The 72,089-nt window shown below is 35.2% G+C and overlaps 1 protein-coding gene across 1 annotated transcript; it reads left to right on the top strand.

Moving 5' to 3' along the window:
• Positions 1-32,865: 32,865 nt before the first annotated feature.
• Positions 32,866-63,468, top strand: CRISP1 (cysteine rich secretory protein 1). Its single transcript, XM_025991189.2, has 8 exons — positions 32,866-32,893; positions 36,934-37,001; positions 43,426-43,554; positions 52,596-52,686; positions 53,805-53,959; positions 56,886-56,983; positions 59,110-59,198; positions 63,341-63,468. The coding sequence occupies exons 1-8, from the start codon at positions 32,866-32,868 to the stop codon at positions 63,466-63,468; spliced, it is 786 nt and encodes a 261-aa protein (XP_025846974.2).
• Positions 63,469-72,089: the final 8,621 nt, after the last annotated feature.

Genomic DNA, 72,089 nt, shown 5'->3' with positions numbered 1-72,089 from the left:
ACCATTTGACAGTAAGTTGCAAATCTAAAAATTTCTAAATATTTCAGCCTATATCTTCATTGAACAAAGACATTATCTTACATAGTCACAGTATGCTTATACAATTAAAGAAATTTAAAATCGATGCAATGCTATTGTCAAATATAAAATCCATATTCAAGTTTTACCAAAAAGTGTCTCAATAATAATTTCACAGCAATTTACCCCAACAAGAATCCACTACACTACACATTGTATTAGTTTCATATCTTCTTTGTCTCCTTTAATCTGACACCATTCCTAGCCATTCGTTGACGCTCCTGACATATATTTTTAAAGAATTTTTCAAAATTATTTAGGAATAAAGTTATAGTGTATTCCTCAATTTCTGCTGTTTTTTTTCCTGATGAATATCTGATACTTAATTCTTCAGTTTTATACAAGAATACTGCATTAACTGTCCTTCCTAACACATCTCATCAAGAGGCACATAAATATCAGTTTTCCCCATCACTAATGATGCTAACTTTAGAATCAAAATCTCCTTTAAAAAAAAAACTCCTTTTAGAAAATCAGGATAAATGCAGAAAAGCAACAGGTATAACTCAGATTGCCAGAACCCTAACTTTGAGGATAGTCTTGATTGATTATGAATCCGCATACTAAATATTTTTTAAGATTTTATTTATTTATTCATGAGAAACACACATACAGAGGCAGAGATATAGGCAGAGGGAGAAGCAGGCTTCGTGCAAGGGAGCCTGATGTGGGACTCAATCCCAGGGCCCTAGGATCACGACCTGAGCCAAAAGCAGACGCTCAACCACTGAGCCACCCAGGTGACCCATCCATGTACTAAATATTAAACACTTATGCTTGGAGTGGAAATAAGATAAGAGAAACTCATTATAGTAAATCTAATGATACATATGGCAAATTGCTTAATGTGGGGATTTCTTAAAGAAGTGTACTACCTGCATTGTGGATAGTTATATGTTACAACTTTGATAGGCAAAAGGCTTTCATATCAGTATACTGTCTTCTATATGTTGCTTAAAAAACAGGTATGATTCCTCTGTAGCCTTGAGTGACAGACGGTGACTGACAGCTACTCTTAAAAGATGAGCACATATTTCTTTCTTAAGAGTCTCTTTTCAAGGAGCTGCCACATAATTTTAATACAATTTAATCAGAAAAGGGCTATCTGGGTTGACTTCATTATACATTCACACATTCAATCACACCAACATCACTTTTCAAATACCATCTCTTACAAATGAATGCCGTTAACTTTCTCCACAGTAAAGGCACGGCATGTGATTTCCACCCATCAGTAGAGACTTAATAAATCACCCAACATATTACAGTTTCACGCCAAGTTAGCACCTTCATCAGGGAATGAAATTAGCAGAGCAAATCCTGGCTAATTGTGAAAGATGCTAATTACCCACTCACCCTGTAAAATAAGGCATGAGTGATGTGTGGTGAGCCCTGCACAGAGTCATGAACACTTGGAAGTGCAACACTTAAATAAAGCCTAAAACTGCTTATGCAGAGAGAAAGGGAGACCAGACAGAGAGTAAAAATATACAGCCAGCAAAGGAAAAAAGAATTTGCAGGGATTTTTTTTTTCAGGGATTTTTAAGATCCTGTCTTCGAACTGTAGCAAGACTAGTGGGAACTCAGATAACTCCAGGGATGCATTATGGAGCCTTAACTTCCAGGTCCAATGCAAATCCCTGCTGGATCATTACTGGCACAAGTCCGCACTGGATAATAACTCTTCACAGCTGGGATATGGGGTAGCTGTGAAAGAGGTGACCTCAGTTCAACTACTACTGGGTGGGAAGGGTCCACCCTACAGACTTGCAGTAATTAGTTCCCCTGATGGTGGTCTCTGCAGAGAGGCCAGTTGCTGAACAGGCATGGGATGTGAATCATGAGCAGGCATTTCCGAGGCTGCCAGCTTCTGCCTGGCTGAGATGAGTTGGTGTTTGTGAGGTGAGAGGTTTAGCCTTGTCATCGTCAATCTGGTACCCTCAGCTCTGGATGGAAGACTCTTTTCCCCAAAGTTGCCAATTTGTCATCTTTCACCAACACAGAGCACATGAAGAAGGAGAACATGCTCTTTCTGAATAATGCTGTTTAGGTGTATGACTTTAAAAACAAAAATGCTACGACATGTACCATCTTTTTCTACTCTTTCTAGCTCCTCTAAAAATCTAATCACTTAAGACTTCAATACCTCCAAACCCAAATAAACAAAACAAATACTCTTATTTTTCAGTCTGGCTGTTAGGTCTCACACACTGAATTTGCTTATGTTTGTGAAAGACAATTCTCACTTTACATTTAATTAAAATGTCCCTAATGACTTGTGCAAACCAGTAAAGCAGTTATACCATTTACAGTTTGCAAAGGTAACCCGCAGAAGGAGATTGTTTTGTGGTTAATTTGTGTAATGATGCAAAGGTGATAAATTATTAAATCCTCAAAGAAGCAATATAGAAATTCCCAAAAGATCTTTGTGACACAATTTCAAGCATCATCATGACAAAAAAAAAGAAGAAAAAGAAAAGAAAAAGAACACATTAAATGCTCAGGAACTTCCAAGTCATCTCTTTTAACAGAAAATGAAGAATTAATAACAAAAATGTGTTCGTGTCATCATTTATAGGACTACTATGTAATTTATTTAGCTGCAGAAAAACCAAAAAGTAGAATTCTTCTTCCATTTAAAGGGTTTTTTTTTTTTTTGCTAGCTATAAGTAACAACAAAATTCATGACAAGATAAAGCCAATTGCTCAGTCAATACATTTCTCTGACCACTGCTCCTAGAATGGTAGACATTTTCTGATGTATTCCATACTGTGTTCAAGTGCTTCAATTTCAAGCCTGAATATCTGCTCTCCAGCACAGAAAGAACAACACAAAGAAACTCTAGATAAAAAACTAATCTAGATAAGTGATAACCTTGCCCATTATTTTGTATGAAAAATAATAACTTGATCACTTAAGAATACAATAAAAATTGTGACTTATTCTGTTTCACCAGTTTTTCTTTGTCAACAATGTGTTAAAAAAAAAAAACGTGTTCCTCTAAAAATAAAAAAGGCTTAAAATGACAATTTTTATAAAGTTTTCTCTACCTACCTCAACATTCAAAATAGGCCCTGCACAACCTCTGATTTCAGAAAAAAAAAAAAAATGAATCTTCTCTGTAAAATGTCCTGAGTTTTACAAACTGTGATACATTAGCAACACTTTCACTGCTCTAGAAATAACTTCTCCATAAATTTTCCACTTGTTGGAATTCAGCTATTCCTTTAACTCAAGATCATGAAGCAGATTCTGATTCTCCTCCAGTCCCAACCATTCTTTACTTATTAAAGTCATTTTGACTTGTTGTGAAACTTCAAGAGAATTTACTTTTACGTTTTAAATTAGATTTCTGTTGTTTCTACATGTGTCTTCTCCTTCTAACAATTCTTAACTTAGAAGCTTAAACCCTGTCAAGACTTACCACACTACCTCATAAAGAATGAGTACTCAAAAGTTATAGGATAAATATATCCCTATGTTCAGGGATTTAGTTGAGAGTAATCTCATCTCAAAGAATTATTCAGCTATTCTTACAAATAATATTCATATAGATTAAGGTCATAGAATCATGGATTTCAGGACGAGAAGGAGGTTTGATAATTTATTACAGTGACATAATTTTGTAAATGGAAAAATGAGGTCCAAAGAAAAAGAGAGGGTAAGTGGCAAGCCTGGATTTGAACCTTGATCTTTATGTTCAACTCAGAAACCTTTTGGCCACTCTCAAAAAAATGTATACATATTACTTAAAAATATGAAAGGTCCTGGAGAAGAAACATATGATCAAAAATTCACAGTCATGTAACTCTGATTTTCAATGATGATGTTCTTGACAAAGTTCTTTCTCTGCACCCACACACATCCACACACAGATCCACACAGACACCCACTTCTTGCACAGATGCATCAAGACCATCAGAACTCAATGTGAGTTACTGGCTTCTATCTTAATGAAATGAGAAGTATTGCCAGTTTCTGGTGATAGTTAAAATGAGAATTTTCATTCTTATTTTTGTTTCACACAAACTCTAAGAAACTTGCTAACTATGTTTTTGTTTTTGTTTTTGTTTTTGTTTTTGTTTTTGCCTATCCTCTATTTGATAAGAACAGGGTAAAGTTTAATCTGTCTTTCTTCATTTGTTATTTATGTCCCCCTGGAACGAATCTCTCTTATCTTTAGCATCTGTTACATCTATATGAGATACAGGTATCAAGCTGCCAGTTTTCAGCCAGGTTTGACTAAAGATAGGCAAGCATAAATACAGGTCCTCAGACGCTTTAATAAGCCATTCCTCCCCACTTTTGTTCACTCTGTTATGCTTTACTTTATAAGTTTTTGTCATTTACATAACTAAATTCATTGATGAGCTCTAGAAAAATAATGATTTTTGAGGCTTACTATTACAGTGTATCATAAAAATTGAAAATATTTGGATTCTTATTGCTTCAAAAAGCATCTCAGTCACCTAAAGATATAGGAGGAGAAAATGACATATATATTTTTTCCACCCGTAATATGCCCAGAAATACAGAAACAAAGAATATAAACTCACATTTCCCTAATATAAGAAATAATATAAGAAATAATCATCTCAACAATCTAAACCTGGAACATCTAAATGGGATAAGCTTCTACATCCGGCATTGCTAATGCTGAGAGTCATTGGCACCTTTTAAGCAGCAGTGCCATAGGACTTGAGACCAATAATTATAGATGACAACAATGTACATGATCCTTCCTCCAGAATCAGCACACATTCCTTGTATGCTTTCATGTACCTTTTGGTATACTCTCTGTCAGCACATTATACCTCTTTCTTCCTTTATTTTGAATGTTTCTTATATTGTTTTACAGGTAACTAGGTACTAGAGAGAAGTAATTAATTTAGCAGTGTAAAACTGAACATCATGGTTATTCATCTTGATATTGTCTTTATTCACATACTTGAAAAGACTTCTAGAGCTAAAGTCAAATATTTTCAAATATACAAATTGTTGAAAATGGTTTGCACTGGGATCTACTCTGTATAGAATCTCTTCCCTCCTTGGAAGCTAGCCATCCTTCTTGTTCTAAATTATATACCACTGTGAGTAGTCCACTTTCTGATGTCAGAATCTACTATATAACACTTCTTATATAGGTATATTATTTTTCTTAACTCCTTGATGTATATATATTTGGGGTGGGAATTTAATTGCTAATTGCTGCAATAATACCTGGTCTTTTGAACCCTTCTCTTGTATTTACACCACACATCTGTTGAAAATATCAATCTTGGGGTGCCTAGGTGTAATCTGGCTTCTGTCACTACTAATTAAAATCACTCACTCTTGGGGGCACCTGAGTGGCTCAGTCAGTTACGTGTCATCTGCCTTTGGCTCAGGTCATGGTCCTGGGGTCCTAGGATCGAGGCCCTGCATCAGATTTCTTGCTTAGCAGGGAGTCTGCTTCTCCCTGCGCCCACTCATGCTCATGCTCTCTCTCTCTCAAATAAATAAATAAAATATTTTTAAAAAGAATATCTCTTGATGTCTAGCTATATCTTCACAATTTAGTAATTCATAGAAAACAAATATACAAACCAAAAATATTCACTAAATAGTAATATATATTGTTGAATAGTTAATTTGTATTGATACCTTCATATCATTATCAGAACACTACAGTTCTATTCTATAATACACATGAGTTGGAGATACCAAAACATATATACAAGTATTTGAGTGTTTACATGTGTCAGAAACTGTCCTAAAGTTTTTATATGCATTTTATTGCCAGACACCATGGCCATCTATGAGTTAGGCAATATTATCCCAGTTTATAGAGGATGAAGCTGGAGAGAGGCTCAAGATCTTGCCAGTAATCAACCAGGTAGTTATACTATGGGTGGATTAGATTAGATTAGGATTAGAACCCTAATAGCCTGATTCCAAATCCCATGTCCTATATGCCATACCCCTTTGAACCTTCATTTGTTACTTGACAAGCTCAGGCTGAATCTCGTGGATGTGTTTTCCCATCAGATAAGAATCCTTAAGTTTCCAGAACAGGTTCAAATCTGCATTTTTAGGAATCAAGCACTGACTAAAACAAACATAGACTTTTTAAGATCCGATGGTGCACAGAGTTATGACATAAGAATATGTATAAATAATACAAGACTGGATTGTTTATGTGTCTAGTGAGCAAGTATTTAAATAATGTTAAAAGAATTGTCTGAGGAAAACTATCAACAGTTTTACTTAAATTCTTTATGTCAGAATTGAATGTATCAGAACTTTGGACAGACAGCACACAAAAATATATATGGGTCGCAGGGGGCAGGGTGTTGAGAAACATAAATCCCAAGGGTGAAATAATAAATCATGAGCACTTAACAGTGCATTCCCATGAAAAGAATCTGTTGATCAAACTAGACTGTAAAATTTCTTAGCAATGAAAATATTTGCTCTATGTTCTTCAAACTACCTCCAGAACAAAGTAAGTTTTCAGTAAATCATTATTAGCATGTGCTTAACCTCATTAGGATGGCAAAGAAATAAAAACACTCCCTCAAGAAAATTCTTCATTTTTAATTTAACAGTCTTAATATCCCTTACAATAAAAAGAAAGAAAACACATTCTACTGTGGGCACACCATATTGCCAGTTATTGCTCAGTATGCCATCTACTCCCCTCAGCAACCCAGAGGGTTGGTACATATATGAATTCATAGATCCACAGGTGATAGATAGAGCTGCTCTTGTGTGTGTGTGTGTGTGTGTGTGTGGGTGTGTGTGTGTGTGTGTGTGTGTGTGAAGATAGATAGATGATGATGATAGATAGATGATAGATAGATAGATAGATAGATAGATAGATAGATAGATATTTAAAACTGCCCGAGACATTAGGTCACACAGGTACTGCAAAAACACAGAAATTCTTTTGACGTTAAAAAAGCATTTTCAGGGGATCCCTGGGTGGCGCAGCGGTTTGGCGCCTGCCTTTGGCCCGGGGCGCGATCCTGGAGACCCGGGATCGAATCCCACATCAGGCTCCTGGTGCATGGAGCCTGCTTCTCCCTCTGCCTGTGTCTCTGCCTCTCTCTCTCTCTCTCTGTGTGACTATCATAAATAAATAAAAATTAAAAAAAAAAGCATTTTCAGAACCTTATTAATTTCATGATTTGTGTTCCTTATGGTAGATTTTGTTGTTAACATATAAGCAAACAAATGATATCTAACCTACAATCTTAATAAGGAAAACAAATTGCAAAACATGTCCTCATAATACTATATGAACTATGTCATCACAAAATTAAAGAATATCAATTGCATTCAGTAGTCATTTTCATAATTGATTGATTACTTAATAATCATTTATAATGTTCTTGTTGATGAATGCCTGCCTTGACAGAATATTGTCACTTCTAATATAACAGATTGAGTCAGATTTGGTTGGTTCCTTAATTATCCTTTACTTATGTCTTTGGGATTTTTTTTTTCCCTTTCCTTGACTATAAGCATTGAATACTGGCATAAACTCCAAAGCTATCTGACCTTACATTTGTACTGGGTAGCTACAGAAATAATTTAGTGGTAGAATTGGAAATATAATGTTGTGAGCTAAGCAGAAGGCTGATCTCTTCTCAAATCCGCATTAATCTCATTTACCAGTAGAAAGAAATATAGCTGTGGAAGATAAAGCATTGTCTCTACCATATTTAGTTGTAGTCATCAGCCTGCCTCTGATCCCCCTCTGTCTCACACAAGCTAAGAATGTTTTGTATTTGGTTCCTAGAAGATACTGCAGGGCTGTTTCAAATAGACCTACTTGTGATTCCTTGTTCTGACAAGGACCAGAACAACAGCCGTGGTGTCCTTCTCATCATCAGTATCACTGTCAGGGAAAGAAGAGTGCCAGCACTGAGCAGGCTGCTCAGGCCTCTCTTGGCATCAGCAGCCGTGGTGCTGACAGCTTCTTGGCTCACTGAACATTTCCAACATACCACACAATCCAGACCCTGAGGGCCTAAATGGGCTGCACTTAATGTTTTTCTTCTTATTTAGCATTAAGTAGAGTCATGTATGCACAAATGATTTAACAAATGTTCTGTAACCATTTAATCTATTGCAATAAATACATTCTTTAATGAAAAAATAGTGCTTCAATGGTCATCTATCAGCTGACTCTCTTTCCCTAGAAATATTTTCTAGATGGAATAGTAGTGGCCCAGTTAGCATGGAGGGCCCTGCAGGTAACAATGGATGGCCCTAGTTAGGCAGAAGGCTGAGATGCATGGCTATTTCAAGTAGATGACTGTGGAGATCTTAGATATTAGAAAACCCAAGTACATGGCCATTTTACTTGACATTGAAATAAATCCTTGAGATATATGCTGCTCTTCTTTTCCTCTTAGCTCTGGTCTTCATAGAATAGCTCATACCAATGCAGGCTTTTAAAAAATTATTTAAATACAATTTAATTGACATATAGTGTATTATTAGTTGCAGAGGTAGAATTTAGTGATTTACCAGTTGCATATAGCACCCAGTGCTCATTATTACATCAAGTGCCCTCCCTAATGCCCATCACCCAGTTAACCCATCCTCCCATCCACCCCCCTGCAGTGACTCTCAGTTGGTTTCCTACAGTTAAGAGTCTCTTATGGTTTGTCTTCCTCTCTGGTTTTTCTTATTTTATTTTTCCAATGCAGGCTTTTCAGAGCATCGATATATTAAGGGGTGTTAGTCTGGATTGGGAGGAATTACTTCACTGATATAGGAAATCTTGACATATAATCTTAGTGGTTTTTTTTTTTAATTTTTTGTTCTACCAGGCAGAGTCAAAGCTTTATTAAGGGTGTTTCAAATTGAGGGTTGTTTAGTGTATAATAAATTGTGAATCCTTGGCCCTTTCATGATAAAATCAACTCCATCCATTGAATCTTGAATGAGCTGAAGATTCCTTATGCAAGTGAGGGATCATGCATTTGAGTGACTATAATTCCTTGTTTTTGAGATTACTAATGTGTTCTTTTTCAAATTTCCAACAGTTCTTGATACATATCCAATTGTTTTTGTTTCATAGCCTTCTGTTTATTTTTAGAATGCTAGTCATATTTTTCAGAAGCTTATTTAGCTTTATTTTAATTCTTTTTTAGATTACTCTTTTATTTATGTTACCTCAGGAGTAATTTCTTATTGGGATCCTTTCCATTAAATTAATTTTTCTTATGACAGCCATATTTTGGGAAGAAATTTCTTGGCTGGCTGGTTGTTTTCTCTCCACACTTACTCCTCCATGTTTGTTTGCTCTGCACTTGTTTTTTCCAGAGCCCCAGAGTTCTTATATGAAAACCAGCTTTTATATTTCTGCTTCTGTGTTGTCATTTTACAGAAATACAAACAATCCATTTCCAGAGTTAGTAAGTCATTTGGCCCAGTTCATGATTGTGGTATTGTCACTGCCCTTCCTTGACATTCCAGAGATGTTGCTTATCATAGGTTACCCATCCTAACTAGAGTCAAAGCTACTTCCAGTCTCCACTTACAAACCCATGTTCTGTGCCTTTATAGTGGTGGAACATTGTTAAATCTGCTCCTTGTAGGAGTTGAACACAAAGCTGCTGCACATTATTATGATGTCCTGTAAGCTTGCCTCTTTGAGTTGCTATTTTGTGTTTTTTTCATACTATTTCTGTCCCCCAGATAAAGTTAACTGCTTTAGACCACAAGTGTGCTTTTTAAAATGTGTACTAATAATGTTTCATCTTCATGTGTGTTTTTTAGTATTGGGATTCAGTGCATTATCTCAAACATATTTATCAGAAGACCTTTCAAAAGTATTTTCTAAAATATATATTTATGTAACCTTGGGCAGGTTTATAATCAATTATGTTCACTACAAAATCCAAAGGTCAGAAAGAATACAGAATATATTAGGTCTCAAATAAAAGCAGGATATGTATTTGAGCATGATGTTCTAGACACAAGTGTGGAGAGACCTAGATTACTTTTAAGAGTGGTATACAGAATGTTTTATAGTTTTAATATATTTAGTCCATGGATACAAAATTCAATATGTCAAAACATATCTATTAGGATCTATTAATGTATAAATTGTATTAGTCTTCAACAAAATACATGCTCAGAATGCTATCAATACATACAATTGACTTTATCTTGTACAAATCTTACTCCATAAAATATCTTAAAGTATCATCAATTAGTATTTGACACAAAAGGTTTTTTAAAAATCTAATATCTCATTAAATGACCTTATTGCCTCAGTACAAAAATATACTTAAATTGGTAATATGAATATTCAGAATAAACATAGCATAAATCAAATTTCTTATTAGTTTATTCAATTTAAAACTGCAGAAACAAAATGAGGAAATATACATACTATTCAGAAATGGATAGAATAATTTTTTCCTCCATTGGAAAGAAATGATTTCTTACAAATATTTATGTATTAATTTTACCAATGCTAGTAACACTAGCATTATGCCCAAATTTAGCATTGTGTCAAAATTTAATTGTGCCCAAACTCTCAAAAATTTCTGTTCTAGTCTTCCTATGAAAATGGGGCAATATATAAAAAATAAATAAACTTGAACCATTCTTTCACTTGGCCAAAAGTATTTGGGGGCAAATACTACTCTGTGTAGAGCATGGCTAAGTTCTATGTGAAATACAAAATAAATCACACTCTTTATCTCTTATTTTTATTTACACCACATCGTCTTCTTTGAGGGATTTTCTAGCCCATAGTGCATCTGAACCTGGAATGTTATCTTTCAATGAGTAGGGTTCTATCAAGATTTACTAAATTATATCATAAATTCATTCTTACAGTGTGATTTAAGTCAGATGACAAATGTAAAGAACAAGAATTTGAACATGTAAGAAAAAATATATACTTTATGGAGAGAAGAAAGCCACGAAAATAATTACATTATATCTGATATTTTAAAAATAGTTTTCTAATAGTGAACATAAGAAACAGGCTTTTACATTAAAAACTATAAATACCAACCATTTGCTTCAACGTGGATGGAACTGGAGGGTATTATGCTGAGTGAAATAAGTCAATCGGAGAAGGACAAACATTATATGGTCTCATTCATTTGGGGAATATAAAAAATAGTGAAAGGGAAAAAAGGGAAAGGAGATAAATGAGTGGGAAAGATCAGAAAGGAAGACAGAACATGAGAGACTCCTAACTCTGGGAAACGAACAGGGTTGGTGGCAAGGGAGGTGGGCAGGGGGGTGACTGGGTGACGGGCACTGAGGGGGGCACTTGATGGGATGAGCACTGGGTGATATGCTATATGTTGGCAAATTGAATTTAAATTAAAAAAATACATAAATTTAAAAAAATAAAGGGGGTACAGATTTTTTAAAAATTAAAAAATAAAAATAAATAAAATTAACTTTGGTAATATTAGCTTAAGGCCTGGGTGTTCAGTAGATTTCAATAAATACTTGTTGGCTTCTGGATGAATATATAAGTAAAATCCTAATTAGTTTTTCTGTATCATTTCATGTGCAAATAAATAATTTATTTTGGCAAAATATTCCATGTATTTGTAAGCATGAAATAAAACTAGACCAGTGATTACTAGCTAATAAATAAGACTTAGTTTGGAAATAAAAAAAAAAAAAGAAACAGGCTTTTATATATATAAAAGCCAGTGGTAAGAAATTGTCAGGCATTCAATAAATGCTTTTTGAATTTAACAGACTACATTCTGCAATATTCCATTTTGGGGATTCTTAGTATTCTATTTTAGGACAATCAGCCACCAGGTCCTCACTTTTCTTCTCTTTTCTCTCTTCTAAATTTCTGTGCTCTATCCTTAATAACAACTTTGAAGTATGTATATAACTTAAAGATATATACTGTTTTGTTTCCTTTTTTTATTATTATTATATAGCATCTGCCATCACTCCATATTTGTGTAAGGCAGTGTCCTCCTAAGATTGACTCTGACAGTTTTTTTTTTTTTTTCAAGTAAGTTCTAAGCCTAATGCAGGGCTTGAACTCACCACCCTGCAATCAAGAGTTGAATGCTATACCAAATGTGTCTCTGACAGAGACTTTTTTATGTCAGTATTTCTCCTGGTTGCCCAAAATTTTATCCTTTTCATTATCTGTTTACTTAAAAACAAGACATATATTTATAAAGGGGGTTGTGTTGAGATTTCTACACATATTAGAAGTCTGTTCTTTTCTTGAAAATACCAAGGTATACACATCTGCATTTAGTTTTACTTCTTTGCTTTCATTATCCCAAACTTTCACATATCAATAAAGCTGGTTCCCATTCTAAAATGAAAGGTAAATGTGGATGGCAAGAAATAAAAGACACCATTGAGTTGATCATAGCATTTTGTTGGCTACTAAAGGCTATACTACTTTGTGGAGATGTTTTAAAAAAGAAGAGGACTCAGAAGTCAAATGGAATTCATTTTTAATGCTTTACAAGATTATATCTTTTTATAAATATTTATCTTTCTCAAACAACACTCATAATAAATACTTCTTATACCCAACCTCTTATTAATTCATTATCCTGCCATTTCTTTCCCTTTTATTGTCATGCTGAAGGAAGAGATAAAATTACATGCAAATGTGTCACTGCAGTAACCAAATTTCAAATACCGTGTTGGGAGATAATGTGATTTGATTAGTACACTAATAGTGAAACCTAAATCAAAAAACAGTAGAAGCTTTCTGTGCAATCTGATCCATAAAATTATTTGAAAAGTTGGTGCTCACTAGTCAATCTGGGCACTATTAATAACCAATGTTACTATGTAGAGGTTAAATATTTTAGGTATTAATGCGCTTTATAAACTTCTTTAAAATAGGGAGAATAGGACAGCCCGGGTGGTTCAATGGTTTAGCTCCGCCTTCAGCCCAGGGCCTGGTCCTGAAGACCCAGGATCAAGTCCCACATCAGGCTCCCTGTATGGAGCCTGCTTTTCCCTCTGCCTGTGTCTCTGCCTCTTTCTCTCTCTCCTCTCTGTGTATTCTCATGAATAAATAAATAAAATATTTTTAAAAATAAATAAAATAGGAGAATAAATCTCATTAGGTGAAAGAAATCCAACATGTTTGCAGTGAACAAAATTAACTATGCATTTCTGGACACCTGGGTGGCTCAGCAGTTGAGTGTCTGCCATCAGCCTAGGACTGATCCTGGAGTCCTGGGATCGGGTCCTGCATCAGGCTCCCTGCAGGGAGCCTGCTTCTCTCTCTGCCTGTGTCTCTGCCTCTGTGTGTCTGTGTGTCTCTCATGAATAAATAAATAAAAACTTTTTAAAAAATTAACTATGCACTTCCAATACTATATGTTTTGATGTCTATGTCAATTCTTAATTTATTAGTGGAAAGCATGGCTTTTTGACTTTCATGAAAATATTGGTATCTAGACCAAAAAGCCTAATTTGAGAAAAATGTCCATAAGATCAGATCAGTGTCATGCCCTGGAAAGATCATAAGCAGAGAAATACAAAACTCTGGATTAGAATCCTAGTTCAAAATTTACACAGCTATGTCTTTGGATAAGAACATAACCTCTTTGTCTTCTGTAAAGTGAACACACTCCAGGGTTGTTGTTAAAGTGGCTAGCTGAGCATTTGGCAGTAAAGATACAAAATGAGAGATGACATCATAGTCACTATTGTCTTAAAAACTACTTTAACAGTATATGTTATTTCTTTATTCCTTCATTCAAAATTCAGACAATGAGGTATTCTGAATATATATTTTGTTCACAAAACGTTTTGCAAAGTGCTTGCATATTCAAGACTGAAGACTAAAACCTTTACATTGTAGGTATACTCAGAAAGACAGGTTTGTTTTTGCTTTTTGTTTTGTTTTTAGACAAAAGGGAGAATGGGAACAAGGGGTGGAGCAAGTGGAGAGGAAGAGAGAATCTTAAGCAGGCTCTATGCTGAATGAAGAGTCCCACACAGGGCTCAGTCTCATCACCCTGAGATCATGACCTGAGCCAAAATCATGAGTTTAACACTTAACTGAGCCACTCAGGTGCCCCTAAGACAGGTTCTTAAGACTAAATGTAAATTGTAGAAAATGTAAACTTAAGACTAAATGTAAAATGAGTTTTCATCTTACCAACTAAGTTCAGACATGGTGAACATGTTTTTTGAGTTACCTATAATGAAGAGTAAGAAACATATTAGAAAGTTGGTAAATAAGAAAATCCTTCTGAATAAATAGGGAAAGTTTGGTTGATTACAAAAACAAATGTCATGTAATTTTTTTCTTAAGGCTTTCTTAAAAATAAGTCTACAATGTCATCTATGGACGTACTCATTAGATATGAGTAGATTAGTTTCAGTTCTTTTACTTTATTAAAAAGTAAATATCTATAGCAAATTATGGATGTTTTTACTAGTGAATTGAATCCATTTTGCAAGCATAATCTCATATTTTATGAAAAGTACTTTAGAATGGGTTCCCCTAAAATAAGTGAGCTTCTTATAACCATACCTATATGTCTATAAGTAGAAACAAGTTTAACTTATCAAACTAATGGCACAGATCCACCAGATGTAAAAGGACCAAATAAAATATAAAATTAAGAATTTAATATTCTGTTTAGAATAAACTTCACCTTCATCAAGTCAAATGGCTCCTCTTTATCTGTAAATCCTCTTAAGAGATGGCTTACACATAACATAGGTGTTAAATACAGCCTATTCTTTTGGTTATTTACTTTTAGGGTTAGATATATTCATTGGCCTAAGAAGCCTTGACACCTTATTGGTTAGTGAATAACAGAAATTTTAGAGGGATATTTTAGCCTAAGCCAAGATTAGCATGCCTTGGCTTCTATTACTCAAAGGACTGCCAAATCTATTTGGGGATATGACCTGCCATTGTGTCATCACCTCACATCTGCTAGATGCTGACAATAACCCATTTTGGGGCTAATATCCTGACAAACAGCACTCTCTCATGATTTATTTTTGGCATATTTGAAAGTATTCATGAACATTGCCAGGAAAATAAGTTATTCCTAAAGGAATTCCTAGAATTAAAATTAATTATTTCCTTGGTTATGATTATCATATACTGATAGAAAGTTATGAAGCAAGAAATTTTGTGGGCAAAATAAGCTCTTAATCATATCAATTACATATTTATAAAATATTAGCCATATTTTCATAATGTGCCCTTGAAATCATAAGAAAAGCTCAGAATTTTATAAGAAGCAAGGAATACATTCTCATGAATGTGCTTTATGTAGAGTGTTTAATAATTATAAATAAAAAGTAACTCTTTGCTATTCTTTATTTAGACTCTGCATGAGAAAGAGGGATTCTGCTGGAATTTTGCTAATTATGGATCCTGATATGACTAAAACCTGGTTCTTAGAGGCAAAGGAGACAGAAATTTCTACCATCTAACTTGGCTGTTTCAATTGTTCATATTTTAAAACCAGGAATATAAAGTCTCATTGTGTTAAGTGAAAAGCAGAGTAATTTACAATTACCTATAAAAATAAAGATATATAAATGTCAGAAGTACTTCCTTAAAAATCTGTGATTTGAAGACCATTGATTAAGTGAGAATCCTTATGAAAAACTAAAATAGATTATAAAGGATGAAATTATATACCTTAAAGTGTTTGAAAATTAGGTCAAAATTTCCCCTTCCACTTAAATACTTCCTATAATTACATGACATTTTAGGCAAATTATATCATGACAATATTCTTGAAATCAAAACATGATTTTGTTGGATGTATTTCACTGAGTAACATTAAATACTCATCTATTTCCCCATACTTCTCAGCCCTCATTCATCTCTAGCCATTACACTGTGAACAAATACAAAATGAATTACTTCTGATCCTAAGAACATAAACATACTAGTAAGCAATACTCCAACTCTTTCTTCCAAAGGCACAGTGATTCAAGAATTCACACATTGCAAATGATAAGCTTAAATTATTGTCTTTACCATTTTGTGCGCATGTGTGTTTCATTTAATATTCTCAGGTATAACACTATGGGGTAATGTCATATACATTTTATGAATTAGGAAATTGAAGATAAATTCTGTTGCCACTGGCCATGATGGCCATAGTGATTAAGAACATGGAAGACTCCTAACTCTGGGAAACGAACTAGGGGTGGTGGAAGGGGAAGAGGGCGGGGGGTGGGAGTGACTGGGTGGTGGGCACTGAGGGGGGCACTAGAGGGGATGAGCACGAGGTGTTGTTCTGTATGTTGGCAAATTGAACACCAATAAAAAATAAATTTATTATTAAAAAAATTTAGAAAATAATAAAAAAATAAAAGATTACTGTAAAAATAAAACAAAACAAAAAATTTATGTGTTAGTCTCCAGAGTTGAGAAATCACTGTTCCTGGCTTAGAAGGTCAAACTTTAACATTTTAACTACTGCGTTTTTAATAATAAAATCATAGAAATGAAAAAAAAAGAATTTATGTGTTGACCAAAAACTTTCAAGTCCTTTCTTTGCCACTTACTTCTTACATGATCTTGGCCAGGATATTTAATATTTTATATTCTCAAATTCTTCATCTGAAAAATGGAAATTATTTTAGGACCTCCTTGTAGAATTGTAGTGAGAATCAAGTGACATTACATGTTAAGTTCTTAAACATTTACTTATGGAGAACTATTTTTCTTATCACAAATTCCCAAATTTGACAATTTTAATCTTTATATAAAATACATATATAATTTAATATATATTTATTTTATTTTATATAAGTAAATAAATATTTATTTTAATATTATATAACAATATGTATTTTATTTATTTAATCTTTATATTTAATATAACTTACATTGTATATAAACATAAAATATTATATATATTTAGGTAAGAACATTGAGAAAATCATTTTTTTTTAAGATTTTATTTACTTGAGCAAGAGAGAACACAGGCAGGGGGAGGGGCAGAGACAGAGTGAGAAGCAGACTTCCCACTGAGCAAGGAGCCAGACATGGGGCTGTTTTCCAGGACCCAGAGATGATGACCTGAGCTGAAGGCAGACACTTAAACTGACAGAATTACCCAGGAACCCCAGAGAAATTCAGGGGCATTTCAGATGGGACATTTTCATATCACAGAGAATCAAATACAATCAAGTTTGCCAGCATGGCACAAAGATATAAATTCCTTACATTAATAACATTTTTCTTTGCTTCTTCTTCTTCTTCTCCTTCTTTTTCTACTCTAATGTGGACAAAACACTTAACTACTCTTGTCCTAGGAATAAAACACTGCAGAAATAAGGGTTATGGGTCCCATAGTAAGTTCTTTTAAAAATATTTATTTTTTATACTTTTATCATTCTTAAAAGAAGCACATTTTGAGGTAGGAAGATGGAGATGTGAGAAGAGATCCATTGTTAGGATTCCTTTGTTCAGATTTCAGGAGTCTGAACAATATTTATATGTAAGAATATCGTGAATGATAAAGGTGATCTTTCTAAAGTGATTGTCTAAAGCTGTCAATTGCCTGAGTAAACCTTTCAGTGTTTTAATTTCTTCAATAATTAGATTTAAACTTTTTAGCATTTGGCTATTTTGACTTGCCCTCAGTTGATATTTATTTATTTATTTATTTATTTATTTATTTATTTATTCATGAGAGACACAGAGAGAGAGAGGCAGAGACACAGGCAGAGGGAGAAGCAGGTTCCATGCAGGAAGCCCAATGTGGGACCCAATTCCGGGACTCCTTCTGGGACTCCTGGACCACTCCCTGGGCAAAGACAGGCGCCAAACTGCGGAGCCACCGATAGATACCACACTCTGTTGATTTTTCAGGCCCATCCTCATCTAGGCTGAACTTAAAAGTTGAATCAAGCTATGTTCAATTTCTCAAATGATCCATACACATTTCTCCCACCATTGCCAGCCAATGAAAAAGTCCCTATTGCAGACCTGGGGATGATCGTTTTCCAGGAGAATATAACCTGTTGGAAGAGTCATTAGTAAAGAAATTATTTGGAAGGTAAAGCTTCCTGCTTTCTAGAGAGAGGCTCAATGAAGACAAGCGAACCTGAGAAACGGAAAGAGAAGGAGAAAAGGCATCAGAGCTTCTGGATCTAGCCATATATGATGTCAAAACCATTCCATCTGACTTCCAATCTGCAGACAATGAATATATTTCTTTTATTTGCGATTATACTTTATTTCACACATATTTTCATTGTTTCTAATTCTCCCCAACTATCCTTAAGATGAGGACCCTAAATTTAGTATGAATAAGAATCCCTGGAGAAGCTTGTTATTGACAGAAACCTGTCTATGTCTTCACTCCCAGAATTCCTGATGTAACTATTTCAGGAAAGAACTCAGGAATTTGCATTTTTAAAGCCAATATCCTGTGCGTTTCTTATACATTTGAAGGTTTTTATGCCTTAAGGAAAACTAGTTTTAAGGATTAAGAAATTACATGTTTTGGTAGTGCTTGAGAAACATCAACAATGCTGCCTAGAGCCAATATTAGGTCTCTTTATCCTGAAAGGATACATGCAATGAATCAGTGGCTTTAGTCAATCGGATTACTGAAAATATGAAATCAATGACTATTTTTACAGCGGTATCCTCTGATCAATGACCATCAGTGGTCTTCACCTAAACTTCCATACCAGTGCACACAAATAAATGATCATTGAAATTAATGACTTCATATTGTACGACGTTCAGGACAGCTGTTGTAGAATTTTCCAAAGTGAACTTGTACTTCTCACTGCTGATAGCTGCCATGGCCTATGTCAGTGTACCATCTGCTCTGTGCTCATGCCCCAGCAGCTGCCGTTCTTGCTTTGGCACCATCTGCCTGGCTATCTTGGTATCCCATCTGTACCACTCTTTGGTGCTGCTAAAATTACAGCACATTTCCCCTCTACTCCTAAACAGAGGAATTCCTGAGTCATTTCTCTGTTTAGACTCAGGGAAGCCCTTTGTAGAACATGTAGAGGGCTCCCTTTAAATATCCTTTTTTTTCCTCACACTTAAGAAGTTTGTACTATTAATGATGTTTTTAAATTCAGAGAGGAACTCAGTCTGGTTTGCCACAGTAGAAATGCAAAGCTCAACAAATGCAAGTATAAAAATACTTGAATGATGATGCCTATCCTTAAAATAATAATAATAATAAAAATAATTATAAATAATAATTTTAAAAACTCAAAATATCTTACTATATATAAAAGAAGATAACAAGCTCTTAGAGATTTTTGCAGTTTATAGGCATAAACCAATATGGTGACTATAAGCTTATCACATATTTGATCAACAAACAAATATGCCTACAAGTCTTATTGCTACTATCAGTGAGAGATATAATATTTTTAAAATGTAAATTCATAGCCTAGTCTGGAAAACACAAATATATATAAATATTTGATATACAAGAAATAGAATAATTGATGAAAGCCTTTATTTAGAAGAGCAAAACCTCTCCAGCCCTTCTTCAGTGCTCTTCTTTGTCTCTACAGCCAGATCCCCCCACACACACTGAAAATGAGAGATTTATAGGTTGGAGAAATTGAACAAAAAAGCTTGGGATTCAGGAATGCAAAATGAAGCACAGAGCAAGAATAAATTATAAGAAAAAAATAAAAAGATGTTACACAGTAATCTCTATGTGCTAAGTCAGAATTCTAAATTCTAATCTTCCCCCTTGCTTCTAGAATACCAGCAGCCAATTCTATCACTTACTCTTTAAATTAAGAGATTTTTCCCTTGGGGAGGGGGGCTTGTCATATTTTGACATTTGTGGTGTTTAAATATTTTTGAGAGAAAATTATGGTTCTTATACAAATGTAATTATGTCAAATCAGTAACAAATCTGGGCTTAACAAAAACAGATTCAAAAAGATTATTATAAGGAAGAGGGAGAGATTTTTGCAATGGGGGAGAGACTAGAACAAAGGCAACTGAATTACTCTGAAGTGGAGAGCTGTAGGATTTTTAAGGTCCAAGGTGAGCTAGAAGAAAAGTAATGGACAAGATTAGAGGGAGGTCATATGTTGCCTCAGTTTGCTAATTGTTTTTTTCCAAAATAAAAATAAACTTATCAAATCTTTATAACAGAAAGTAATTTTATAATGTGGAGCAATGCACCCTGTCACAATTAGGCTCCTGCGTCTCACAGAGACAGAGAGCTAAGTATGTTAACTCCTTCGAAATAATTAAAAATATTTCTGGTAAGAAAAGGAATCTTCATTATCTAGGCATATTACATAGAAGGTGAAGAATAATCTTTCCTAATGGAGAGGAAGGCATTTACCAATAAAACAAAGAAGGAAGCCCATTGAAACCAAGAAAACTTTGTAAAAACATTAATCTATGTCATGGCTTCTTCTCCAATTCAACTGTGATAAAATAGTTTTGCCTTTCTTTGTATATTTCTGTCAGTGTCGCTCCTCATATAAACTTCACTAACAATATTATTTATAACTTTTAACCAAAATAACCTTACTTCTATTGTACAGAGAGGAACATGGAAGGTATAAAGAAGAATTGAGTGTCATACACAAACATGTTGAGAGATTAACTGAACACATGTGAATGTTGAATTTTATCTGAGCACTGTTTTCCTAGAACAACAGTCAAGGAACCCCCCAATCTGTGTGTTCTGAGAAAAGCCTCATCACAAAGGACCATCCTGCTCTCACATATTTAGAGATATGACAATTTTCCTTCCTTTTTCATAACTCTCATACACTGATGACTCCTTTCTTTACTTGCTTCTAAAACCCCAGACTCATCCTTTTCTTTGAGATGTTCCCCATCCCTCTTTCCTTATTCCAATAGACTGAATAAAATTATTTCTTTAATTGTTCTGTGCCCTTCTCTTTCACATAGCACACTTTGTACAGTCATGTACATCCCTTTTATAAGAATTTACTAATAATTTTTGGAGGTAGGGACACATTCCATAATCACACAATGAAAATCAATGCTTTTCTTGATTATAGACATATAGACTCACAGATGTGCAAATACATCCAGAGCTTATAGCTTCAGTGCTACAACTTCAGCCAGAGGTCACAAGTAAACAAACACAAAAACTCACACATTCCTTCACTAGAAGGCATATAATTATTCATCTATCTGAGCTTGCAAAATGACAAATAAGTGAAAATGACTAACAAACTGGATTCTCCATCATCTCTCACCCAGTAGACAACAGATTTCTATTCTCCATCAACCAAGAACACCAAATGATCAGAAGAGAAAATTTAATTCTCAATTATTGTTACCACCCACTAATGTGGAATAATTTACTGACTGTGCGTGAATCAGAAACAAAAAAAATCAAGGGAGCCTGGGTGGCTCAGTCGGTTAAGCATCTGCCTTCAGCTCAGGTTATAATCTTGGGATCCTGGGGTAGAGCCCTTCGTAGGACTCCCTGCTCAGCTGGGAGTCTGCTTCTCCCTTTCCCTCAGTCCCTCCCCACTGTGCTTTCTACTCATGCTCTCTCAAATAAATAAACAAAATCTTTAAAAAGAAAGAAAGAAAAGGAAAGAAAGAAAGAAAGAAAGAAAGAAAGAAAGAAAGAAAGAAAGAAAGAAAGAAACAGAAGAGAGGAGGAAAACAGCAAGAGTAAAAAGTCATAAGCATTAAAATTTCATTGTTGATTGGAATTCACTTTGGAAACCAAGAGAAGCCATACCTGGACTTAAGGATCCCATAAGATATCCTTCTCCATCAACACAGTTTACCTAACTCTGACAGGTAAATTGCTCAGTATCTCAGGGTGACCTCCAAAATAAAAGCCCCTCTGAAGTGTGATTACTCGATGGTCCTTTAAGGACTGCTAACCCCCGCCCTCACATACTATGCTTCCAGTCAGCATTTGCATGGCTTCATTCTCAAATATGAGCTGACAGCCATAGATCAGCAAATATTTTGGCATAAATTAAAAGGTACCAAAGTCAAAAACAGGAAAAGTAATTATACAGTAAAAAGAGCCAATTAAGTTTACAGGTTTTTTTTTTTTTAATGGAGAAAAATGACTATATGTTAAGTAAACATGCTCCTTGTGTTATCTCATCCACTCCTACCAGAAGCAGCTAGGAAATGATTTACTCAACAAACAAAAGCGGAGATTTCCAAATGAGGTTTAAGAAGTTACAAAGGCATGGGCAGCCCCGGTGGCGCAGCAGTTTAGCGCCGCCTGCAGCCCAGGGTGTGATCCTGGAGACTTGGGATCCAGTCCCACATCAGGCTCCCTGCATGGAGCCTGCTTCTCCCTCTGCCTGTGTTGTGTCTCTGCCTCTCTCTCTCTCTAGCTGTGTCTCTATGAATAAATAAATAAAATCTTAAAAAAAAAAAAAAAGAAGTTACAAAGGCAAATTGGAGCAAAGAGGTAGGCAGGTCCAAATTTTGAAGGAAGTAATTTATTAACTAATGATATAAAATATATCGTAAAATCTATGAAGACACACTGGGGGATTCCACTGGGACACAATAGTGTAGGAAGTGTATTCAGAAGTTTTGACATTATTGGGTCAAATACATTACAGGTTTACTTCATGATTTCGTAGTGCACATCCTGAGAAAAACCAAATGCTTAAAACAAGGCACAATTTACCTCTAAGTCCTTTTTTTGTAGAAGTTAGAGCCCGTATTTTCATCTAGATTCTAGATTTTTAAGATGTAGGAGTACTGATACTTGTGCTATGTAATCCTTGTGGGAATGATCTTTCCACTTGCCAGGCTTAGTTAGTAAAGGCTGATGGAAGACGGGCCTCGGGAGAAGTACAAGGGAGCAAAAAGCAATTCTGTAAAGGCCAAACACAAGAGATGAATTAGGAAAGGACTCAATTTGTTTAATTGAAAGTGCAGAAAAACTGGAAGGTTTTTTTTTTTTTTTCTTACATTTCTAGTCAAAATCAAATGTCACTACTCTTAGAAGGTTATCATTTACAGTTTGAACTTTTCTGGCAGAACACAAAGCAAAAATGTAATTCTTTTGAGTGTTTTCAGTTATCTGAAATCAGATGGGTTTATTTAAAAAAAGAATTTATAGCATTGAGCATTAATATCTGCCTTAAACTAAATTTTTTTTTTTTTTTTTTTTTTTTTTTTTTTAGGATTTAGAATTAGGGATCCCTGGGTGGCGCAGCGGTTTAGCGCCTGCCTTTGGCCCAGGGCGCGATCCTGGAGACCCGGGATCGAATCCCACATCGGGCTCCTGGTACATGGAGCCTGCTTCTCCCTCTGCCTCTCTCTCTCTCTCTCTCTGTGACTATCATAAAATAAATTTTAAAAATTAAAAAAAAAAGGATTTAGGATTAAACTAAATATTTTTTTTAAAGGATTTAATTTATTTATTCATGAAAGACACACAGAGAGAGAGGCAGAGACAGGCAGAGAGAGAAGCAGGCCCCCTGCGGGGAGCCCAATGTGGGACTCGAAACCAGGATCCTGGAATCATGACCTGAGCCGAAGGCAGATGCTCAACCCCTGAGCCACCCAGGCATCCCGATTTTTTTAGTTCTAACATTATGAATTGCCACGTTTATTTTTCAAGAACTGCTGAAAAATAATCAGATAATCCGTCATTGGTAGGAAAACATGTACATTAGTTTCGGGTTTGCTAAAGCTCTATCATTGACTAGAAGTGTGCCCCTCTCATATAGTTATTTTTTCCTAACAAGACAACTTCGGGACTTTGGGGAAATGCTAAAAATTCAACATGACGTATTTTCAAGCAGAACACTCTTGTGGAGCATATATTCCAATTTCTTTATTTTAAAAATAAGGAAACCAAAGTCTATTTAGGCCAACCAACTAATTAGTTATAATTAGTCATAAATAGGTATTTGCTTGTGGCTACCAGTCTGAAAACCTTTAAAATATATTAGTAGCTCACATTAATAGTTCAGTCCACTAAAATTAAATTATTTAGAGAAATGAAATCTGGAGATGAAGGGGGGTTTCCATTTATATTTTGTCACCTGTGTCTGCTAAGCTTTAAAAACAACTTTAAATCTTCCATCTACTGTTAGGATAATTTCATTAAAAATCAAAACTTTAATAACAGTATAAGTCGGACATATTAGGAAAAAGAACACTCTTATATTTAACATAACTGAGTTCTCAGTACATTGTCCCTACTCATTTCTCTTTTTGCTGTTGAATAGTATAAACTTCATCCTGAAATATCATTAGTCTGACCACACACATATAGGAACAAATTTAAGTAGTGTATTCCCTACACATAGAAAACAGCTCAACATGAGGATATAGGAGGAATTTTCAAGCACATCACAAGGATGCTCTCACAGTGTCCTGGTGACCTATTTCTAGTTCATGTTCTTCAACATGGATTATCACCTATCTTATTGACTTCTTGTGTAGCATCCTTCTTTTTGTTATCATTATTATATCTGTTTCCTGAAGCCATGAAATCGCTGTAATGTAGTCTCCATTCTCAAAGGGTGGCTATTTGGTGCACAACCATGTCTTCATCATTTTGTAGGCTACCTGGTATGGAATTGTCACTCAGTGTTCATTAAATGAATGAATGCATCGTGTTGGAAGGAAAGCACCAAATTCTGTTTCTACATAGTAAATACACATGTCATGTTTCCCAATTCATGATATTTAATCATCATTTCAAACTGAAGTTTCCTGTATTTTTCTTGCTATCTTTCTTCTTTCAGGTTGTAGGCCCTCTCGTGGATATTAGATTTATGGTAATGATGACAATCAGAATAACTAATACTTAATGCTTGAAACTCATCACGGTGCTTCAGGTATGTTAAAATAATCACTAGAGAAACCCTGAGAGATGGGCATTGTGATTACGTGTTTATGAAAATGAGGACATTGGAGCACAGAGATGTTGAGTGATAATCATCCTAGTAAGAAGCAGCCACAGGATTTGGACCCAGCCATCCTCACTCCACAATTGACTTCTCATCCACTCTACCCTACAGGCTTTAAGCACTTGGACCTACTTCAGGCAACCCTTTAATTTCAGGTTGAACTTTACCTTTAACTCTTCTCTTCCAAACTTTCATCCTTTGGCAAAACAAAGCTCTTTTCTGCCTGGTTTTTAATGCAGTCTTAGAGTTTTCTGTCACACACAGTAAGCTTTGCAACTTTCCTCACAAACTCAAATGATAAACATACACTTTAGGTCCTATTTCAGTCCTTGTTCCACATGAGTGAAATATATCTGTATGCAGTGTGAGTCATAGTAAAAGAATGGATGTTGACATATGTCTATGCAAACATGTGGGTGTTGTTGGGAACACAAACTAAGGTTTACACAGACTACCTAAAGCACAATTTGGGAATTGATTTGAAACAGAACATAATTCCCTTCAAAACCCAAGAACAGGAAATGTGATTGGGTCTCACAGGGAACTAAAGTTAAGAAAGTAAAACACACATGTTTGCATAATTCTGGTATCCGCAGCTTTTCTTGAATTGGGCTTCAGGTTGAGTTGGCCAAGATTGGGGTGTTTATTCCTTCATCTCCCTCTCTGAAGGATTTTCACACCTGGCTGTGTTCCTACACCCAAGAGTACAACTCCCTGTCAGGCAGCCCTTTTCCAAAGGCTCTCTTTCTCCCTTTCTGGCTTCCTATAACTCCACTTTTCCCTAATCCACTCAAGCTCAGTGTGATAAATTTACTTACCATTACTGGCTATTGCATTGTCCATAGTGGTCTCTATACAGCCTACCCAGACCTTCAGAAATTCTCTTTATTAAGCTCTCTTCAAATTACCCTCCTTGGAAATGCCTTTTGTTTCCTGTTGGCCCCCTGACTGATACAAATTAACTATATCTCAATCTCTATAGTAATCTTTTAGAGAGATCTATACAATTTTGGCACTTTGCATTGCTTAGGAAGTTTTTCAGTGGGTTATGGGTACATTTCATCTATCTGTCCTTCCTCTGACATTTAAGTTAAAGGCATAATGTTAAGGACTTAACTTCTGAGAAAGAAGACACAGACTTTTATACCTCTAACTTCATACTGATGTCTATCTGAAAACTGGAGAGAAATTACAAACCTTTAAGTTGGAGACAGAAAAACTGGATATAGAAGTAGAAAGAGCATGGAATTAGGGGTTTGCTGCAGTTACTTCCAAAATGGCTCCAGCAATCCTGTTACCTACATCTTTGTGTGATCTTGACTGAATCAGGGCTAGTCTCTGAGACCAATAGAATGCCATACTTTTTTTTTTTTTTTTTTTTTTTTTTTAGGAAGGAAACTAAGACATGATTCTTGTTAGCAAAGACCCAACTGTTTGAGAGAACAACTTTTTAAAGGTCCCAGTTTGAGTATTTTTTTTTTAAGATTTTATTTATTTATTCATGAGAGATACAGAGATACAGAGAGATACACGCAGAGGGAGAAGCAGGCTCCATGCAAGGAGCTGGGTGTAGGACTTGATCCCCGGACTCCAGGATCACGCCCTGGGCCAAAGGCAGGCGCCAAACTGCTGAGGCACCCACGATGTGTATGAGCCACCCAGTACTAGTGTGTGACTTCCAAGCCCATCATACAAATTATTGCAGCTTCCCCCTGAAGCTGTAAGGGCTTTCTTTTTCTTTTTCTTTTTCTTTTTCTTTTTCTTTTTCTTTTTCTTTTTTTTTTCCTTTTTTTTTTTTCTTTTTATTTTTTTTTATTCGTGAGAGACACACACAGAGAGAGGCAGAGACAGAGGCAGAGGGAGAAGCAGGCTCCCTGCAGGGAGCCCGATGTGGGACTCCATCCCTGGTCTTTAGGATCAGGCCCTGGGCTGAAGGCGGCGCTAAACCGTTGGTTGAGCCACCGGGCTGCCCCTGTAAGGACTTTCGCCAATCCACAGAACTACCAAAGGTTCCCACCAACAATCAGAAGCAACCTGAAAGTCATATGAATGAGTCAACTTGGAAGCAGGGAAGCCACCAGAGAGATAAATGCCTACAACCTGTAGATAGTTGCATCTGACTATAATCAATGGGACACCCCAAACTAAAACTGTTCAGTGAATATGTTCTCAAATTTCGGATCCCCCAAAACTGTGAGGGGTCATATTTATTGTTTTAAGCCACTTACCTTTGAGATAATTTATTTTATTTATTTATTTTATTTATTTTTTATTTATTTATGATAGTCACACAGAGAGAGAGAGAGAGAGAGAGGCAGAGACACAGGCAGAGGGAGAAGCAGGCTCCATGCACCGGGAGCCCGATGTGGGATTCGATCCCGGGTCTCCAGGATCGCGCCCGGGCCAAAGACAGGCGCTAAACCGCTGCGCCACCCAGGGATCCCCTGGGATAATTTATTATAAGGGTAAAGAACTAAAATGAAGCTGAATAGAAGAGTGTATGCAAACTTTCATTCCAGATTACGGAATTGAGGGAGGCCGAATATATGACTCCAAAATGTGTTTTGTCATGTGGTTTTGAGCTGAAGGCAATTAAGACCCAGCAGACTCAGGAAAACATTTTGCGTCTCTTAACTGCCTAAAGGAATTTAGATAGGGGACCTCTAGCAGGAAAACAGCTATTACCATAGATAACTTTTTATATCAGAAAGACTTATTTGCATGGGCAGGGCAAACATCTGTTTACCAAATATTGCTTTTGTGATGTTTCCGTGACTTTTCTTCCCCTTTGAAGCCCCAGACACCTACCTCCTTGCCATTAGCTCCAGATGGCATCTAAAACCTCAATTGCCTATGAGGCTCATATTTTTATGGGACTCAGTACACAGAAATTTGTTTTTCTCCTGTTAATCTGTCTTATGTCAACTTAGTTATTAGACTAACTAAAGAAACAGGGGAAGAAGGGAAAAGTTTTCCACCCCTAAGAAGCTAAAATTATTGGACAAGAAGAAGGGGAAAGTTCAAAGGCTGTGACATCCAAGAGGTTGCTTAGAATAAAATTCAAAAAATTAACTTGAGTTTATTCTGTATGACACATATTTGGATTTCAGAGTCTAGAGAATTTCAAGTGGTTGGGCCCAAGATTCCAGGTAAGTCTAGAGTTGTTGAGGCCTTGCAACAGAAAAGACTTTGAAGCATAAGTACAATTTTCCTGAGTGATGTGAAAAAGGAATTAGCCTCATAAGATTTCAGCCACGGTAGAAGAGAAAAGAGAGGAAATCTGGGGCCAGTGGAAAATGAGAGTGAAACCTCTGAATTGGAAATGATGTGTGTGTGTGTGCGCGCGCGCGCGTGCACATGCATAACAGCATAAATCCCACACAGGAGATATTACCAGGTAGACTCTTGCCCTTAGGGTGTTATAGCCATAATATATGTAACTGTTCTTGTACAGGCATCATTTTCAAATCATGTTTAACACATAGATCTTGGTTTATTCCTTCTCTGTGGTTATCTGTTTTATGTTTTCTAAGTAAATAATTGATTTTTTAAAGTTTTCCTTAAATGCATATATTTTCACAAACATCATGTGCTTACAAACACATTAGTCTTCATCTATCTCTTGAGCGTTTTCTGGGATAGTTCCAATTAAAAATATTCCATCATGTTGTTATATCATATGTTAGACCAATGTGTCTTGATTTTTTGTTTTAGAAAAAAAAAGTCATCGCAGATCATTTCTTACTATGCTAAGAAGCTTAAACAGAAAAAGAACAATGTATGAAAATAGGAGAGATGTGAACAGAAGCAGCCAACTGGCATCCATGCTTGGGGCTCACATGCAAATCAAGTTATTCTTTGCTTTCCAACACTTCCCAAATTCCTTTAAAACCATATTTGAAGCTGGTTAGCAACTCTATATGAAGACATCAGTGATATAAATATGGGCAGCATTGTGTTGGGTAGAGCAATGCCAGGAATTGACAGGACCAGCAGATAAAACCAAAGCAATTAAGTTTCCATAAACACTTGCTATTGAATCAACAGTCTTCTTTATAAACAACAGCACAGCAAGAAGTCAATGACAAATTATACATTTCCAATACATAAATCATCCTGGTTTGATGAAGCAACAGAATCCTTTTCAATTTTTCTTTTTAAGATGTAGGAGGAAAAAAAAGTTGCTCAGACATTTGTGAGCTTTACTTCAGAAGTCATGTGAAGTTTTCTGTCTGCAAAATGTTAAATCTCTCACCAACAGCAACAGAAATATTCCTATGAAACAGTGAGCAAGTTTTGAGTGATATTTAATCCCCTTTCCCATAGACCATTTTCCAGGTACTCATGAACTCTTTGATGAGACCAGAAAATTCTGTCTCCAGAGCCTCCAACTTCTGTTATTTTTTATTTCATATTTTCCACCTCAACACATAATACAAAATAGCATATGATTATACAGTTTTTACCTTATTTTGTTCCCTGTAGATATTCAACTGACCTTTCTCACGAAGGATCCAAGGAAAACTTTATTATTAAATAACAATGTCTTCTTTCTTCCAGAGAACAAAGAAAAAATCTGCAATGGGGAAAAAGAGAGAAAAAGAAAAAGATGCTGGTTAGTCATGTAGATAGAGACTTCAACATAAAATGGCCACGCACTCATAAATACAGACATTTCCCAAGTTTTTAGAATAATAAATCAAAATCATCTGATAATATTTAATTTTAGAGTGGCTTTTCTACTATCATAGCTGATTTCTGTTTGTGCCATTCTTCTTTGCTGTTAAGGTCCTATTTATTTATTGTCATCTTGCTCAAATAACATCTGGAGTATTTCATATTTTACTATTTAGTATGTAATATAATATGATTTAGTATATCCAGATTTTTCAGTTAGTTGTTTCCACATAACTTCTGGACAAATTTCTGATACAATGCTCCCATATTACAGGCAGTTTTCCTATTGAACAAGAAGTTCCTGAGCTAAATAGATTATCTTTTCATTTCTAGAACCTCAAAGTGCCTGGCATTCATAATACATTTGCCATAAACACACTGACGGTACAGTATGCAGGGACTGGAGTGCAAACTTCATAGGATTGTGCAGTTTAAATTTGATTGTTCAATGTGTCTCTAATGTCTACAAGAAGGCACAGTTCCTAGTAATACCTCAATAAATATTTATTGAATGATTACATGTGCATGTAATAAAGCTGATAAATCGTTTCTCTTATCTGGGCCACGGGGCAACTTTCCCTTTCAGTGTTCTGGTTATCTGATTGTGGCTCCACTGAATCATGCAGTTAATCTTTGCAACTTGTTCAACATGTGGAAGTTTAAGACTGGTGAGGTCCATTGATGATGTGGTCTAGATCCTAAACTTGAAATGCATACACAATCATGACTTGCAATCTTCACAGTCTTTAGATTTGTTCTCATTACTATGCACTCATGTTCTTTTTCTGCTGTAAATTCCTGGATCTCTTATAAGCATTTTCTTTGCACTGACTTCCTCATAGAGCAAATCTTTCCTGCAGGGTATTGTTTAAAAGCAAGAGCACACCATATAGCCAGATATCTGGTTCTCATTCAGGACGCTGAATTTTACACACTGTATGAACTTGGTAAGTTGTATACTGTCTTTAAGTGTCAGTTTACTTATTTGAAAAGTGAGGTTAATGACAAATGAGTATGTAATCACATTGTCACAATGTAAAATAAGAGAGCATACGTGGTCTTATTTTAACACCATCCATTAAATCTAAAAGTAAATGCTTGTTATTGCCATGCTTTTAGTAAAGGATTAATAGTTTATTAATTACACATACATACAAAGGTAAGGTAATATTAGTAATTCAGATTATTCCCATAAATTTCTTGTAGTAGATTGAAGAAAGACTCTTTTTCATGTAGGGCCAATTACCATGTAGTTACACAGATCCTAATGTATCAAGGTAGGTCTCTTCTATTTCAGAAACTAAATGACACTGCTGCCAAAATAACCCGCCAGTCAGACTCAAACAAGCAATGACCCTCTGTCTCTCTTCTAAAGGTAGGCTGTTTTCAAATTTTACCTTGGGGAGCCACCAGGTATTTCATGAGTTGTCATAAATCAGTGTATAAATGAATCTGTTTATGTATTCCATTGTATTACCTTGGTCCATGTCCATACTTGTGCCTCTAGTACTTGGTCTTAATTACTACAGTATTATAGTAAATCTTGATATCTTACAGTAGAAGTCTCCAACATTTTCATCAGTGTTGAATCAAGTTTCTAGAAGAAAATAGTTTCATGACTCATGACTTTGGGATGATGGAAATTTCTTAAATAGGATCTCTCTTACTCTCTCTCTTTCTCCCATATGTGCACACACACACATTAACCATAAAAAAAGAAAGACAAACCAGACATACTTAAATTAATATCTTTTGTTTAACAAAACATACAATTAAGAGTTCAAAAAATAAGCCACACACTAACAAGATATTTGCAACACATACATTTGACAAATACTTCATCTCAAAAACATACGTAGAATCCCTACAAATCAGTTATAATAGTAAAAAAGACAATCTAATTATAATAACAGGCAACAGATTTGACAGAGACTTCACAAAAGATAATATATAAAAATTTATATCAAAGTGGCTAATAAACATATAAAGATGCATTCAATATCATTAGTAATTAGACAAATATAAATTAAAACTATGATGAAATACTATTACAAAAACATAAGGGATAAATTTAAAAAAAAAAAAGCTGAGAATACCAAGTATGGGTGAGGATGTAAAGTTGATAAAAGTATAAATTTCTAGAATTCCTTTGGAAAAGTATTTAATAATACCTACTAAAGGAAAACTCATGTATATCATTTAACCCAGTAATTTCACTCTTGGGTATATATCCCCCCCCCAAAAAAAGTGAATAGTAATATGCACCAAAATCGGCAAAATGTTTATGTAAGTTTTATTCATAATAGATCTAAACTGAAAATGAATGAACCTTCCATTAACAATAGAATGGGTAAATAAATTGTATTGTCTACACACAGTAGGATACTGCACAACTATTAACAAAAATAAACATTGCATGCAACATGAGTGAATCTCCCAGGTATAATATTAAGGAGAAGGGGTTAAACACCAAAAATATATATATTCTACCTACATGAAATTTCAAATTGATAAAATTAACCCACAGTTATGGAACCAGAATGATTTTTACTCTTGGAACTTAACTGAGTAAAAAAGGGAATGAAGGATCCTCCTAGTTGCTTTGATTGTGGTTGCACAGGTATATACATATCCACAAATTTGTCAATTTGTACACTTAAAATTTAGGTACTTTACTAAATGAAATTTTTACCTTATTAATTTTTTTAAATTGACAAATTCACAGAAGCAAAGAGGATAAAAAAATATTGATGTTGTATTCCTTATAGTTTATTCATATGACTTCTTTGGTTCTGACAATGAAGGGACTTCATGTAAATGCTTTCTGGGAAGGTCATGATCTAAAAGTTAATATGTGAGAAGGCATTCCCAAGGGCATGTTAGAAGGCCATAATCCATTCTCCTCAGTCTTTCCTTCATTCTTGATCTTTCCTCTAAAAATTTGCAAATATCCACGTTCTAGTTATATATTAAGAAGAAATACAATCAGAAGACAGAAATATAAGGAAAACAAATTTAAATGATCAGTGTATCGAGTTTCTGGTATTATTATCTGAAAATATTTTAAGAGTTTTGGCTTAACATTGCCTACTGCATGTGAAATGATTGTGTTAAGTAGGTACTGATACTGAAATCAGGGAGGTGATATATCTGCTGTTCCTGTAATACTTCTGTTCAGAAAAACTGCCCTTCCCTGAGTCTATGCATCTAAAATTCCTTGGTTAAAATGACCCACTTGGTTCCTCATGGCAATGGACAATCATTCAGACCGTTCTGGAGGTATAGCCGTGGTCCAGGCCATAGGACCAATCCTGTTATAATACTCTAGTGAATATGCCTCAGTCTTGATCCCCAAAACCTCTCACTCTGGATGCACTTACTTTTCCCACCCCTACAACCTCTACTTTACCTCTGAGACATGCTCTCCAATTCTAACCTCTCTGTCTACACCTTTGTACAAGATTACTTCTGCAGGATTCCCTGTTTGCCAAAATCTCTGCCTGTTGCCTGTGGTTTACATCCCTTCAGCTTGACCCTCAAATTCTGTCTCTACAGACCCCAAATCTGTACTTCATAATAATTCTTGGCCAACAGAGTTACCTTCATAGTTACCTGCATTCAATCCTCATCCAAAAATGCTTCACATACTAATGATGCCCAAATGTAAACCTTTACCTTCATGTTTTGATTCAGTTGCTCCAAGTGTATGTCTGACTCTTAAACAAAGGTATCCTCCTCCTTTCCTTGTAACCTCTGTTCTCTGAGGAGTTTTTGGTTGAGTGTGCACATTTTACCTATTCATAAACCTCAAGCCAAAACTTGGACTCAAAGACCTGAGGGTTCTGTTTTAGCACTTACCCTCTGGCTTAGTCCCCTGAATTTTGAGTTTGCTTTTGTTTGCCCTTACCTCTGCTAAGCGAAATAAGTCAGATGAAGAAGGACAAATACTTCATGATTTCACTTTTACACAAATCTAAAAACCAAAACAAACAAAACAAAACCTAGAGTTGTAGATATAGAAAACAGATTGATAGTGGCCAAAGGAGAGGTCGTGAGGGGTGAGTGGGGATGGTGAAATGGGTGAAGGAGATTCAGAAGTACAAATTTCTAGCTGTGAAATGAACAAGTCTTAGGGAGTAAAGCATAGGGAATATAGTTAACATTGTGTTAACTTTGTGATGAATTTTTGTAGTGACAAAAAGTCATCTTTTTATACTGTATACAGATGTATACATTTTATACTGTATACAGTATCATCATCATTTTATACTGTATACAGATGTCAAATCACCATGTTGTATACCTGAAACTGATATAATATTGCATGTCAATTATATATCAATAAGAAAATGAAGGATGTTTTACACAGCCACCAAGGAAACTATAGCTAGTAATTAATAAATTATATGCTACTGAAATAAAAAGTCAGAGTTCCTTGGAGGAGCTAAAAATGCTAAGGTAACTAATTTCCATCGACACTAATTTTCCTATAATTATTCTCAAGAGTCCTGATAGTTATCTTGTGATTGCTTTCAATTCTTGCTTAGGATACAGATCCTGGCATTAAATCATCCCTACACAGGATTGTATCAAATTCCTTATGCATCTTATACCATTAAATAATGATTTTTTAATTTGTTTATCACAGAAGAAAGATAATATATTTGTATATAAAATATCTTGGTGTAATTATATATTTACAATAACGTGGGCAGTGCTGTATGTTTTCAAAGACCTATCATAATTAATTAGAATCTGCTTATAAAATATGATATACTTTTAAACTTGGATTATGAAGCCCATTAAGCAGATTGCAGCATTCTGAAAAAAAAATTTAAACTGTAAAGAGCTGATTGTTTTATATAGTCCTGATATGCCATCTGTATTTCCAGCATATTAGATTTCATTCTAAGCAAAAGGAAATTGATTTTCAGAGAATTTGTGTTATTTGCCAGCATCATAAATAATAGGAGATCCTAGGATAAAACTGTAGTATTTTAGCTCCAGGACCAGTATAAGTTTTATTATATTGCACTATAGTGAATTATTAGATTGTGTGTGTGTGTGTGTGTGTCTGAATTAGCCAGTTATTTCAACTGTGCAAAACTAATTTATTAAATATCTATTAAACACTATTATGTATCAGGTACACTTAGAAATAAAATTAGATTTATGTCATCTTTAAAAAAGCTCTAAAAATTACAGTTGATTTCAAATTTGGAGTGCAAATCCTGTGATTATTCTTAAAAAAAAAATCCTAAAAATGGCTTGATATTTGTTTTAAAATATGCATAAGGTATAATAACAATGAAGTACAGTATAATAATTGAAATTCTGGTAAAAATAGGATACAATATTTTATATAAATTATTTTCTATGTGTAAATCTAAGTACTAAATTTGTACATAAGGAAAAAAATACTTGAAAGATAAAATCTAAATTGTTAATGCCAATTGTTCGATTGATGTGAAACAAGTAACTTTTTTTTAGTTCTTAAACCTTTTATAACAGCTTTTTTGAGGTATAACTAAGGTACATGTTAGTGTATACTCAAGAAAAAATTATAACTATTAAGACAATGAGAATATATACACCATCACCTCATATTTCCCCTCAGAAAACACAACGGAAGTTATAGACAGCTTCATCATGGGGATCAATTTGAATAATAACACTTAAGTTTGGGTGGGGTATAAATATTAATGTGTATGTGAAATATATATCAATCTATATTGCAGAAGCTCTTTTTAAATTTTTTTTTCAGTTAATTCAGAGGGAAAATGTCTGTTTTACTGGATGTTTTGAGGATTAAGTAAAAGAATGGAATTCATATTTCATGATTTATGTTGCTATATTACTATGAATCTAAAGGTTTTGAGGGTATATGACATTTTAGAAGGAGAAAGTGAAGAAGGGAAAGAAAGAGTTGAAAAAACAAGAGTGATAAAGAGGAGACTGTTTGCATGTTCATGTTTCCTGAAAGAATTGATTTATAGAATCCCCCTCTTTGGCAGTGGGCAGGAGAAGGTTGAGGACGACAGCAAATCACATCATGTGTATTATTCTGCACAAGTCATTCCATCTGTTTTTTTGTTTTGTTTTGTTTTGTTTTGTTTTTTAGTTTTTCCCTAAAATATGAACTAAATTATTGGCTTTTAATGCTTTCTACTCAGCAGGATGAATTCAGAATAAGCTTGGCAGATTGCTAAAAGAAGGTGCTAACCAAATTTAATAACCTATACTAAGTAAATTTAATAACCTATAGACAGAAACCTTATCAAACAGAAATAAAGGAGAGGGTATATTAGCTCTAATTTTCCTGTCTCACGATGACAACCATGCTTAGCAGAGTGATCATATATACAGAATATCTCTAAGTCATGTATATAAGTTACTAAGACTATGATCACATCTCTTCTCTATAGGCAATAGAGAACTCAAATATAATCTTGTTATGTTTTTTTATTAGTTTCGTATTGTGACTGTAACAAATTACTATAAACGTAGTGTCTTAAAACAACACAAATTTATTATCTTAGAGTTCTGGAGGTCAAAAGTCCAAATGGGTCTCACCAGGTAGGCTAAAATCAAGATTCAACAAGGAAGCACCAGGGAAGAATTCATTTCCTTGCCTTTTTCTACTTCCAGAGATTGCTCACATTCTTTGACTCATGTTCCCTTCTTCTGTCTTCAAAGGCAGCAATGATGGGTCCAGTCTTTCTCAGGATTCATCACTGACATTAATTCCCTCTTCTAAATTTAAGTACCCTATAAGCTCACATGGATATTCCAGGATAATCTCTCTACTTTATTTGTTTTTAAATATTTATTTATTTTAGAGAGAGAAAGAGAACATGTATGTATGCAGTCATGCAAACAAGTTGGGAGAATCTTAAGCAAACTTCCCACTGACCATGGAACCCAAAGTAGGGTTCTATCTCAGGACCCTGAGATCATGACCTGAACTGAAATCAATAGTCAGACACTTAACCAACTGAGCCCCCCAGGCACCCCAACCTCCCTACTTTAAAGTCAGCTGATTAGCAATTTGAATTCCATCTGCTACCTTAATTCTCTTTGTCCTATAATGCAACATATTCAAAGGTTCTGGGCATTAAGACATGAAATCTATCCTTCCCACCACAGTTCTGTCTTCCTCTTTTGCTTCCACTGACTAACATATTCAATTTTGTCTTGATCCTGAAGATTTCTTTTTGCAGGAAATGCAAATACACCACACAAGTGGTTTGGAAAAAAGGCTTATTATAAAACACAATCCCAGAAGTTGACAATAATCTAAATTTATGTTTTCTTTTCAGGGGTGACAATGAAATACTTCTTGTATTTGGCTGCTGCAGCTGGCTTCCTGCCTATTTTGATTATAAGAGTATGTGAGGATTGTATGTTTCAAAATTACTTTCCAGAAAAGGATAAGAGCTATCCCTGTAGAACTCATTTTGTTACAGACACTGTTGTGAGGACACTTGGCCCATTATTCACCTCGGTCTCACCATAGGCCATGTTGAGCAAGTACTATTCTTAATTTCCCATTGCAGAGAAAAGAGCCAAAACACAGGGAGGGAAAGTAATTGGCCAATGTCAGATAACTGGGAAGTAGAAGAACATGAAAGTTAACCTAACCAGTTTGGCTTCCTGGGCTCATGCCAATTTCATTATAGCTCCTCTGGATGATTCAAAAAGCTGAGAATGTAGAACAGGAATAACTTCTTTATAATGTACCGTGCATTCCTCATGACTAAATGGGAAAAATACTGTTGTGGGTTTTTTGTTTTGTTTTGTTTTGTTTTTACCCAGAAAAGCAAGTATTCCATAAATATCTCAATTGTACTATCTGATTTGTGACTATAACAAAAATTTATCACATCAAAATTAAATATAAAATGAAAGTGTGAATAGCAAGAAGAGAAGTGTGAGGAACTGTAAGCCATGGAATCAATATATGAAGCCTGCCCCTCACTACTTATTAAAGACAAGAACTTCACCAATCACAAAATAAAAACAAAACACTCAATGGTGTAAAGAATAAGTCCTTAATATTTTTGGTCACCCAATGATATGTACCTCTAAATAGCCTCAATGACACAAATACTACATTTTTTCAGAATACCCAAAATATTTTTATGATGAATTGAAGTCAATAGCTTTGGTACAAAAAATGAGTGATTTTTATGTTTTCATGTACTAGATAGGAGTCAAAAATGGGAGGCATTTACCTTTATAAATTAAAATCTATATACATTTAATTTTATAAATTAAAATATACATACATCAGACTATTGGGGTACTGATTTGGGGTACAGACTATTGGGGTACTCACCTCTCCCCCAAAGAACCAGGTAGAACTCTTATCCAATAACCAATAATACTCAAATAGAGTGGAAGTACAGTCTTAATGAGTTCTCCTTCCTCCCCTTTGGCTCTATTCCCATTTTACTCCCCCAGTGTGTGTTTGTTGGGGGGGGGGGGGTGTCTTCACACTTCACAGTAAGGAAAAGCTAACCTGAAGTATAGACACTATCAGAGAGAAAGAGGAAAGTGAGAAAGCAACTTTTGCCTTTCAGGCCTAATCAGTACTTGGCTGGTGTATGTCACTTAACCCACATTCGAAGAAACAGCCTGGTATCTGGCATCACTTGGTAGAGCAAGCTGAAAAAGTATACTAATGAAGAGAACAGCCTTGAACAAATATTCCAAGGCAGAATAGAAACTGGCACATTACAATGATTAAAAGAAAATCACTGAGACTAAAGAAAAGTAGGGGAGCATGTCTTCAATAGGGGCTGAGAGGTCAGCAGAGTTTTCATAGGCCTTGTAAAAAAAAAATAGTTTTTCTTTCTAAGATATTATTGAAAGACTTTTAAAAGGAAAGGGACTCCATCATTTCAGTATTTTGAAATGTTTACTCTGGTGGATGACTGGATAATAAATTGTGAAAGATTGGATAGGGGAATAGGAAGGAAGGTATAGAGGTGATAGGGTGTATTTGAAGGCTAGAAGGCCAGTAGGAGGCCAGGCTATAGCTAGTCAGTCCAGGTGAAGAACAAGAAGTCTGAGAGATAAGAGAAAAATTAGAAGAATGTGTTGTCCCTTAAATGGAAAGACTATTTCTACACTGGGAGCTTAGGCATGGGAGTTAGCAGCCAACAGATCAAATAGAATGAAACATTAAAAAAATATTGAATTTATAAATTAAACTTGTTAGTGACCTTAATAGGAGTTATTTCAAAGCAAAGTATCTCAGCTTCAGAACTACTGACACTTTGTTATGGAATAATTCTTTTATTAATAATAATTCTCAGGGAGTCTTTCCTGAGCCTTTTAAGGATGTTTAGCAAAATCACTGGCCTCTATCAACAAGACGGTGGAGTACTCATCCTAATTCAGTCATGACAACCAGAAATTTCTCTAGACATTGCTTATTGCATGGGAGAAGGAAGAAGTTACTTAAGGAGGAGGTATACCATTCCTGGTATAGAACGTTGGTTTTAGTAGAACACATAGGGGAAGGATGAATGTAGACAATATTACTTAGAGGGTGGGAATTTAAAGACAGTCAGTACTTGCAAATTTTTCAGGAATTTTGGTAGGGAAGGAAAGTAGAAAGTCCATGATGCAATAGGGAAGTGAGATAAATGAAGAGTTTTGTTTGTTTAAGTTACAAGCAACATTATCATGAATAAATGCCAACAGAAAGGATAAAAAAAAATGGTTGGAAAGATAATGAGTAATAGGAGATTAATTATAATGTAAAAATAATGAGTAATGTGAGATTTGGGGAAATGTGGAAGAGAATGGAGTAAATAACATTGGAGAGAAATAGCTTTTTTGTTTGTTTGTTTGTTTTGTTTTTTTAAGATTCCATTTATCCATTCATAGAGACAGAGAGAGGCAAAGACCCAGGCAGAGGGAGAAGCAGGCATCATACAGAGAGCCCGATGTGGGACTCGTTCTGGGGCCCCCAGGATCACGCCCTGGGCTGCAGGCGGCGCTAAACCACTGCCCGAGAGAAATAGTTTCTGAAAGAATGATCTGCTTTTAATTTTTTTGAGGAACTGTCCTACTATTTTCCATTATGGCATATTTTCCATTATGTCTTTTTTTTTTTTTTTTTTGAGAACCACATTGATTTTATCTCCCCTATTGTATGACAGTTTAATTATTGCAGGCAGATTTAGTTAGAATTTGCTTTACAACTTTCTAGACACCCCCCCCCAAAAAAAAAAACCTTTCTAGACCAAGAGTTGGCAAACCACAGCCAGTGAACCCACCAAAGAATCCAGATCCTTCACCAAACAACCAGAGATTGATTTGCTTACATGGGTTTTTACCAATTCTTTCCTTGGTGAAGAGGAAATACATGTTACTTTATATTTTCTGGATATGATTATGGTTTTATCAGTCTTTATGTTGCACTTATTCTCCATCCTAACACTATGTTAAGCTTTTATTTAGAGTGACTCATTTAATCCTCATATAAACCCAACTTGGTAAAGACGATTATTCACATTTTATAATTAGAAGAGTGAGGCACAGAAATTTAGGTCACTTTCCCATTATGTCTTAACAGTTTACAGGGTTCCCTTTTCTCCACATCCTAACAACACTTGATATCTTATTTTTAATAATAGCCATCCTAACAGGTATTTGGTGATATATCGTGGTTTTCATTTTCATTTCCCTGATGATTAATGAGGTTAACCACATTTTCATATATATATTGGCCATTTATGTTTTTTTTTTTTGGAAAAACGTCTGTTTAGGTTCTTTTTTTTATAGAGTTATTTGTTTTGCTGTTTTGTTTTTTTTGGTTTTTTGCTGATAGGTTATATGGGTTCCTTTTATATTTTGGATATTAACTCCTTATCAAATATATAGCTTGAAATATTTTTCCCATTCATTAAGTTGCCTTTTTATCTTTCTGATTCTTTCCTTTGCTGTGCATAAGCTTTTTAGTTTGATACAATCCTACTTGTTTATTTTTTTCTTTTATTGTCTGTGCTTGCTAAGATAAATGTCAAGGAACTTTTTCCTTATTTTTTCTTCTAAGAGTTTTATGGTTTCAGGTCTTACATTTAAGTCTTTAATCCACTTCAAGTTAATTTTAATGTGTGGTGTGACATAAGAATCTAATTTCAAGCCTTTGCATGTGGAAATCCAGTTTTAAATTTGCCAAGAGGGTAAATATTATATTAAATGCTTTTACAACATACACAAGATAATAATAATTAATTGTAAAGAGGGCAGGAGGAAACTTTGAGAGATATTGATATGTTTATCTTTTGCTTGTCTTGATGGTGGTGATAGATTCATAAGTGTATACTTACCCAAACTCATTGAATTGTTTACATTAAACATGTATAGCTTTCACATGTTAATTATACCTCAATAAAATGGTTTAAAAAAAAAAAAAACAAGAAAGTATGATCTGTTCAGTAGTACCACAAGACATAAGGAGGAAAGAATGAGAACAGATAGAAACCTAGACCGGCCAAGAGAAGTTGAAACAGTTGCCCTCAGATAGCATCTCTTTACTGAGGAAAGGAGGAAATACCAGAATCTATTGAGAGAGGTTAATGTAATTGGGGTTGAGTGCACAAGTTTTGCAATAACACTGTGAAGACAAAGTGAGTTAACCAGATAAATTAGTAGAATTGATGAGCAAAATTCAGGGACAGTTTGAGATTAGACATCAGGATTTAGGATGATATGCCAATATCTGACATTTTGTGGGATATTTATCTGCCAATGTTTATCTTCTTCTGTGCAGGCAGGGAAATTTTTGATCCCTTCCAAAGTGGGAGTGTTCTTAAATGACGATGAGCAGAAAAGTATTCATTATTTTAGCAAGAAAGTTGTTGAAATAAGAGAACATGAAAAGAAAAGAAGGAAAAGACAATATTGAAAATAGAGAAAATGAAGAATGAACTAGAATGCTATATTATGTTGAAAATAGAGTGATGACCTTAGCTATCTGGAAAGCAGGAAATCATGATCAGATAGGGAAAAGTTTGACCAGGTAATTTGGCATTTGGAGTTATTATGAGATGTAGATTGTGACCATCATGGTGGAGACTAAAGAGACTTGGAGGAGAGGTTTAAGAGAGGAAGAATTCAAAGGCCTGAGATATGAGATGGCTGGAATCATCCATGTGAATGGTGAAATCCCTTGAGTTAACTACCAAAATGGGAGTAGACAAGATGAATTTGTTTCATGAGACCCAATTTCAATGAATAAGAAGAAGTGACAGGAAAATGTTAGGGGAATAAATGTTCAGGTATGAGATGGTAGAGGAATATGTTGTGAGTTTCCCTGGAGCAGTTCAGAGGAGCAACGAAAGTAATAATCTGGAAATGATAAAGGGATTCTTGTGGTTCCCCACTTCTCCTCTAGTCTAGACCAGAGCTTCTTGCAGTAGGGAACAAAAGAGTACCACATGAGTATGCTTTTGAGGAAATAATATCCACAAGAGACAGTCTCTAGAGGGATCTTCTGGATTCCATATTTATGTTTTTTCCCCATTCCTATTTTATGTTGGTATAAAATAAATGACAATAACTACTATAGTTAAGCAAGGTTGGTACTGGATCCTATCCATTCAGAAATTACTAATAATCCTATGGTACTTAAGGAATAGACACTACTCAAATTATACTACATATGTTTTGCCACTTTTTAAACAAAAGTAATGAAGTGCATGTGATATAACACACACACACACACACACACACAAGAAGCTGCTCTTTATAGCAATTAATACTAACCTAAAATATTAAGGCTGTTTAGTTTTTTTCTTAGTTGCAAGATAAAGGGTAAACAAAATAATAGTCATGAATTCTGGATTGTAGCTGATCTGAATTCTATTTTATACTTATACATATGTATGCAAATGTGAATGTTTTTTCATATGCAATAAGACAAAAAGGTAGAATCTGAGTTGAAGACACTGGAGGCTTTGTACTCAATAATGAATATCTTAAGTTAGACACATCCTTTAACCACTTTTCTCTTTTTTTAATTTTATTTATTTATTCATGAGAAACAGAGAGAGAGAGAGAGAGAGAGAGAGAGAGGCAGAGACACAGGCAGGCTCTATGTAGGGAGCCTGATGTGGGACTCGATTCCAGGACTCCACGATCACACCCTGGGCCAAAGACAGGCACTAAACCGCTGAGCCACCCAGGGATCCCCCAGTAGCCACTTTTCAAGTGCAAGTGATTTATCTAGGAAGCAAAGAGAACATCTGCAGGAAATGGGGTGGGATAGGAGCCAAGAAAAGGAGTTAGTCAGTAAAGGTGTGATATCAAGATACCTTCCACTGTGGTTTATATTGCTTGATAAAAAGTCCTTTAAGATGGCCCAAAGTACCAATCACAAATTTGAAAAACCCTAATCACAGAATATCCGGTACTTATATAATGTCAGATGACATTCAGAAACTCACAAGACAGGACACTGGGTGGCTCAGTGGTTGAGCATCTGTTTTCAGCTCAAGGCGTGATCTCCCTTAGGAGCCTGCTTCTCCCTCTGCCTATGTTTCTGCCTCTCCGTGTGTGTCTCTCATGAATAAATAAATAAACTCTTAAAAAAAAAAAAAAAAAGAAACCCACAAGACTAGCACTAGAGAAATGGAAACTAATCCTTTGAGCAATTGTAAATTTTTAAATGCTAAATATTATTATCTATTCTAAACTATAAAAAAACTATAAATTCATATTGATATTGGCCTATAAGTAATGTACATGAGGAATTACACATAAAAGAAGTAAGACTAATAATTTTCTGATCACAGGCAAAACTAGCTTCAGTTCCATATAATACACTCCTCACTGAATTGGCAACTGTCCAAGAAGAAATCCTGACTGTACATAACACCCTCAGGAGAGGAGTAGTTCCATCAGCCAGCAACATGCTGAAGATGGTAAGATTAATTCAACAGCAACAACAATGTTAATAATTGCAATAGTATTTACTTACTTGTTATTAAGTTCTATTCACTTTCAGTATACTAAAAGCTTGATCTTCCCAAACAAACCTATGACTTAGCAGCAGAAGAAATGGAGACACAGAGGTGGTAAGCAACTCTCCCCAAATCACATAGTTGTTAAATGACAGAGCAACAATTCCAATTCAGGCAGTCCAACTGCATTTATAATTTACCCCAGGACAGTGCTTCTCAAACTTGAGCATACTAAGAATTACTTGAAGAATTTGTAAAGCACATTCCCCTGGGCCCCACTTTCTGAGATCCTGATTTGGAAAGTCTGGGGTGGAGACCACTACAAACTCCCAACTGAAGCTGCTGCTGCTGCCAGTATTGTCAGCATAGCAAGCCTTAAGTTAGAGAGGGAATTCATAACTGTCTTCATTGGGCAGCATCCCAGAGGCTAGGCACTCATCTGAGAATCAATGTCCTGATTCTAAGTCAGGTGGTGCTGTGGATAAACCAATATTGACAAACATATTTCCCAATTCCCCTGCAGCCTATAAAAAGAGAGAATTATCTTTCAAATATAAACCTGGTGTGTTAGCAGACGAAGTGCAATAAAACAACAAATTTAGGAAAGTTTTAAGAGTACTATGTGATACACTGCATATATATTATCTCCCAGAAGAATCTCTCAGGCTTTTGGGCAACCTTATCCTAGTCCCTTTAACCTTGGACTGGCCTAGAAATAACACTGGCTCTGGAGAGTGATTCCCAGGGATAGCTTCCTCATGTAAATGATGAAGAGTGGGAAGCAAGTGAATAAAAAAATTATTTTGAAATTTATCTCTTGGTGATCTTAAAATAGAAAAGGTTTTTGAAACAAAACAATATAAGTCAGTAGCTATGACAGGCCTTCTTGCACTGTGAGTGTTGGTACCTGATGTATGTATTGCACTTACAGTTGACAGGTGCTCTTTTAGAATCCCCAGCAGTGCAATTGCTGGGTCATAGGGTAGCTCTATTTTTAACTCTTTGAGGAACCTCCACACAGTTTTCCAGACTGGCTGCACCAGTTCACATTCCCACCAACAGTGCAAGAGGGTTCCCCCTTTCTCCACATCCTCTCCAACATTTGTGTTTCCTGTCTTGTTAATGTTCACCATTCTCACTGGTGTGAGGTGGTATCTCATTGTGGTTTTGATTTGTATTTCCCTGATGGCAAATGATGTGGAGCATTTTCTCATGTGCTTGTTGGCCATGTCTATGTCTTCCTCTGTGAAATTTCTGTTCATGTCTTTGGCCCATTTCATGATTGGATTTTTTGTTTCTTTGGTGTTGAGTTTAATACATTCTTTATAGATCTTGGATACTAGCCCTTCGTCTGATATGTCATTTGAAAATATCTTTTCCAATTCTGTAGGTTGTCTTTTAGTTTTGTTGACTGTTTCTTTTGCTGTACAGAAGCTTTTGATCTTGATTAAGTTCCAATAATTCATTTTTGCTCTTGTTTCCCTTGCCTTCATAGATGTATCTTGCAAGACGTTGCTGTGGCCAAGATCCAAAAGGGTGTTGCCTGTGTTCTCCTCTAAGATTTTGATGGAATCTTGTCTCACATTTAGATCTTTCCCCCTTTTTGAGTTTATCTTTGTGTCTGGTATAAGAAAATAGTCTAGTTTCATTCTTCTGCATGTGGCTGTCCAATTTCCCCAGCACCATTTATTGAAGAGATTGTCCTTTTTCCAGTGGATAGTCTTCTCTGCTTTGTCGAATAATAGTTGACCATAGAGTTGAGGGCCCATTTCTGGATTCTCTATTCTGTTTTTGTGCCAGTACCACACTGTTTTGATGACCACAGCTTTGTAGTAAAACTTGAAATCCAGCATGGTGATGCTCCCGGCTCTGGTTTTCTTCAATATTCCCCTGGCTATTCAGGATCTTTTCTGATTCCACACAAATCTTAAGAAGATTTGTTCCAACTCTCTGAAGAAAGTCCATGGTATTTTGATAGGGATTGCATTAAATATATAAATTGCCTTGGGTAGCACTGACATTTTCACAATATTAATTCTTCCAGTCCATGAACATGGAATGTTTTTGCATCTCTTTGTGTCTTCTTCAAATTCTTTCAGAAGTGTTCTGTAGTTTGGGGAGTATAGATCCTTTACCTCTCTGGTTAGGTTTATTCCTAGGTATCTTATGATTTTGGGTGCACTTATAAATGGGATTGACTCCTTAATTTCACTTTCTTCAGTTTCATTGTTAGTGTATAGAAATGCCACTGATTTCTGGGCATTGATTTTGTATCCTGCCACCACTGCTGAATTGCTGTATGAGTTCTAGCAATCTTGGGGTGGAGTCTTTTGGGGTTTCTATGTACAGTATCATGTCATCTGCAAAGAGGGAGAGTTTGACTTCTTCTTTGCCAACTTGATTGCCTTTTATTTCTTTTTGTTTCCTGATTGCTGAAGCTAGGACTTCTAGCACTATGTTGAATAGCAGTGGTGAGAGTGGAAATCCCTGTCATGTTCCTGATCTTAGGGGAAAGGCTCCCATTGTTTCCCCATTGAGAATGATATTTGCTGTGGGCTTTTCATAGATGGCTTTTAAGATGCTGAGGAATGTTCCCTCTATCCCTACACTCTAAAGAGTTTTGATCAGGAATGAATGCTGTATTTTGTCAAATGCTTTCTCTGCATCTATTGAGAGGATCCTATGGTTCTTGTTTTTTCTCTTGTTGATACGATCTATCACGTTGATTGTTTTATGAATGTTGAACCAGCCTTGCATCATGGGGATAAGCCCCACCCACTTGGTCATGGTGAATAATCTTCTTAATGTACTGTTGGGTCCTATTGGCCAGGATCTTGTTTAGATTTTTGCATCTATGTTCATCAGGGATATTGGTCAGCAATTACTCCTTTTTGGTGAGGTCTTTGTCTGGTTTTGGAATTAAGGTGATACTGACATCATAAAACGAGTTTGGAAGTACTCCGTCCCTTTCTATTTTGGAACAGCTTTAGTAGAATATGTATTGTTTCTTCTTTAAACGTTTGATAGAATTCCCCTGGGAAGCCATCTGGCCCTGGACTTTTGTGTATTGGGAGGTTTTTGATGACTGCTTCCATTTCCTCCCTGGTTATTGGCCTGTTCAGGTTTTCTCTTTATTCCTATTCCAGTTTTGGTAGTTTGTAGTTTTCCAGAAATGTATCCATTTTTTCTAGATTGCCTAATTTATAGGCATATAGCTGTTCATAATATGTTTTTAAAATCATTTGTATTTCCTTGGTATTGGTATGATCTCTCCTTTTTCATTCTTGATTTTATTAATTAGTCTTTTCTCTTTTGTTTTTAATAAGGCTGGCTAATGGTTTATCTATCTTATTAATTCTTTCAAAGAACCAACTCCTGGTTTAGTTGATCTGTTCTACAGTTCTTTTGGTTTCTATTTCATTGAGTTCTGCTCGAATCTTTATTAACTCTCTTCTTGTTTGGTGTAGGTTTTATTTGCTTTTCTTTCTCCAGTTCCTTTAGGTGTGTGGTTAACTTGTGTATGTGAGTTTCTAATTTTTTGAAGTTTGGAATGATGCTTCTATTGTGATGTATTTCCCTCTTAGGACTGCTTTTGCTGTATCCCAAAGATTTTGAACGGTTGTATCTTCATTCTCATCAGTTTCCATGAATCTTTTTAATTCTTCTCTAATTTCTGGATTGACCCTTTCATCTTTTAGCAGGATGCTCTTTACCCTCCACATGTTTGAGTTTCTTCCAAATTTCTTCATGTGATTGAGTTCAAGTTTCAAAGCATTGTGGTCTGAAAATATACAGGGGACAATCCCAGTCTGTTGGTACTGGTTGAGACCTGATTTGTGACCCAGTATGTGGTCTATTCTGGAGGAAGTTCCATGTGCACTTGAGAAGAATGTGTATTCAGTTGAATTTGGAGGTAAAGTTCCGTAAATATCTGTGAAATCCATCTGGTCCAGAGTTTCATTTAAAGCCCTTGTTTCTTTGGTAATGTTGTGCTTAGAAGATCTGTCATTTGCAGAAAGCACCATGTTGAAGTCTCCCAGTATTAGTGTATTATTATCTAACTAAGTCTTTACTTTGGTATTAATTGATTGATATACTTGGAGCTTCCACATTAGGGGCATAAATATTTATTATTGTTAGGTCCTCTTGTTGGATAGATCCTTTAAGTATGATATGGTGTACCTCTTCATCTCTTACTACAGTCTTTGAGATAAACTTTAATTTTTCTGATATGAGGAAGGCTACCCCTGCTTTCTTTTGAGGACCATTTGAATGGTAAATGGTTCTCCAACCTTTCGTTTTCAGGCTGGAGGTGTCCTTAGGTCTAAAATGAGTTTCTTATAGACAGGAAATAGATGGGTCTTGCTTTTTTATCCACTCTGAAACCCTGTGCCTTTTTATGGAATCGTTTTGCCCCTTCATGTTCAGATTTACTATTGAAAGATATGAATTTAGGGTCACCGTAATACCTATTCAGTCCTTGTTTTTGTAGATTATTACTTTGGGTTTCTTTTATAGGGCTCCCCTTAATATTTCTTGCAGACATGGTTTGGTGGTCACATATTCTTTCAGTTTATGTCTATACTGCAAGCTGTTTATCCCTCCTTCTATTCTGAATGAAAGCCTTGCTGGATAAACTATTCTTGGCTGCATGTTCTTCTCATTTAGGACCCTGAATATATCCTGCCAACACTTTCTGGCCTGCCAGGTCTCTGTGGAGAGGTCTGCTGTTAATCTAATATTTCTCCCCATATAAGTTATGGATCTCTTGTCTCTTGCTGCTTTAAGGACCTTCTCTTTATCTTTGGAATTTGCAAGTTTCACTATTAAATGTTGACATGTTGAACAGTTTTTATTGATTGTAGGTGGGTACCTCTCTATTTCCTGGATTTGAACCTGTTTCCCTCCCCAAATTAGGGAAGTTCTCAGCTATGATTTGTTCAAATATGTTTTCTGGCCCTCTGTCCCTCCTGCTGCTCTCTGGAACCCCAATTATACGTAGATTTTTTCCTTCTCAAGCTGTCATTTATTTCCCTTAACCTTTCCTCATGGTCTTTTGTTTTTCTTTTTTCCTCAGCTTCCTTCCTTGCCATAAACTTGTCTTCTATGTCACTCACTCTTTCTTCCTTCTCACTAACCCTCATCATTAGGACCTCCAGTTTGGATTGCATCTTGTTTAATTGACTTTTAATTTTGGCCTCATTAGATCTAAATTCTGCAGTCATGAAGTTTCTTGATTCCTTTATGCTTTTTTCCAGAGCCACCAGTTGCTTTATAATTGTGCTTCTGAATTGGCTTTCTGACATCAAATTGTAATCGAAATTCTGTAACTCTGTGGCAGAGAGTACTGCTTCTGATTCTTTAGTGGTGAATTTTTCTTTCTAGTCATTTTGCTCAGTGTAGAGTGGCTGTATGAGTGGGCTGAATTAAGAGTATCAACCACAACCTATGTAAATTTTACCCTAGATGATTTTGACAAGGTCAGAGACCAGAAATTGAAAAACAAAGATCAGAATGAAATAAAACACAAAGATCACTAAAGTGAATAACAAATTTTACAACAAAGTAGTAAAAAATAAAAGGCCAAGAATCCTAAAGAAGAAGAAAAAAGAAAAAATAAGAAAAGAAAAAGATAAAAGGAAAAAGAAGAAGAAAAAAAATGGGAGGCACTGGGAGATGTTGGTGGTGACAAAGTTGTAGTGGAGGGGAATGTAGTTTACCTGTGGGGTCTTATAGGGTGATCCTCTTGGTTCTGAGTGTATTAACTTCTGTATGTTAGAAGATGCTCAGGTGCAAATTTATATAAACTGGAAATACTTGTAGAAAGCCCCAACATTGACCACCAAAACCTAAATGAGATAAAAGAGGGGGACAGAATGGGACTGAGGAATCTTACAGAATGAACCAGCACCGTATACCACTTGGTTCTGGGTGCATACTGGTCATGTTTTAGAAGATACTAACTTCCACCAGTGTAGAACAAAATGAGGCAGAGAAAACAAAAAAACACAAAACAAAACAACAACAAAAACATATCTTATATGTCTCACAAAATTAAGTTGGGTATATTGAAGGACTCTAGAAGTGGAAAATATATCTAGGACCTGTAATCATAGAAATATGAAAGTCAAAAAGGAAGAATCTTCAAAATGAAAAGCTGGTAAAATATTGTAGTAAGGTGGGAAAAGAAAAAGAAAGGAAATTTATAGTCTGAAATAAAAAGGAGTTGTACTGGAAAAGGAAGAAAAAATAGGAGGGGTACCCTCTAGTTCGATATACTGTAAATCCCTCGACCTCCCCTGGAGCTTTCCAGCGCTGCTGGGTCCAGAACTTGCTCTTCCCCTGTCCTTCCAGCTGGTCTTCTGGGGGAGGGGCTGCTGTGCTGACTCTCAGGTGTGTGCACCTGGGGAGCTGCCCCTCCCCTCACTGGGTGCCAGGCTCAGTGGGAGCTGGTTACCCCGTGAGGCCCCTGTTCCCTGGTGCCCCCACCCCCAGGGCACAGGGTGACACCAGGAGCAACACCCCCACGTCGACGGCCAGCCCTCCAGCCCTGGAGTCAGCTCCCACAGTAACCACCGCAGCTCCCAGTCCGCAGGGGCCTGGATGCTCCGGGGTGGGGGCGCTGACCTGCACAGCTCGGGGATGCCCGTGGCAGGAGTGTCCTCACCATCCTGTGTCCTCCGCACCTCCGCCTGTCCCGGGAGGACCACAAGATCCTGGGCTGTGTCCCCAGCGCCCTGGGTCCGGGGCCTGTGCCACTGGCATCACTCCCAGGGCCGTGGCTCCTGAAGGCAGCAGGGCGCAGCCCCCTCCACCCGGAGCCCTCTTCTCCCCGAGGCCCCGCCCGGTGCTCCAGCCCTTTACCCTGCTCGCCCGGGGTGTGGGGCGCTGCCCCTGGGGCACCTCCTCTGTTAGTGACCCCGGAAGACTGGGGGCCCCACCACCCTCCTGCGGTCCTGCCCGGGTTCCTCGCTGAGCCTTTCCCCCTGGGAAGAGTCCGGTGCGGATTGTTAAAGTTCCCGCTTCCCGGGGCGGGCTCTCCTGTCCCGGGCTGTCCTGTCCCAGGGGCATTTAGATCTTTCATCCATTTTGAGTTTATCTTTGTGTCTAGTGTAAGAGAATTGTCCAGGTTCATTCCTCTGCATGTGGCTGTCCAATTTCCCAGCACCATTTATTGAAGAGACTGTCCTTTTTCCAGTGGATAGTCTTTCCTGCTTTGTCAAATATTAGTTGACCATAAAGTTGAGGGTCCGCTTCTGGGTTCTCTATTCTGTTCCATTGATCTATGTGTCTGTTTTTGTGCCAGTACCACACTGTTTTGATGACCACAGCTTTGTAGTAAAACTTGAAATCCAGCATTGTGATGCCCCTGGCTCTGGTTTTCTTTTTCGATATTCCCCTAGCTATTCAGGGTCTTTTCTGATTCCACCAAAATCTTAAGATTTTGTTCCAACTCTGAAGAAAGTCCATGGTATTTTTATAGGGATTGCATTAAATGTGTAAATTGCCTGGGTAGCATTGACATTTTCACAATATTAATTCTTCCAGTCCATGAACATGGAATGTTTTTGCATCTCTTTGTGTCTTCCTCAATTTCTTTCAGAAGTGTTCTGTAGTTTTTGGGGTATAGATCCTTTACCTCTCTGGTTAGGTTTATTCCTAGGTATCTTATGCTTTTGGGTGCAATTATAAATGGGATTGACTCCTTAATTTCACTTTCTTCAGTTTCATTGTTAGTGTATAGAAATGCCACTGATTTCTGGGCATTGATTTTGTATCCTGCCACCACTGCTGAATTGCTGTATAAGTTCTAGCAATCTTGGGGTGGAGTCTTTTGGGTTTTCTATGTACAGTATCATGTCATCTACAATGAGGGAGAGTTTGACTTCTCCTTCGCCAATTTGAATGCCTTTTCTTTTTGTTGCCTGATTGCTGAGGCTAGGACTCTAGTACTATGTGTAAAAAAAGAAAAAAAAAAAGTCTCATCCAAACTTATTCTAAAGAGTAAATGAATGATTTGTGTCAAAGTCTGTAGTGAAAAAACAAAGACTACAACTTTTATTGGTGATGTGTTGTATGCAGATAATGGGACAGTCTTTTAAGTGGATGTACACAATGTGTAGATTATAAAGTGTTAGGGAGAACATTTGTCAGTCCCAAAACTAGTGAGAAACACTTTCTGCCTTTCAACTTACTTGGGGATACACCTGACAAAATGCTTCAACTCAGCACAATTGACACACATTAAGAGTTAAGAGTACATATTATGAAGACAGAATAACCTAGATTCTCATTCTTCTGGGAGTTCTTATTGGTTGTGTTATCCTGAGAAACAATGCAACATCTCTCTGCCTCAGTTTCCCCATTTGCAAATGGAGCTATAATAGTACTTCCCTTGTAGAGTTGCTGTGAGTCAAAATAAGAAAAATATACATACAGAATTGGTAACAGATGTTGGCATATGGTTTGAGCTACTATTTATTATTATTACTTATAATTTTATATGGAGATATGTGACACAATACATAGCCATTGTCTATTTATTGAGCACATAGTATAAGATTTGTCATATCACAGTTGCATTTCATGAATTATTACATTAAAACTTTAGAACAAACTATTAGGCATGAATGATGGGTTACATTTCAAAAATAAGAAGAAATTCAAAAAGATTAAATAAAACTACTAATAAATAATGGAATGGATTTCCAACCCTGATCTGTTTTACTAAAAGCATTTACTTAAACTCTTTCACACTTCTGAGAATGTATATATGAATGTTATTATCAGATTTTGATTTTGATTTTGTAAATTCAAAGGTCAACATAGTGAGTTAAAGGTTTTATCTTCCCCTTCCAATCAGGACATTTAATATTATTATTTAAATTGTTAGCTTATAAAATAGAGGATATTGCTAGCCATGGATTTTTAGAAAGAACAAACTAGAATACTGTAATGAAAATGCTAAGACCAAGTGCTTCTATTTTACTCTTCCACTGTAGAATTGGAGTGAAGAAGCTGCACAAAATGCCAGAGTGTTGTCAAAGCAGTGTGAATTAAGAGAGAGCAGCTCACTTCAGAGGCGAATTACAAGTAGGTATATGTCTACATGACTCACCTCCATACTCAAAAGTCCTTAAGGAATATTAAGTAACCTGGCAAGAGTAAGTTAAGTCATTCAGTCTATGACATGGCCCCATAAATAGCAGTGGATTGTGGCCCACTGAGCTCCTTTCTTGTTAATTTTTAAATTTGGGTATTCAAGTTTCAAATTCCAGATTCTGATTGTCAGAAACAAGAATCAAAGCTCTCAATATTACAGAATAGTTGAGTAATACAATGATAACTGGTGGACAACTGGATGACTAGAAGCTTTCCACTCTACATAGTTATTTCAGCTACACACAATATCACCCTAGGGTTATCTTTGGCTCTAAAATACTAATACAGTTGAAAGGTGAGTTCTATTCAACTCTACTGAGCTGTACATGAGAACAAAGGTGATCAAAAATGTGTCCATCTCATGGTATATATGTATTAGGTGGATCACTGTTAGTTTCCAGTAAAGCTATTAGTACCTCCTACACAAGGAGACATTATTAACGCTTATGAGATCTTTATTACAAAATATTTTTAAAATATTAATGAAACTTCCATATTTACAGGTTATTGGACATCTTTGCCCAATGTTGTTGACCCATGAATAAGCAGTGTGAATTTTTCCTGCCCCAGAGAAAGGTAGATCATTCCTGAATACCATTTTTTATCAAGAACCCACATCACAAGTGGATGGCTAAATGAACAAATGTTTATTTCAAGGTCTTTGCATAATGAATACTTCTGTGTAGCTGTTTTCAAGTCACGGGTCCTGTTACAACCCATAGGCTACTTGGATGGGTTTCATCCTCCTCAACAGCTTGGAAGTGGCAGACACTGAAATGTTGACCTGACTTCCAAGTTTGCACATCATCTCTTGCTGTCGACTTCTTACCAAATTTAAGTATCACAAATTCACTCATCAATGAGAAAGATGAATGCCAGCAGAGACACAGCTGAGTTTGCTTTCTTTTATAAGACATTGCTAAAAAAAAAAAAAAAGACATTGATTGGATGACCAACGAAATATTTCTAAAATGAAAATGAACAAAATATCCTTGTAATATATTTCCAAGTTTCTTCGAGTATGATCCAGACTTTTTTCTCCCTTTCAGATACGTTTTGTGGAGAAAACATGCATATGACAACTTATCCTATCTCATGGTCAAATGTAATTAAAATCTGGTACAATGAATCTAAATATTTCAAGTATGGGGAATGGACACCAATGGACAGTGACATTGAGCATTATACTCAGCATTATACTCAGGTAACCTGCATACTTGCAAATATACACATTGTTTAAGTGGCTATAAGTATGCATGGGAAATAGGTGGCTGAGAAAATCATTCTACCCACTTATCACAAACTTACACTTGACCCACTGAGTTTCTTTCATAATTTGGAACACAAGAAAATGTGATTCCCTCAATAGATGACTTGGAAAAGCTGCTTAACTATTTAGTCTTTTTTATAAATTTGGACTTTGGGGAATTAACGGAATCATAAAACATCAATGTCACTTATAAATTGCATTTAAATCTTTGTAAAGAATGAAAACAATAGTACCTTATAATACAGAGAATCCTCTATATTTTTTATCATTGTGGTAAGATTATATGTATATATGCATAAAACATATACACAAATTATTTTAATGTACATATCTATCACTATATAACATAATTATTTATATATGCATATATGAATATACTTTATAAAATTTGCCATTTTAATCATTTTAAAATTATGTAGCATTAATGTTCAGTAGCACTAACTACATTCAAATTGTTATGCAGCAATCACCACCACATATCTTCAGATCTTTTCACCTTCCCAAACTAAAACTCTCTACCCATTAGACAATGACTTCTCATCCACCCCACTGCTCTGGCAATCATCATTCTATTGTCTGTGTCTATGAATTTGATTATTCTAGATACTTCATATAACTGGAATCATACAATTTTTGTCCTTCTGTGTCTGCCTTATTTCACTTAGCATTATATCCTCATTTGATGTTCATCCATGTTTCACATATGTCAAAATTTTATTCCTTTTTAAGGCTGAGTAATATTTCACTGTATATGTATGCCACTTGTTTACCTATTCATCCACTGATGGATATTTAGGTTGTTTCCACCTTTTGACTATTGATAATAATGCTGTTACGAACATTGGTGTGCAAATATCTGTTCAAATCCTGCTTTCTATTTTATGAGTATATACCAGAAGTAGAATTGCTAGATCATATGGTAATTTTGTTTAATTATTTGATGAATGGGCATACTGTCTTTCACAACAACTGTATTATTTAACATCTCCAACAGCAATGAAATTTCTGATTTCTTCACATCCATGCTGTATTGGTCTGCTTGGACTTCCATAATAGAATACCACAGGCTGGGTGGATCAAACAACAGAAATTTATTTTCTCACAGTTCTGGAGCCTGGAAGTCTGTGAACTTCTGCAGCATAGTTTTGTGTTTTTCTCTTCCTGTCTTCTTTTCACTATGTCCTTTCATGAAACTTTATTTCCTTTCCTCTGTGCATGCTTGCAGAGAGAGAGAAAGAGTGAGAGCATGAGTGCCAACACTCTGGTGCCTTTTCTTGTAAGGACAAGAATCCTATCATATCATGGTCCCACTCTTATGATTTCATTTAACCTGAATTACTTCCATAGAGGTTCCATCTCCAATTAGAGTTGCTGGTTTGTATCAAGGTGTTTGGATTTTTGTTGTTGAGTTGTAAAAGGTCTTTAGATATTCTAGGTATCTATGCTTTAGCAGGCATATGATTTGCAAACATTAATTCCCAGTACATAGACTGCATATTCACTCTAATTATGGTATCCTATGAAGCAGAAAGGTTTTAAATTTTGATAAAGTCCAATTTATCAATGCATTTTTGTCTTTTCTGTCTACTTTTGGCATCATATGCAAGAAATCACTGCCAAATTCAATATCATGAAGTGTTTTCCTTATGTTTACTTCTAAGAGTTTTTTATGGTTTCAGCTCTTACACTTAGGTGTTTGATCCATTTTGAGGTTTTGTTTTTTTTTTCTTATATGGTGGAAGGTAAGATCTAACTTCATTTATCTTCATGTTAACATCTAGTTTTTCCAACTGTATTTGTGGTAAGACTGTCCTGTTCACAGTGGATTGTCTTAGCACCCTTATTGAAAGTCTTTTGACCATATTTATGAAAATTTATTTCTGGGCTCTAGTTTATTTCCTAGATTTATGTTTATTGTCCAGTACCGCTGTTTTAATTACTATAGTTTTGTGTTAAGGCTATTAGAAAGCATACAACGTCCAGCTTTGTTCTGTTTTTTCAAGACTATTTGCCTAGTTAAAAATCATAGACTTAAACACTTATGGACATCAATGCAAATGTTCTAAATAAAAGACTAGCAAATAGCATTCTTATTGTACAAAAAGATACATTCTAGGAATCCAAGAATGTTATAAAATTTCTATTCATATAATTTACCTTATCAAACAGTGGATAAAAATAAAATGATCACCCAAAGAGATAAAAATCTGACAAATTTGTAACTTCAATTCCTACTGTTTACTTCTTTTAGATAATGGTGGACTAACCCCACTATTTACAACCAGACCATTTGTTCCATCACATTAAGATGGTAACTTAATATTTCTGCTTCTAAACACCTAAAAAATTTATTATTCAATTTCCACAATACATCTAGGATGTAGAAGATAGTATTATTTTATTCCATTTTGCAAATTAGAAAAAAATGAAATTTCAAAACATAAAGTAAATCGGTAAGTACCATACAACCAGTAAGTGATAGAGATAGAATTTGAACCTGAGTTCTCTAGCCTCGATGGCCAACTCTTAACTCTATACCATGCCTATTCTCTGATTGAGTAAAGTTCCTCCCATGCTTTGATTCTTATATAATCACCAAGCAGCTTTCATCATGTTACCTGATTTTTCATATAGATTTGATAATAGAATCAACCAGGATCAAGGACAGCCAATAAGTGTACATATATGTGTGTGTTATCCAGACACATGGAAATCTTTGTTTCTAGGACTTCCTAATAAGCCATGTTTAAGGCATCCTAAAAACAAGCATGTTTATTTTCAACCCCGGATAACAATATTCATATTGTAATCATTTAGCAAAAGTCAAATTATTAATTAAATATTCTCTTTATCATTACAGGTTGTTTGGGCCACTTCTTATCTCATTGGCTGCGGAATATCATCATGCCCCAAAAGAAAGCTGACTCAGTATCTCTATATTTGTCACTATTGTCATGAGTATGTATTATGCAGCTTGGTTTTTCACAAAGCCTTTAGAAATACATCTTTCTTCATAACTCAGTTTCTCAATCCATATAAAAGAAAATTCAAATAAACATTTCACTTCAGTTAAGCAGAACTTTAGAGATAAATGTCATTTAGCCAATACCTAAAATCATTACACACACACACACAAATTTTTGTTATATTTTTTAAATAAATTTATATTTCATTAATATAATGTCTAAATTCAGTTATTGCCAGTAGTCTTGCTTTGTGCTATTAGTCAGCATAAGCAAAAAAACAAGGATATTTTTTTCAACAATTCAAGAGTATATTTAGAATGCTAGAGCAGAAATACTGTGGAGTATTAAGACTAAGCAAACAGAAAAGTTGAAGTGTTCTTGTATTTAGCTTTTTAGTCTAATTATTAGTATATGCCTTTTCCTTAGACATTAAATTTACATGTTATCAAGATATGAGTAACAACTTCTAGAAGAGATCATCTGATTGTTTCAGTGAAGGGCAAGTGGACTCTTTTACCCTATCAACTGTGGTTATATAATAAGATCAATTTCAGATAAAGGTGATTGCAGAAGCCCACAAGAGCACACTGTGTGATCCAGTAGTAATGATGAGAAATTAGAGGTTGTTCAGAGCTGGATATAGTTCCATAATAATTCACTACAAATGCCTGTTTAAATATACTCTGCTAAGGAAAGTTAATGAATAGTCTGCATATGTGTCCTTCAGCTATCTGTACTTAAAGAGTTCAATATGCAAAGTTTTCATAATAATATGAGCTCCAAACATGACATTTAACTACTATCCCCCATGTGTGTTGCAAAACAAAAGATAGTCAATATGAATCAGTTAAAATTATTTATCTGTTAATATGCTACATATTTATACATTAAATGAGGTCTGTAGTATTAGAATAGATTCAATAGATATATTTATATAATACTTCTAGATATTTTCTGATCTTATCATTTCTTGATTTTAGAGTTAGTATTTTTTATTATTTTATCTATATAATTAGTACTGAAGACAGTAAGATCTCTTTGCATCCACAACACATCAGTTGTACTAAATCCTGGTGGTGGTCTCTGGTGAACTGACAATTACACAAAAGTAAAACATACATGGAGCTGTGATAGGAGAATTTTCTACAGCAAAGATAAGGTTAAGTGTCTGACAAAATCCCTTAATGAATTAACTAATATATTTCTTTTATAGAGTGAAACTTTGGGCACCTGGCTGGCTCAGTTATAGAGCATGTGGCTCTTGATCTCAGATTCATGAGTTCAAGCCCCACATTGGACATAAAACTTACTTCAAAAAGAAAATAATAATAATAATAATGAAGGGAAAAAAATAAAGTGAAATACTAAGAATTCATATATCAAATGGAAAAATACCAACTAGAATACCGTTTTAAACAAAACATTTACCTTATTTTTCAAGCATATTAAGTAAGAATAAGCTATAATCCATATTGTTTTCTTAGAAATCTGCAGGTAAGACTGTCATCTCTGAATTTCATATTAGCTTAGAACTAGAAATTCTCATCTACTCTCTCCCCCTCAACTCTACCACTTTAGATTTAGCCATACTGAGGGTTTTCATCTTTTATAATGCTCCATGTGTTTCTGAATGAGAGTAACATGTATCGTTTCTCATAATATCATACAAAATGAAATAGAACATCTCCAACTTGACTCACTTAAAATTTTCTTAGCATGCCCTTTTACATGACTGCCTACCAAGTTCCTATGGGCATAAATAAAGAAAAATGGGTATAAATAAAGAAAAATGACCAATTATCAACAAGCTCTTCTGCTTGTTAAGACCTGACTGTTCATAGGTACCAATCCTGTTAAAACTTAACAGGGTAAATTCTTTCAAAACATTTTCAAAACCCACTGTTGCCTGTTATACATTCAAAAAAGATAAATTGCCATCGTTGCAAGTCTAGAAATCTTAAAGCTATCTTAAAGATTATCATCATTATCTAGAAGTGGTTTTCAAAAGTTGTTTTTAAAGTTGATTAGAAATAGTAAGTAAAATTTTATATTCATTGTCCAAGTATCAATTTTATTATATCACCTTTTCCTATATTCTTTTTTTTTTATCATTTTAAGGGGAAATGATCCTGCCAAAAGGAATGAACCTTATAATGCAGGAAGTCCATGTGGAGACTGCCCAAATGACTGTGAAAATAAACTTTGTAGTAAGTTTTACATTCAATTTGCTTAATATAGACCACTGACCCAGGAGCCATGTATCCTTCAAATTAGGCAATTGAAAATATTTCACTTTTCTATAACTTTTTCTGATTCATCACACAGGAAAGGTCAACATTATTTCTTACCTTGCCTCCCTGAATTACCAAGAAGGTGATTGATTAAATCTATTGGAATGGATATTAGAATGTTTAGGCCAAAACTCAGCTTACCACCACCACCACCCAAAGTTTAATGACACTCATAGGAAAAACCTGGATAAGATGTTAATATAAGCATACATTTTACTCTGCTCTATTAAAAAGTTTCTGGGCTCTCTATTACAGCCCTGAAATTAGAAATATTGTTTTCAGGATATCAGTGTTTTCAGCTTACTTGCTGCTCCATAACTTCCCTACCTTCCTAACCACTTTTTAGGGCATATAATTTATTACTGAGTGACCCTTATTCTTCTATGTTCCTACTGACAAATCGGAAGATATTGGCTGATGGTCACACTGTCCCCTTACAGCATTTCCTTTTATTTCTTAAATAAATCTAACTACAATGTAGTATTACTCAAATGAATTCCAATTACATGTTCATTCTACTAGATCGTGAAAGTTCCTTTTCAGAGCTTCCTGAAAACATAATTCCTAATCCCTGAGTATAAATTTGATAAAATAATTTTCAATAAGTTTGTAGAGAAGTAACTAACCCAGGAAAAATACCTTTTAACTTCAGACTTGGAAAGCCAGAAGACTTATTTTCCTACACCTAACCAAGTCACTCTGTTTATTCTTAAAGTAAAGAAAATAGATTTTCTTTCTCAAATTACCTCTCTCTAGATAAATAGATAGATATGTAGATGCATGGATAAATAGATATTCTTCTTTTTAAATCCCCTTTATTCTTTTGCTTTCTTTTCTTTCTCTTACTTTCAACTTCACTTTTTGCACCCTATTTCTGAAAAGAACTGTAGCTGGAGAAAAATAAAATATCTACTAGCTATCTATGCTGGATTAATGGGGTAGGTTTTTAAAATCCAAGATATAAAAGCAATGTCTATAGTGGTATAAAAAATGTAATAGAAGTAAAATCAGAATAGAAAAGAGAAAGTATTACTCAAGAAGATTAAATCTGTGACATAAAGATGCATATCTTAAACTTTTTGCCCATATCTATAAATGCATGAGAAGAGAAATATTTTTAAAAATCTCCGATTTGTTCACACTGGAATGGAGACAATGCTAAAAGCATAAGACCTAAATGTGCAGACATAAGCAGCTTAGTGTAATTCAAATAAATTTTATAAAAACAAAATTTATATTATAAAATAGGGGAATTATATATAAATATAATTACATATAAATTTTAAATTTATATATAAATTACATATAAATTTTAAATTTATATATAAATTACTTATAAATTAATAAATTATATATAAATATCATTATATATAAATATCATTACAGATAAATGACATAGAAAAATCTTTAGCTTTAGTCACACCTATAAAAAGAAGGAGTGGAAGAGGAAGAGGAAGAAGGAGAAGAAGAAGAAAAAGAAGAAGAAGAAAAGAAAAGAGAGAGGAAAAGGACTCATTAAAATGAAGACATTACAACTGATACATGCAAACAAAAAGGGGCATAGGAGTATGCTATGAACAATTGTATGGCAACAAATTGAACAACTAATTGGAAGAAATACACTAAAGTTAAAAATAGACAACTTACAAAGACTAAACTATGAAGAAATAAACATAAAACCCACCAAGAGTGAATCATGAATAAATGGGAAATCTGAACAGACTAAGTACTAGTAAGGATATTGAATCAATAATCAAAATCCTCCCAACTAAGAAAAGCCCAGGACCAGATGGCTTCACCAGTGAATTCTACCAAACATTTAAAGAAGAATTAATACTAATAGTTTTAAAACTCCTCCAAAAAATAGGAAAGAGAGGAACATTTCCAAACTCATTTCATGAGGCCAACATTACCCTGATACTAATATCAGACAATTACACTGCAATAAAAATTAATTACAGGCCAATATATCTGATGAACATAGATGCAAAACTCTCAATAAAATTTAGCAAACCAACTGCACCAATACATTGAAAAGATCATACACCACAATCAAGTGGAATTTATTCTAAGGATGCAAGACTGGCTCAACATCCACAAATCAGACAATGTGAAGAATAAAAATCATATAGTTATCTTAATAGATACAGAAAAGCATTTGACAAAATTTGACATTCTCTCATGATAAAAGCTCTCAAATTTGGAACACAAGGAACTTACCTTAACATTGTAAAGGTCAGATATGAGAAGCCCACAACAAACACCATATTCATGATGAAAAGTGAAAAGATTTCTAAGGGCCTGGACAAGACAAGAATGCCTACCCTTACCATTTTAATTCAACATAGTATTGGAAGTCCTAACCAGAGTAATTAGGCAAGAAAAAGAAATACAAGTAACTAAAATCAGAAAGGAAGAACTAAAAGAGACTCTACTTGCAGATGACATGATAGTTCATATAGAATACCGTAAAAACTCCACCAGAAAATTATTGGAATTAATAACTGAATTCAGTAAAATTCCAGGATATAGAATCAATATACACAAATGATTTTTATGTGAACTACCAACAGACTATCAGAAAAATAATTTTTTAAAAAATCCTAGTTGTAATTGCATCAAAAAGAAAAAATATATCTAAGAATAAATTTCACCAAGGCAATGAAAGATCTATATACTGAAAATTATAATATATGGGTGAAAAATAAGAAGATACAAATAAATGGAAATATATTCCATGCTCATGGATTGGAAGAATTAATATTTTTTTAATGTCCATACTACCCAAAGCTATCTACAGATTCAGTGCAATCACTACCAAACTTCGAATGGCATTTTTGATAGAGCTAGAATAAATACTCCTAAAATTTGTATGGAAAAACAAAAGACCCCAACTAGCCAAAGAAATCTTGAGAAAGAAGAATAAAGCTAGTGATATCACACTTCCTGATTTCAAACTGTATTACAAAGCTGCATATAGTCATCAAAATAGTATGGTATTAGCATAAAAACAGACACATAGATTAATGGAACAGAATGGAGAGCCCAGAAATAAACCAATGCATATATGGTCAATTAATTTATAACAAAGAAGCCAAATACATACAAAGGGAAAAGACTGTCTCTTCAATAAAAATGAGACCACATCTAACTAAAAAGCTTCTGTACAGCAAAGAAAACCATCAACAAAATTAAATGACATCCCATTGAATGAGAGAAAATATTTGCAAATCATATGTCGGATAAGATGTTAATCTCCAAAATATATAAAGAACTTATAAAGTCTAATAAAAAAATCCAATTAGAAAATTGGCAGAACTAAACTGATATTTTTCCAAAGAAGACATCCATACAGCCAACAGTTACATGAAAAAGTGCTTAATATCATTGATCATGAGGGAAGTGCAGGGATATACCACATATTTGTTAGAATAGCTATCGTGAAAAAAGAGATAAGTGGGGGTGTGGGGGTGATGAAAAGGAAATCCTTGTGCAATGCTGATGGGAATGTAAATGGGTACAGTCACTATAGGAAGCCATTTGGAGCCTCCTCTAAAATTAAAAATATAACAGTCATATGATCCAGCAATTCTACTTCTGGATATCTAACTGAAGAAAATAAAAACATTAACTCAAAGAGATATTTAAACCTTTATGCTCAGTGCAGCATTACTTACAATAGCTTAGGCATGGAAACATAGTCCATTGGCAGATGAGTGGATAAAGAAAATATGATATACATGTATATGATATATATACTATGTATACTGCTCAGCAATAAGACAAATGGAAATCTTATCATTTATGACATCATGGATGGATCTTGAAGGCATTATTCTAAGTGAAATAAGTCAGATATAGAAAGACAAACACCGTATGATCTCACTTATATGTGGCTAAAAAAATAAAAAAAAAAACTCACAGATACAGAAAACAGATTGCTAGTTTTCAGAAGCACAGGGGGATAATTCCTTTTATGTCTTTAAGGAGATTATCTCTTTCTTCAGCAATGGTGAATTTTTGAGATAATATTTTGTAAACATGTTTTTTCCTTCCAGCTAACCCCTGCCTCTACTATGATGAATACAGTAACTGTCAGATACAAAAACATAGTTTCGGATGCAGCCCACAGTCAGTTCAACAATTCTGCAAAGCTAGCTGTCTCTGTGACAAGAAGATAAAGTAATCTTTGTTTTATTTGCAACTATAATGTGCTTTTGGGAAAATGTCTATTGGATTACATCTTTTACCTTATTTTGCTTCAATAGCTTCTGCTAAGTTTCATTTGGTTTCAATTATACTTGAGATCCTAAATTTTACTAATCATATAGGGGAATCAATAGATTTACATCAATACCACCCACTCCTATCCTGACACTTCCTGAAACACTATTTTATTTATTTATTTTTTTAAAAGATTTTTTTATTTTTATTTTTATAATAATTTATTTTTTATTGGTGTTCAATTTACCAACATACAGAATAACACCCAGTGCTCATCCCGTCAAGTGCCCCTTCAGTGCCCGTCACCCATTCACCCCCACCCCCCGCCCTCCTCCCCTTCCACCACCCCTAGTTCATTTCCCAGAGTTAGGAGTCTTTATGTTCTGTCTCCCTTTCTGATATTTTCCACACATTTCTTCTCCCTTCCCTTATATTCCCTTTCACTATTATTTATATTCCCCAAATGAATGAGAACATATAATGTTTGTCCTCCGATTGACTTACTTCACTCAGCATAATACCCTCCAGTACCATTTGCTTCAACTATTTTAAACTTCCTTACTCCAGAAGTGAAATGTCCAGTTCAACACCTGTCTCATGTTAAAATCATGTGATTTGTAGCTCTCAGGTTGACAAAATTCAACTGATGGTATAAATGGCCACCTTGGCAAGGACCTCTGGAAGAGGAGGATCTATTTGTCCCTGTTAACTCCTTCTCCTACTTTCCTGTGTCTCCAATCCCCATGATGTTTGTCTTACCAGCCTGGCTAATATGCAGTGTAATTCTTTATTTCATAACTTTACTTCTATTTTAAATTGATCATTAAAATAATCCACAAAGCAAACAAAAAGTCGAGTCTTATCACTTGCAAGTCTTATTTGCTTAATTGGAGGTGTTTAAATGCCTTATTGTTTCATCAGTATGTCTATATACATTTGTGAAGTGGGAGGAAAATTGTGTTCCTTAATTTAACAAAATGTGTTTTCAGCACTGATAACATACAAAATGTAACATATATGTAGAGGATATTGTCTCCTTTATTTCAAATGAAGATTTAAATATCAGTGAATCTGAACATAAAAGAGAGGATAATATAGTTCTGACATCAGATAAATACAAAGAAAACATCAGGAAGTAATGAAGGAATGAATTCATCTAAGTGGTAAAGTAGAAAGGTAGGAGAGATCATATGATAGATTAAGTGCATAGTGAAACTGTACATTGCAAAGGGAAAAAAGGAGCTGAGCTCTTCCAGGAACAATGCACAGGACATAGTAGTAATAAGCTGATAGAATTAGCAGAAGTTAATTAAAGTAACAGGACTAGAACTGAAAAGACAAACACAACAGCCAGGCAGAGGTTTTTTTGTTGTTGTTGTTGTTGTTGTTTGTTTAAGGAAAAAAAAACTCAATGCATAGGGTTAGGATATGATAAAATAGAACCACTCATTAAGACCAGAATTTATGTCTTACTACAACAGTGCTAAACATGGGTGTATCACCTAAATATGAGCATCATGCTAACATTAACAGAGGTAATATCTAGAGGTCTTTTTTAAAGATATGTGAACTGTAAACTATATAATCCATATTGCAGGTAATTTGCTCAATGAGATAATCAGACTCTGGTAAAGATTAGCATGCATAATGTTTCCTGGGGGAAGAGCTCCAGTTTTATATCTCCTTGTGGAGGTAGTGAGAGAAGCAAGATTGGAGAGGATGAGTTAGGATGGAGTCAGAGACCTAACAGCCCCCACAACAAGATACACAAAAATATATATTGCTTGCCATTTACAGTTTCCACATCAACCTGTCTTGAATGTGGATTTTCCCAAGGAAAGGATTGCTTACGGTAAGTCCAATTTTAATAGAAAATCGACAGAAGAGCTATTTGCGGTCAGGACTTCCAGCTGCTGGGGGAGTGAGTCTTTCAGTGCAGAAAGGGACCTGGGTAATGTATCGTAGCAGGCGCACATGCATCATCTTTGAGTTAGCCTGATAAATTCAGATCTAAGCATTTGATAACCCAGCCGTAATGGGCAAGATTTCCTTACTAGTAAGTACATTAGTATTATTACTCCCAGGAGATCTTAACCCTGGAGGAGGTGTGTTCTCTCATCTGTACTTTTCGGTTACATATAACCTTGACAGAAATATGTCTTTTTGTACAAAATAATTAAATGCTGCAAAATCATGTTAGTACTCTGTGTCGGGCTATTGAGTAATTCATCTCATGACAAAATATTCAATAACATGATTGGTAATCCTGGAACTGAGCACAAGATGGCAGCATACACATATGATAGCTACATTTTTATTTGACGCCAAGGAAAATAATTAAGCTCTGTTAGTTGAATATCCTAAACTCATTCTAAAGAGTAGATGGATGATTTACAAAAAAGCTGATAGTAAAAACAACCTCCACACTTGTGGGCAGTCTGCTACTATCCTTCAAGGGGACATATGCAATGAGGGGATGAGAGTGTTAGAGAGATTATTTGTCCCACACCTTCTGGTAAAGGGGTTCTACCTTTCATCTTACCTCTAGAATAGCTGCTGCTGGGACACCTTGGTGGCTCAGAGGTTGAGCGTCTGCCTTCAGCCCAGGGCATGATCCTGGAGTCTGAGGATTGAGTCCCACATCAGGCTCCCTGCATGGAGCCTGCTCCTCCCTCTGCCTGTGTCTCTGCCTCTCTCTCTGTCTCTCATGAATAAATAAGTAAAATCTTAAAAAAAAAAAAAAATAGCTGTTCCTGACACCCACCTGATAACATCTGTGACTCCATTTCCTCATTTGCAAATGGAAATAATAATACTGGTACCTCCCTTGTAGAGTTACTGTAAGGGTATAGTAAGAGGAGAAAATATCTATTGAATCTATAACAGACCCTGGTATGTTGTATTAGTTATTAACTTTTATTACACACAATTTCCCAGTAAGATGCCTGATACTACACTTAATTCTAATCTAAACTGTCATTTATTGATTGTGCATGTAGAACAAGATTTAGCATATTACAGTTGTATCATGCAGGGTATCTCATTAAATATTTGGAAAAAATTGGGGATGTGAATAAATGGGTCACACAGATGCAGAAACTAAGTAAAAAGAGACTAAATATTAACATGTTTGAGGTTAATAAATGACTAGGCTGGATTTTTTTAATTATTTATTTGAAAGAAAAAGAGAGAGAGAGAGCACAAGCAGGGGGAGCGGCAGCCAGAGGGAGAGCGAGAAGCAGGCTCCCTGCTCAGCCCTGCACTTGACTCAGGGCTGGATCCCAGGACTCCAGGAACATGACCTGAACCAAAGACAGACACTTAACTGAATGAGTCACCCAGATATCCCAGCAGGATGGATTTCTAACCCTTAAAAACCCAGAAGATTTTTGCTTTTACAGAAAAACAAAACAAAAATAGCATTCAGTATTCTTTTTTCATTAACCTTTTTGAGGCAGTGCCGACCTGGAGCAGCTCCAAGCTCCTCCCCAGGAAGAAACTCAGCATCTCCACATCAAGCTACCATAGCTCTGAACTGTTTATAAGCATCTGGGCTTTATCTCCATTTATTTTGTACATCCATTAGCAAGATGCATCCTAAGGTATCAGGAAATTCTAGGAGGCTCTTTTTTAGTTCTGGGATTGCTCAAAAATTTTTCCACATAAATTAATGGTAATGTTTCCTCCTTTTACACTATTTCTGCTTATGATAGTTTTGTAGAATCTCTCTACTTTCAGATATCAGGAGAAATCTGTATTGTTAGCACTGGATTTTCAGGGGGAAGAAAACCCCTAGAATCTTATGAAAATATTAACAAGACTGCTTGTTTTTTACTCTTTTACTGTAGAGTCAATTGAAAATGCATAAAATTCCAAAATACTGTCAAAGCAATGTGAGAACAACACAAAGAAGTGGCAAACTATTACTAAGTGTATGTTATTTGAGCCAAGTCTGTGTTCAGAAACTACCAGGAATTAAGTCACATGGCAATGATGATGACGTCAGCCATCGTCTATATTTGTCTTTGCACCCATCTATGACAGTGAATGTGACTTAATACACTCTTTCATGAAATTTTTTTAAAGATTTATTTATTTATTTATTTATTTATTTATTTATTTATTTATTTATTTATTTTAGACACACAGAGAGAGAGAGAAAGGCAGAGACACAGGCAGAGGGAGAAGCACGCTCCATGCTGGGAGTCACCCAGGGATCCCCCTCATGAAATTTTTTCAACCTGCGTATTTAAATTTTATAGATCTTGATCACCAAGAGAAAAGAATCTAAAAGAAAAAGCTAAAAATTATAGAACACTTGAAAAATGCAATGATGACAAGATTGAGGACAGATAGATGGTAGATTTCCACTCTGGGTAATTTTCTCAACTGCAGAGATTTCTTTTGCTTTGGTAAATATGTGATATGCAACCATACTAAAGCTGGCCATAAGAACAATTTTCATTGATGTAAAATGACTCCATCTCATGGTGACAAAATGACCACATACAAATAGATGTTTGCTGCTTATTTCCAGAAAAGTCATCATTAGCATTTAGCACATTTATGGCTTTTCCACTGCTTCATTTACCCACCTTGTAAATACATAGAAAAAAATGAACTCTTACAGAACTTTCGAAAGTATCATTGTGTGCAGAAGCCAGAAGATTCATGTTTTTATGAGCACCAAATTGTTAAACCTTCCCATCAGGTAATAGTAATAAGACATAGCATCATGAACATTTTACTACTTCAGAATTTCAGCAGAAATATGAGACTCCAAATCTTCCCAAAGCAAAAATGCCTAGAGTCTGAATGAAAATGGAATCAATCTTAGTAAGCATTGAATCTACCTCCTGCTTCTGTGGTAGAAATGGGCATTAGAAATGTTTCCTTTCATCAATCTATATTTTAAAATTATATGTGTGGATATTTAGCTATGTAAAATATCCCTGTTTATAATGATATTAAGTGCATCTATAGAAAATTACATGCCTAATTATACAAACACTATGATAAATTCTATGATTTTTTTAAAAAGCAGTATCAACGGTGCTTTGATATGTAGTGTTTTTTTTTTCTTCACATTGTTCCTGGTGGTTCTGTCCTTCACCATTTAAATATTGAATACATTTACTGAAAAAAAAATTTACTGCTAACATAACAAACATTGATGAAGCGGTTATTTTATATATTTTATTGGGAAAAATGGTATATACAGCAAAAGGAAACAGAAAACAATATCCCACAAATACAGAGAACTCAACATCCCTTGCTCGAAACTTGACACAACATATAGAGAAAAATAGTGTCAGTATAAAGGATGTAACACTGTCAGTTGTCCAAGCACATCGGACATTTGTTATATCCCTAACCAATATCAGTAGAAAATATGATGCTGCTTTGTTATATGCCAACTTGAATAGGCTCATTTGACCTTTATTGAATATTTAACCAAATCCACAGAAAACATGAGGCCACTTCAATATGGATGAACTTGAATAGACTGAAATACACTTCCCATAATAGTCATTCTTATGAATGTCCAGATGCTTGGGGCCAGGAGGGAGATTCCTGTGGCAGATTTGGAAGGCAGAAGTGAAGTGGGAGCCATTTTGTAGCTCTTGGATGTTGCTGCTGATCCACCGCTTATTAGTCAGAAGCAGCAGGTGGGTGGATGGCAACTGCTCCATCTTCCTCTGGATCCTCCTTCATCTTCTACAATATCTGGGGTGTAGGAATAATTAACCCCAAGATGAAGGGCCTCAGCTCTCTGTCAGCTATCTGTACCGCTGTAGAAGTGATATCAAGAATGGACATGATTTAGTGTCCATCCTGGTGGATTTTCAGATCTCGATGTTGGCTCCAGTTTGTCCTGGGTTTCTTTCAATCTCTTTAATCCATTATCCTTCCCAACTGCCTCTCCAGTAGCTATAATCTCCAGCAGGAGTTGTGAAGAATAAGCCTTATAAAATGAACCTTATAGCTAAATTCAGCCTTTCAGCTGAGACTTCAGTCATCTCCACAATTGTGTAAGATCAAATACCTGCAACAAATTGATCTGTATATGGCTCTCAAATACAAACAAAAAACAAAACAAAACAACAACAACAAAAAAAAAGCACGCGCATACACACACAAACAAACAAAAAAACCCCTTTCTGGTACTGTACACACTCTTTTTCAGTACTGTCAAGGAGGAAGATCTTCTTCCCTTGGGCCCTTCCAGTTGGACTTCAAATCAAATTGACATTAGAGACAGATTAACGAAAATCAAATTGAATGAGTGTACATAAAGGGAATCCACACAGACATGGAATTCCAAAGACAATGAGGTGGCATGAAATTTATATAAGTTAAGGAGTGGGGTAGAGCCTGAGGATTCAAAGGAGAGAAGGAGCCTGAGGATTCAAAGGAGAGAAGGTCATTAGCAGGAAGGTGAAAGGAAATGTTTTGAAAATCAAAGCTTGACCTATCATGCAGTTTCTTAAGTAAAGAGAGGAGTCTCTGTTAATAGCTCTCTTTCTGGTATAGGTTCTCCATTCCAATGTAAATTTAGGCAGTTGAGTGGAGGCAAAGAGCTTTTCCTGCTGCTAGTGTGGTTTGATTACTTTAACTCAAAATAATCCTATACATAGTACACATAGAATTTATCAGGGTGGAACAAATTCTGGTCCCTAAAAGAAAGTTTCAGTGCTTTAAAACAATTTCAAAATATGCAAACTATGCTGATCTCTAATGTAAAAACAAATTAAAATCAATTACAAAAACATATCTGGAACAGTCTCAAATTTTGTAAACTAAATTATGCACATCTAAAAATGCCTAGAAGAATTCTAATAGAAAATTAGAAAGCATTTTTAATAAAACAAAAAAATGTATATAACATTCAAATATCTGCAGGATGCAGTTAAAGAAGTACCTGTGAAGAAATTTATTAGACCAAATGCCTATGTAAGAAAAGGATGAAATTATTATTATTATTATTATTATTATTATTATACTTCTAGGTAATCAAGACAGTATTTGCATCAAGATACAGAAATAATCAGTGGAACAGAGAGAGTCCAGAAATAGATATATGTAATCAATTTATTTTTAACCTAGTTGCATTTAGAGGGGAAAGCACAGATCTTTCAACAGATGAGGTAGGAATATTGGATATGCACATGTATAACAAAATTGAACTTTGACTCATATATGGAAACTTATTAAAAATTAACTCAAAATTATTACTTGGTATAAATGTAACATGTGAAACTCTAAACTGTCTGGAAGAAAAAAATAATAATAATACCTGGAACCTTTGTAAACCAATATTTGTAAAGATTTCTCTGGAAGAAAAAAAAATATTTGTAACCTCTGGTAGGCAAAGATTTCTTAGAATCAATACCAAGAACAAGATTTATTGGGATCCCTGGGTGGCGCAGCGGTTTGGCGCCTGCCTTTGGCCCAGGGTGCGATCCTGGAGACCCGGGATCGAATCTCACATCAGGCTCCTGGTGCATGGAGCCTGCTTCTCCCTCTGCCTGTGTCTCTGCCTCTCTCTCTCTCTCTGTATGACTATCATAAATAAATAAAAAAAAAAATTTTAAAAAAAAAAGAACAAGATTTATTTTTAAAAAATTGATCATTACTCTTTATCAAAATTAGAAGTGTTTGATTTTGAAATGGCACTACTGAGTAACAGAAACACAATTCAAAAATGATATAAATGAATTCAAAATTGCATATGTAATACTGGAACTGTATCCAGATTTATATAAATATTCTGATACACCAAACAAAGACAAGAAAAAATTATAATTTGAAAAGTTTTGAACAGACAATTCACCAAAGAAGATATACACATAAAGAGGGGAAAAGCAAACAAGAGATGTTTTATAACAGTCACCATTAGAAACATCCACATTAAAATCAAAACAGGATACAACTATACACCCATTGGGATGACAAAGTAAGAAGATCAGATGATCATGAAAATGTGGAATAACTAGAGCTCCGTGCTCTGCTGAAGGAATGTTAAATGGTACAACCCCTTTCAAATTGGAGAAGGACAAAAATTATATGTTCTCATTCATTTGGGGAATATAAATAATAGTGAAAGGGAATATAAGGGAAGGGAGAAGAAATGTGTGGGAAATATCAGAAAGGGAGACAGAACATAAAGACTCCTAACTCTGGGAAACGAACTAGGGGTGGTGGAAGGGGAGGAGGGCGGGGGGTGGGGGTGAATTGGTGACGGGCACTGAGGGGGGCACTTGACGGGATGAGCACTGGGTGTTATTCTGTATGTTGGCAAATTGAACACAATAAAAAAAATTATTAAAAAAAAAAAAACAGTTCAGCTGCTTCTTAGAAGTTAAATATTAACCAGCCATGGGACTTGACCACTCCACTCTTAATGTATTTAACAAGGAGGAATGAAATCATAGTCCATGCAAATGTTTTTACAGGAATGTTCATAGCATTTTTTTTCTATTGGTCCAAAACTAGAAATCACTCAACAGACTATCAACAAGTGAATAAGAAGCTTAAAATTTTCTACATAATATAAATTTTCAGAGTTATGAGATTTCTTTT

Source organism: Vulpes vulpes, chromosome 1 (genome assembly GCF_048418805.1).
Source record: "Vulpes vulpes isolate BD-2025 chromosome 1, VulVul3, whole genome shotgun sequence".
NCBI classification, from domain to species: Eukaryota; Metazoa; Chordata; class Mammalia; order Carnivora; family Canidae; genus Vulpes; species Vulpes vulpes.
Note: the sequence above shows the minus strand (reverse complement) of the source record. Positions and strands in the feature narration are given on the sequence as shown.

Excerpts from the sequence above, each read along its gene's own strand:
- CRISP1 (XM_025991189.2), top strand. The coding sequence starts at position 32,866 with ATGGACAATCATTCAGACCGTTCTGGAG. Across the intron at positions 53,960-56,885 it reads ATACTCAGCATTATACTCAG|GTTGTTTGGGCCACTTCTTA; the intron begins GTAACCTGCATA and ends TTATCATTACAG. Across the intron at positions 56,984-59,109 it reads ATTTGTCACTATTGTCATGA|GGGAAATGATCCTGCCAAAA; the intron begins GTATGTATTATG and ends TATCATTTTAAG.